The sequence below is a fragment of the Malus sylvestris genome, chromosome 6 (assembly GCF_916048215.2).
Source record: "Malus sylvestris chromosome 6, drMalSylv7.2, whole genome shotgun sequence".
Taxonomy (NCBI): Eukaryota; Viridiplantae; Streptophyta; class Magnoliopsida; order Rosales; family Rosaceae; genus Malus; species Malus sylvestris.
In genome coordinates, this window is record NC_062265.1 from 17,972,314 (window position 1) to 18,033,261 (window position 60,948).

At 39.9% G+C, this 60,948-nt stretch overlaps 3 protein-coding genes across 5 annotated transcripts; 1 reads left to right on the forward strand and 2 right to left on the reverse strand.

The window, feature by feature from the left end:
- Positions 1-37,395: 37,395 nt before the first annotated feature.
- On the forward strand, positions 37,396-38,148 carry LOC126625485 (uncharacterized). Its single transcript, XM_050294568.1, has one exon. It carries the CDS (start codon positions 37,396-37,398, stop codon positions 38,146-38,148), a length of 753 nt encoding a protein of 250 aa, XP_050150525.1.
- An 8,769-nt stretch (positions 38,149-46,917) lies between these two features.
- On the reverse strand, positions 46,918-50,182 carry LOC126625697 (scarecrow-like protein 28). The gene has a single exon (XM_050294754.1). The coding sequence runs from the start codon at positions 49,317-49,319 to the stop codon at positions 47,265-47,267; it is 2,055 nt and encodes a 684-aa protein (XP_050150711.1). The 5' UTR covers positions 49,320-50,182; the 3' UTR covers positions 46,918-47,264.
- Positions 50,183-52,958: 2,776 nt separating this feature from the next.
- LOC126625698 (plant UBX domain-containing protein 8-like) lies at positions 52,959-57,979 on the reverse strand. 3 transcript variants are annotated; one of them, XM_050294755.1, is made up of 11 exons: positions 57,777-57,979; positions 56,718-56,788; positions 56,024-56,612; positions 55,845-55,925; positions 55,656-55,771; positions 55,372-55,579; positions 55,067-55,255; positions 54,864-54,995; positions 53,663-53,806; positions 53,522-53,578; positions 52,959-53,352 (listed from the first exon to the last, which is right to left on the reverse strand). In XM_050294755.1, exons 1-11 carry the CDS (start codon positions 57,858-57,860, stop codon positions 53,245-53,247), a joined length of 1,779 nt encoding a protein of 592 aa, XP_050150712.1. In that variant the 5' UTR covers positions 57,861-57,979; the 3' UTR covers positions 52,959-53,244. The 3 variants fall into 3 exon arrangements, with proteins under 3 accessions (XP_050150712.1, XP_050150713.1, XP_050150714.1); XM_050294756.1 differs by having other exon boundaries at positions 52,959-53,423; XM_050294757.1 differs by having other exon boundaries at positions 56,718-56,816; positions 57,777-57,933.
- Positions 57,980-60,948: the final 2,969 nt, after the last annotated feature.

The following is a 60,948-nucleotide window of genomic DNA, read 5'->3' on the forward strand; positions in this document are numbered from 1 at the left end:
AGGTACATTCTTAGGTATGAAGTTAGTTAAATAGATGTGTTCATGCAAAACGGTGTGCGTGGTTGCACTATCCGCCAGACAACTAACTTTGCCACTAATTGAAGGATGATTTTGTGAAAACATGTTCATTTGAATAACATCTATAGCATGCATTTAACAATTAAAAGGCGGAATCATGCTTGCAAGCATTCAAAAACAAAACATTACCCACGAAATTCAAAGCCTAGTAGATTGGTGAACCAAGACTCAACTCAAATCAAAGTGAGTTGAGAAATTTATACCTTTGTAGATTCCTCTTTGCATAAGCAAAGGCTAATCACCCAAAGAAAGGGCCTTCATTCCTTGCTTCTTAGATCCATGGTTTTGGATGGAAGAATATGGTTCTCCAAGTTCCCAAAATTGAGAACCTCTAAGTCTCCACACCAAGGTAAGATTGATGAAGAAATGAGTGACCTTGGAGTAGTAGGATTGCTAGCTACACCCTCCAAGGGGGCCGGCCTCCTAGAGAGAAAAGGAGAGCTTTGTGTTCTCTCCAATTTTCTCCAAAAGAACCCTTAATGAATTTTAGGCTATAAAGTTCTTTATATAGTCACTTCTTTAAATGACCTAAAGAACCAAAAACCCTATTTCAACACACATGGCCGGCCACATAAAGGATTTGGGCTTTTGGGCCTTTGTGAATCTTTATTCATTAAATTGTCATACAACTTAAGTCAATGGGCTTGACGTTCGAAGCCCATTGGGCCTTAAGGTCCAAAACTATCCCGAGGTCTTTAACGAACTTATTCGTTTGATTAATTAACATATTAATTAATCCTTGCCATAAATAATTAAACCATTTAATTATTCTTACTCATCTCCATTGTTTCTTCAATCTCCACCTTACACGGTGTACGATCCATTAGGTTCCTTTTAGCGAGGCAGTGGGCGATTAGAAATCGATTGTGAATTGAAACTTACTTTCAATTCTCCGTTTAGTGTTTATACACGTTTAGGGCTTCCACAAACCAAGAGTGACACCTAGCAGCATATCATGGTTACCCAAGCTAATCAGAAGAGGTAGAGAACCTATTCAGTTTAGGATTACAAATGCAATACGGTCTTTCTCTAATACAATACTCTTGACCACATTGTTTGGTTTGATAGTTTATTCATGTCTACTATCCAATGTGATTCGTGTGCTTATATGATTACCTTGAATGTGATTTGGAACGACTTCCTAAATCTCATTCATACTCTGGCCAGAGATTCTAAATCATATCATAGAGTATTCTCCCCCAAACGGTTTGAAGGTTAGAGATCCCTTGTTGCGCATTCACTTGCCTCTATAGCTAAGTGGCTTAACCCCAACGATGCCGTGGACACCCGCGGATGGGGTGACTTTGACATAATCAAAGATCAAGGACTTAACCACAAGACAGCTGTGATGCCTCAGGTCAAAGGACTAATTTGCATTATCCCAACCATGAGTTCTCATGTGACATGAATATGAGAACTCTTCGTTGATCGTGTTCAGTGAACTCATTCTCTATTGAGCACCTACGTACTTGTCTTGATGTCACACACACCAATGACTCGAGACTAGTCACTCTCCCTGAGAGAAGACACAATACGTACTGATCTTAACGGACTGTCAATGCCCAATTGGCAATCCTATGATAAGGAACGTTTAGGATGTGTCTACGAAAGAATTGTCTCATGAATCTAACTTCTTTAGATCGCATTCTCCCAATCACATATTCCTTGGACTTATCGTTTAAGCATATAACATTTATATGAGACGGCTCAAACAATAATCTTTGCCCTTGACATTAAACTAGATTAGTTTAACATGTGAAATGTCCGTAAAGTATCATCATATGATTGGTTTTAGGGCACATTTCCAACACTAATCATACCTTGAAATAAGAATTAATTTGAATCAGTTACATGCATAAAAGTTCTAAAAACAAATATCCATTCAAAATAATTTAAGCATTCAAGGGTAGTAATTAATTAAAAACTTAATATCCAAAAACAAATCACCAACAAATAATCCAAATATAAAGGAAAAATGTTCAAAATTAAACCAAAAAACAAGGGGGGTTCTGCCACATAGTGGAATTCGACCCTATTATTTCTAAATGTAAATGAAAATAGTTTATGTCTAAGATTCTACTCTTCCATAGGGGTAACAACCTCTTAAAAGTCAGAAACCTCCATCTTGGTACTCTCCGGTTCATCCACTTGCATAAAGTTTGATTCAAACTTCTTATGACGAGAAGGATATTTTGCTACAGTAGTAGCCCTAGTAGGTCGAGCTTGATGATTTTTCATTAACAGCTGATTCTGCTTTTCAGCAAGAAGTAAAACAGAGATCAAATCTAAAAACTTAGTGAACTTTTGAGCCCAATATTATTGCTGCAAGCACTATTATAAAAATCCCCACCTAGCACCGCCTAGGTGCTAGGGGCTGGCCACCGCCCCAATTAATGCCTAGGCATCTGAAAATTAAGAAAGGGTGCTTAGACCAGCTGAGGCACCCGCCTAGCCCTCCCAAACCTGCCTAGGTTACGACTCACTTAGACAGAAAATAGATAACTTTCATTTTGTGTTTAATTTTTTTTTTCAATAAATTGTAAGAGACTTATTGTCACAGTCCGTCTCGAATTATTGTTATCGATGGTGTGAAATGTCTAAATTGCACTTGGACATTAAGTATGTTATGTGGTGTTGTGGCTTAAGTTTGGGTTAAACTAAATTGGTTAGTTCCTAAGTTTGTGGAACTTAAACTTAGTAATTTGGGTTGTGATTAGTGACCCAAAACTGGACCACACACACACGCCTCCCGTTGACCTTTCTTTCTCCTCCCTCTCTCGGATCTTCTTCCATTTCTGTACAACCTGTATGGACAACCCTCAAACCCTTTCAATCTTCATAGATTGAGGTTGTGATTGCTGTTTTCAAACTCCTTGCATGCTCAAGAGTTGTTCTATACATGTGGTTGGCCGAGAAATCTTCGAAAAGCCGAGAAACCATAACCTTCGATTCTAGGTACTGTTCATGCACATGTACATGGGGAGTTTTTGGAAGATTTTAAGGTTATAAGAAGCTTTAGATTGTCTTCACAAAGCTGAGAGAAGAAAAATGAAGTGATTTGGATGTCGGGAAGTTGAGTTTCGACGAGTTACAGGTTTAGCCGGAATATCAAGGGATTTTCCAGCAAGTCCCGTCAGTTTTAAGGCTTTTGAAAGGTATGGTTGTGTTCTATTCATCCTAAGCTTCAATTTGGTTTAAGTTTCATGAAATTTGGTGGAAAATTGAGTGAGAAATGAAGGTTTTATTATTTTCCAGAAACCGGCAACGCAGAAGTCACCGGCGCCGGACTCCAGCGAGCTGAAGGCGTCAAATCTGACGGAATATTCTAACGGAAAAAGGTAACGCCGTTAACATCTGTTAAGGTTTTAATGGAATATTCCTAACGACAATTAGGATTCCGTCAGGGTTACCTGCGCGTGGGGGCGCGTCTGGTCGTGCCTTGGCCGGCGCGTGGGGCATCAGAAATTTTTTCTAAAAATATGGGGATGTTCTTGAGGTTGTGTAGATACGTTGGTATATTTAAACACCTCATTTGAACAATGTATGAGAAGTTGTTAGCTAGTATTGGATATGTGCTTTAAATAACGTTTATTCAGTTATTTCGCATATAGGTGAGACCTATCATGAGGACGAACGCAGTTAAGGGCGACTTGGGGGCTATGACCCTTTGACATACCAGTGAGTGGGCTTTTAGTTTTAAGTATATATGTATATGCTTAGTATCTTTCCCAGAAAATGCATTTAAATGAGTTATGACTTAAATTGCCATGCCAAATGTTTTACATTTAGAATATGCATATGATGTTTGCATATATATATAATTGTGGTATTGTGGATGCTCAGGTAAGTCCCAGGTGAGTTTAAGAATTATGAATGTGAATAACGGTTGTGATTAATTGAGAAACATTGAGCTCATAAACCTGCACCCCGGTGTTAGTGATTTAGCCAGAGATATGGCACAGGCCTGTATATAATGTCACCTCCCGCACCATGTGCTCACATTGGATCCAATTTAGGTGCACAGTCTTGTCCTACAGACCATCATAAGTGGTTCCGACTCGTAGATGACTAGCGATTTATCGCACAGCTATCATGAGAGCGTAGCATTGAGCATAACTATATTACACCCAGTCTTGTCGTATAGACCTTTACAGTGGTTCCGACTCATGTTCAGTGTAGTTTCGTATAGGTCACTTGTGGTGACTCCGACTAGATTGACTAATGAGCTATGAATTCAACCGTACAGACCTCTGCATGGGTTCCGGCTAATATGTTATTTTCCATGAATTTATTTTCACCTGAGTTACTTATTCTTTTTTATATTTTTGGCATGGCATACTTATGATTATGGATATGTGAAGCATGATTTGAATATACATATATATATATATATATATATATATTCTATTTCTGGGAAAATTATACATGTTTTACGGCGAGGGTTTAGAGCATTTGATAATGAAATGGTTTTGAAAAGCTTTGTTTTTGCCCACTCACACTTTCTGTTTTGCGCCCCTCCAGGTTTTAGATAAGCTTGTTCGTTGGTGGCTCACGAGGATTGACTGGAGGTTCTGACAGACTATCACAAATGTAGGGCATCTTTGGGTGTCGCTTAATTAGTACTTGTTTTCTGGACTAAACTTAGGCTACTTTGCTCTGATTGTGTATTCACACATTTTCTAGCACTTACCTTAGCCAGTACTCTTATGAATTTGGCTTTTATTTATTCGTATTCTCTATTATCATTATTGCTTCCGCACTGTGCACATAGCTACATCACCCTCACGTGACGACCAGCATGCCCTGATTCGGGTCGAGGTGTGTCACTTGTTAAATACTTAAATGAGCACACACTATATGCTTGTTCCCCATGTTTTCATTATATTCCAATACTTCATAATACATATATCATTCTATTTTTTTAGTTTATGATGAAATTATATATATTTTAAGTATAAACAAACACTTATTTACTCGAAATATAATGAATTTACTTAAATTCGCCTAGTTCGTCTAGGCACCCACCTAAACCCCGCCTAGCCGCCTAGCGTCTTTTAGAACCTTGGCTGCAGGACAATATTAGTAATAGAGAAGGTCGAATAGGTCTTCTCCAAGAGCTCATCTTCGATCAAAGTCTCGTTATAGAACTTGAGAAGTGGTCAGATTCAACAAACTTTATAATTATATTCATTCATAGACTTAAGCGCAGAAACTACCAGTCATGTCTTGCTTCAGGCAAGAAGATGTCCTTTTGGCGATCAAAACTATCAGCCAAAGCGACCCAAAGTGCTCATGGATCTTCCTCAGCAAGGTACTCGGTTTGCAGTGCGTTATGAATATGTCTTCAGATGAAGATCATGATAGCTATTTTCTTAGCTTTGCCAACCAGGTTGTCTGTCTCATCTTCAATGGCAAGACGCAAATTCTTTGCAGTGAGGTGGAGCTTCACATCTTGGACCCACTTGAGGTAGTTTCTTCCAGAGACCTATAAAGCGGTGAAGTCAAGTATGTTCAAATTCGACATGTTCCTATCGCAAAATAAATGGACAAGATGTGGTTAGTGTAATGGAGAAAAAATCAATCCATTCAGATAGGAGTAGAACATTCAGGTTCTAATAGACATGTATTGGTTTAAATTTTCATGAAAAAAACTTCAGGTTTTCATGGGTGATGTTTTTAACGAAAACTTCAGGTTTTCAAACAAGGCATGTTTCTAGAAACTTTAGGTTTCGAAATAATTATGAACTTCAGGTTCATATGTTCCTCCAGACAAATACAAATATATATATATATATATATATATATATATAGAAATATGCAACAAGAAAATATGCAAATAGAACTTCATGTCTAGAATTATAATTGAATTAATTATTTGGACTTCGGGCCAAAAATTAAAGTGCGGGTGAAAAATTATAAAACCCATAGGGCCTAAAAAAAATAGGCATTTAAACTCGGGGCCCAAAATAATAGGCCAAAGCCCACGGGTGGGTTGAGAAAAATTGGTATCATGAGGTCCAAGCCCAAATCTGGGCTGGATATGAGGCAGGCCAAGCCAGTGCAATAAGCCCATATGTAAAGAGTTGGGTTGCATCCGCATGCCCAGATGGTAGAGGCCCAAAAGTGGGCACCAATCGTGTGCATCGTGTAGGCTGGGTTCCACTGCAGCGCTGGACATGGGAACACCAAAGCCCAATTGGGCTGGTGTGACGCGGCTGGAGACATAGTGTTGGGCCGATGTAGGCGAGTCCAGTGGAGAAAAAGGAATAGGGTTGCGAGTCGAGAGAAAAGTGAAGCCCACTAAGCTTCGAGACCAAAAGAAACGCCTTAGCCTAGCTGGGTGTGCGTACCGGAGAAGGAGACCGGCGTCGTCACTTCTAGCAGCGGTGTCTTGGTCAAGAGTCCTCGGGGGTGAGTCCGTGAGTTGATGGTGAATTGAAAAACCATCATCGTGTGGCGGAGGGGGTATCTTCGACGTCAATGAACGATGACCACCGTGGAATCAAAACAAAAAATTTCGAAGAAGAAAAATCCGGTGAGATTTCATAGAAATCTTGACCATATCCGTAATCAACGATGACTACAGGTCATCAGGGTTAGCCTTGGCTACACCAAATCAGTGGTCGTGGTGGTGGTGCACAGGTCTGAGCCCAATAGGACAAGGACAACACCATAGGCATCATGTGATGGGTTTAATGGAGGGCTTTAGGCTTTCTTGGCTCACAGCTCAGGGCTCAATTGCTCGCGGCATGGTGGTGTTGGGATGGGTTTAGAGATAAACCCTAATTTAAAGTTTTTCATATTATAATTTAATTCAATTGCATGCATATTCAACATATAATTCAATGCATGTGTAGATATTTGATGCAATTCCTGGTACAAAAATTATGGATATAATGTATAAACAATTTATGTAGAACCTAAAATTCAAAAAACGTAAAGTTAGGTCCTGCATTATGGTGAATGTTCATGCTATCAGGGCTGCAAAAATATCGAGATAAAAATCGTTGTTTTGAAAGAACCTAATTACGTGATGATGTTGATGAACTGGTTTGATGCAGAAAACTTCAACATCAAATTCCTAAGCGCAGCAGTAGGAGTGTGATGATAACGTGTTGTGGCCTATATTTAACTGACAAGGGAGAGAGGGTCGGCTGCACAGAGAGATGTGTTTGTAGGGTTGTGTAGAGAATGTGTTATTTCCCTTATGCGGTGCCTTTATTTATAGTATTAAAGGAGGGAAGAATCATTCTCCTCCAAGGAATACAAGTCCTAATAAGGAAGGATAACTATAATCAAATCTAATTTAGGATTTACACAATCACACTTAAATAGGAAGTTTATAACTCATTGTTATTTATTATTGTTATTATTATTATTATTATTTTAGTAATTAATATTTGTATTATTATCATTAGAAAATCCCATTACGAATAGGCTAACTCAATTACCTATCATGTGCTCAACCATAGTTCCTTGATAGCACCTTGAGGTGCATTTAGTTGTCTTACATGAGACTTGGGATATTCCTCACTCCATGGCACCTTTCATGCATCCATTTTGCCCGCTCGTCCAGACGTGACGCCCCTTATCATTATCATCTACCGCCCTTTTTTTCCTCCTAGCTATTTGACAGAAAACTTAAGCCCATGCACTGGGTGCTTCGCCACCTATAAGGATTCAATCAAAATGGGATTAGAGATAAGCGACTTTCATTCCTCAGGATTAGCCATATTGGATGAATGCTAAGGAATGTGAAGAGGGACACGGTGAGTAGTTTCTATGGTAGCTGCAATCAATATAGGGATATAAGTTGAAATATGATCAGAAGCCGCTACATAAATATTTATTGTTGAACCTTATGAACGTTGACTGAGTTGAGAAGAAGCACTAGCAGTTCTGTAGGTCGTCCCCCTCCCTTTTCTATGATCATAAAGCCCCTGGATCCTTTTTTTTATCCCCCCCCCCCCCCGGAATAGAATAAGTAAGGCCCCATCCTTTCTCAAAAAGGGAGGTTGGGGGAAGTGCCTGTTTGAAGTGGCGAATGCCTTTGCTAAAGTAAGAAAGAAAGTACGTAAGGCACTACTTCACCATCGGTCACCCAGAAATATTTAGCCTTGCAAGGTGTTCCTTGCCGATTCACACGGGATTCCACGTGTCCCATGCTACTCAGGTCAGAGCACAAGCTAGTGATGCTTTCCGCTACTGGACTCTCACCACCTAGGGTGCGGCACTTCACCGCCACGCCTAGCAAAACGATGTTTATATTGCTCTCCCACAACCCTGTTTTTATGGTTTAGGCTGCTTCCGTAATTAAGATTTGTATTATTATCATTTCAACAAATTTTTCTATTAATTTAATGTTAGTAATAATTTTGATACTCATAATTTGGTTTCTACCACTCTTTACTTTGAATGAACAAATATAATAAAGACTCATCTGGGGTGTCAATGAGAATGCCAAAAGTCATTGTTTAATAGCCATTTTGCTTCAATTTCCGTAATACAAATTCCAAATTAAAGATTTAGTTACGATTAGAAAGCCACTTTCTATCTTTATCTTATGGCATTGAGCTAACTCTAATTAATTAGAATTGTTGTTAAGGTTCATGTTAAACTTAAATATTTTCTTTGACTTCTTCCAAATAGAATTATGAATAATGCTACACTTATCACATTTTTCATATACCACATTCGTATCACTTTTCTAATAGAGGTAGAACCCACAAACACACATAAGTCTCATCTCTATGATCAAATGATGATAGTGCAGGTTTCTTAACTTACAGTTCTTTTATAAGTTTAACCCTAATAGAGAACAAAAAAAAAAAAAAAAACCTAACGTACATGCACTCCTTTTCCATCGAGATCATTATACGTACATTTGCCACAGAAGGTGTTCGTGGCTAGAATTTCCGTTGAGGATATCTCCTAGCCGATGAGCACACAGCTCCCCAAGAGGTTGGCGCTGGTTGATGCTTTCTGTCGGGCTTCTACTTCACTGACGGGCTTGTCGGGCAAGGTTTGTCTGGCAAGGCTTGTCGGGCAAGGCTGATCGTCTTGCAACTTCCTATCTTTGTGGTTTATCAAGGGGTTTGAGAGCTTTAGAAAAGGAGGTAGGGAGTTGAGTTTACAGAAAGAAATTGATACTACATCAAGCTTAGGACAAGGTAGCAGAGCTATTACAAAGGCTTTTGGTAAGGGTTTATCCCGAAAGGGATGAAGGCTTGGGCTGACTACAACTTCGTTTGAAGGAAAATCTGGCTTTGAGCAGAGTTTGTGCTTGTATTTCTTTGTTTGATTGAGTGTCCTTATCTCTGATTTCTCTTTCTTCTTTTATAGACACTTCGGTTTGGCGTCCTGTAGTAATAATCTTGCCCGAATGCAGCTTGAAGGGTAATGACTCATCAGCTATTTACTTGTACTGCCACTGTAAAGTACTTTTGGGCTAATTAGCTGGCTGGTCTATACCACTTAGTCTTTAGGCAGGTGAGCAAGTGGTGCAAATGATCTGCACCTAGTCGGGAAAAGCTTTTTCTGCCTTTTGGGATTCGGCTGGGCTTCGGGCTTCTCTCCACCTTTTGGGCCAACTCCCTTTTGAGCCCAAAGTTTAAGTTTTAACCCAAACAGTGCCCCCTTCAATCAATATTCATACTGGAATTCCAGGCGCCAATATTGATTGAATAGCTGCATTAAAACCCACGTCTCTCTCAGGATTTGCACACCTTCTAAAGATAATCATCACTTTCCTGCGATCACTTCACTAACCCACGAATCCTCTGCGTTCTTAGCACGAAAACCCTCTGTAATTGAAAATTTCCTAACCTCCCAAACGTTTTGCTTCTGTAAATCTTTCAGATTCTCTATTGCTCTTTGCCCGATATCTTTTACCCTTGTTGTCTTCTTTTCCATTCCCCTTCCAAACCCCATCAAATGGCTTCAGGATCCAGCCAAATCCAACTATCCTATGAGTCTGGCGAAGGCATCGCCACTTTGCGCCGTCTACTCAACGGACTACATCGCCATCGGGCAGGTTTGTTTTCTGAGCTTTTCTTTGAAGTGCATGGGGTACAATCGTTGGGTCCCGCATGGATTTCCCAGGTCCCTGCAGTGATAGAGGATAATATGCCCAAAGATAACTGGTTTTCCCCAAATCCTTTTTTGGCTAAGTCAGGCATTTCTTCATCCAAGTGGTCGTCATACAGCGGAGGCTTTCCTTTGATGAATGATCTGGCTTGGCTCAATGGGTTGATAAACTAGAGCCAATTTTTAAGAAGAAATGGATGAATAACGACATTTATGAATTGATAATGCTCTCAAAAACTACCATTATTCCCAAGCCCAAACTGCTTGCTTCTTCTCTTCTTTTCTGGAATTCGGGCACAAACACTTTTGACATCCGTATGGGTCCCATGTCTCCGATTGTTCTTGACATGGCCCAGGTCTTCAGGCTAAGGCCATCGGGCAGGATAGTGGATGTTACTCAAGACTGGGCTCCCTCATCAATTGCTGAAAGCTCAGGTTCATCCGCCTTTTTCCTTTCCTTGGAATATAATGCTGCAACCTTCAAGAGTTACGGGACCTCCTTCAAGGGATTCATCCCTTTTGTAAAGGAGAATTTTGGAGTGGATTATTCTCATGTTGATAGAGATAAAGAGCACATGTATTTCCTCTTATACTGGCTCAATAAACATGTCTTCCCCAATAAGTCCAAAGGAGTGAAGGTTGAATGAATCCCCTTGGTGGAAGCTCTTCATAACTTTGATGACTACAGGTCAATTCCTTCTTTCTCATCTTTACCATCTTCTTTTCGAAATGACTCAAGGCGAGCCATTTGAGACTAACCTAAATGGACCCATATGGATGATACAAACATGGCTTCAATGGTACTTCCCAGAGTTTCGGGTTGCTAACTTAGAATTCCCAGAGGGTGTGGCCCCTACCCGAATCCTAGCTGAAGCTGCTTCTACCGATCACACTCCACCTTCGCCTGCTTTTACTTCTTCAAAGTTTGTAGGACTCGATCAGACTTGGAATGGGGCGTGTCAGTCTTGAGGAGATATCATTGGTTTTCTGACCAAGCCTTTCAAGACGCTCCTGGGGAAGATGCTACCTTCTTTTGCAGGGAAAAATTTATTAGTTGTATTCAACCGAGAGACATGGCCTGGGGAGTTCGGGGTAATCGATATGATCGAGGGTTGGAGGTGTATCACCCTAACTTTTGCACCAAGCCATTCCCATCCCGTTCTTCGACTATGTTCATTGTGGCACTTCCTTTCGTTTATCATCTCCTTTCGAGGTGACCTTTCGAGCTACCCGACGTAGTCTTGAAGTCATGGGTCAGGCTGCCCGAAAGTCCATCATCCTCAATTTTGAATGCACTTCACTCTTCTCTTCTTGGTGGGAAAATAAATGGACCAAGAAATATGAAGGAGACTTGAGAGAGACTCATGATCGCCTTTTCAGTCAACTTTCTCTCAAATCATACCCCAGTTCTGGCGAACTTGAAAATTGGAAGGAGATGATCCAAGAGAATAATCGGTTACTTCTTATAGGTATTTCTTCTTCTTATCTTGATTATACATCCCTTCTGAAACCCTTTAAATTTTTACCTTGATTGATCTTGCAGCCCAAGTGGATGTTGAATCGATACCCATTGAGTCCGAGGATAACTCAGTTGATGCAGCAGTTCTTCATGGAGCTGCGGCGGAGGCTGAAAGACAAGAAGCTGGAGAATGTGGGGATGTTTCAGAAGATTCAGGGGAAGCAATTGTGATTGAGACCTCAGATTCTGATCCTGCATCTCCACCCAAGACTAAACGACCAATTCTTACTAGAAAGAGTAAGAGAACAAGAACCGTCCAAACTCACAAGTCTTTAGCCTTGTTTGCTCCAGTTTCTGAGGCATGCAGAAAGAAACAAAAGTCTTCAAGTGAGTCTTGTTCTTTTTTATCAGATTGCCACCCTTCCTCTTTATCTAATTACCCTTGTTTTCCTTGAAAACAGGACCTCAAACATCTAAGAAACCAACCATTGCTTCTAAGGAGGAACCATTAAGAGCTGAAATGCACAAAAAGGCTGAAGAATTGCGAAATATCACCCTCAAAGAACTTGAGGTATAGTTTATGTTTATGTCTGCATAATCTTTCCTGCTTCCACAAAACCTGAGCATGATTTACTTGAATCAGGCTGCAAGAAAGGAAAAACTTCGTCCGCCCGAGGTCTCTTCACCACTTGCCAGAGAAACAAGCCTCTCTCCTCCCCGGGTTAATCCTTCAGAGGTGCATTCCCTTCTTTCTCGATCCTTGGGCAATTTTATAGTCTCTGGAGCTAATGCCTGAACCTTTCTCTTCTCCTATCTTCCTTCAGGTTGGGGTATATGCCCCCTTGCCTAGTCAAGGTTCTCCTTTGAAGTCTTTGATTTCTCCTTCTGCCCTGAAGGCGACTCCATCTTCTCAATTTGATCCATCCACCGGAGTTATGTTGCACTTTGTGGATGAGGACAGTAATTTGGTGAGTAACTATCCTTACATTGACTTTCTGTGCATTGCTTCCATATTAACTTCTATTCATATTTCTTGCAGCCTTCTTCATTATGTGAAGCACCCCAACCGTTAGTGGCAATATGTGATGAACCCATAGTCCCTAAGATTCCTGTGACCTCAGGGGTAGCAGTATTGCAGGTGTTTTCTTGCCCGACGGTTACCATCGATGAACCTCCTTCTTCTTGGGGTCAAACTCAGGTATGGAGGTATTTTCTTCCTGTTTTCCTCTTACAATCTGCTTACTAATAATTGTTGCTATCCCTGGATACTTCTAGGGCATTGGCGAAGGTTCAGGCGCAGCTTTTTCTTCCCCTGTCAGTGGTAAAGAGTCGTCCCCTCAACCAGGAATTGGTACTCTTCCTTGTGAAGCCCCAGGGCTCAGTCAGGTATATTTCTTCTTCCCAAGGCTTCCCTTTGCTTCAAATTGTATTTTTGTCTTAATCTGGTCTTTTTTGGTCATTGTAGCAAGTTCTGGAAGAAGCCTTTCCTCCTCGTTTGGTTCGTAAGTCAAAGCTCCCTCGACCTCATTTAACTATTGGAAGTGCTGGGATTTCCCATCCTGGAATTGAGAAGACTGGGAAGACAGAAACTGCCCCATCAGTAGGTACTACTTCATTAGAGGAAACTGGAGTGCGAAATCCTCCTCCTGCTTCTTCATTTTAAAAAACAGCTAAGTTGCCCCGAACTTTTTGAAGAATTTGGGCAACTCGAGACAAGGCTAAAATCTTCAAAGCATTATGCCGTATCTTCCGGTCTTCAAGAGCAGCAACAAGCTTTCCAAGAATGGGCTAGGAAGGACTTCTCAGCTTCGTTCAGCCTCAAAGCTCTTCATGATATAGAGAAGGTTACAATAGAGCTGCTCAAAGCCGATCAACTATCCAAAACTCAACATGATTCATTTCTCTCTTTCTTTGAGAACCTGAGGGCTCTCCGGGATCAACATAAAAGAGTTGAAAGACAAGCCAATCGTGTGAGATGTTTCTAGGAGAAAGAATCAAATACTTCTGCTCAGGTTGAAAGGTTGATGGATGATGGTCTGCTGACAAAAGGAAGGATCGGAGTGGTGACTTCTAAAATCCAGAAGTTAGAGGAACAACTAGTTGTTCTAAAAGCTGAGCAAGCAACTCTTCTTGACACCCTCAAAAACCAAATCGAAGAAGTGAAGAAGTCAGACTCGGAATTAGAACATACTAGGTCTCAACTTGCAAATAGCCATACTGTTTTGGCCGAACCTAGTAGGATCTTTGCCATCATGCAGACATATCATTCTCGAATAATCACTCTGAGTAAAGATGTAAAATTATTAGACTAGAATTTATTTGTAACCCTTCTTTTAGCATAATGAACATGTATTTTGCCTTTTGTTTGCTTTGCTTCTGCTTTTGTCTGAACTTATTTCGAGCAACTTTTTGCCCCCTTATCTATTTTCTTCTTTCTTCTGCTTCCCTCACTAATACCAATTTTGGGACATGATCATGATCATTTGGTCCCCCTTATGGTACTTTTATTTGGGCGAGGGTGCTGGGACAACCTGGGATTCATTTTTCTCCTTTGTCGTAACAACTGATGATCTTGTCTTCCCCACCCAAATTAGATTGATCGTGTTGATAGGGGCTTCTGGGAAAGGATTGTTATCAACCATCATACTAGCTTGGGGCTTGTCAAGCAACAGTTTTCCCTTCACTATGAGGTCTTGTATTCAGTCTCTGAACTGGACATAATTGGTTATAGAATGGTTGAAGGTATAGTGTAACTTACAATACTTCTTCCCCCTCAGCTCTTCCGGTTTGGTCATCTTTTTAGTACTGTCGTGTAAACTTCATTTTGCCCGCACCAACTCTTCATAAATCTCGGGTGCCTTAGCCAGATCGAACGAATAATTCTGGTACTTTGGAGGTTTCATATAGACGAAGCCTCCATCGTTCATCACAATTTTCTGGTCTTTGATGGGTTGAACTAATCCTTTCACCATCAATGGTTTGAAATGAGTGGTCATCTCAGCAACACACACCTCAACTTCCTCTCTGTCATGGCCATCCTCCTGCTCTGGCCCGATTTCTCCTACCTCCACACGATGAATTGCAGCTTTGTTTTTGTAGAATGGAGGAGTTTTGGAAGTATGCTTCACTTGCTGCTCTTCTAGCAACAGCCTCTCATACTTTGTGGCAGCAATTACCAACTCCTGTAGCTCGTTAAATTGTGTATCATAAAATCTTTTCCTCAAAGGTAATCTCTGTTAACGTATACAGAAATCTTGATCTACAATGAATACTCAAACAAGAAAAGGAGAAGAAAGAAGAGTTCTAGAGCGAGAATGAATGTTTAGAGAAAGAAACATTTGTATTGATCTGAATTGAAGATTACAGTAATGCCATATCATCTTATATAGGTTGCACGATTTACATCAGTAACTTCAGTAACTATATCAGTTAGTTATAACACCTCTAACCAACATAACCACCAATAGTCTATTAGTTAAGCTGATGTGGCATTGCCAGCTGTTACTACTGTCAACATCCCCCCTCAATCTAAGCTTGGGGTGCCAAGCTTCAGATTGTAGCAATGTCTGATAAATGCAGGATTGTGAAGACCCTTTGTTAGAACATCGGCAGTTTGCTCATCAGTAGGAACATATGCCACGGTAAGATCGCCTTTTTGTACCCTCTCCCTTACAAAATGATAATCGGTATCCAAGTGTTTGATTCTGGAGTGAAACACTGGATTCGAACTTAATGCAATAGCTGACATGTTATCACAATTAATAACAGGTGGTTGAAGTAAAACACACTTCAAATCCCTCAAAATGTGTCTAACCCAAGCTAGATCAGCAGCTGTATGAGCAAGGGCTTTGTATTCAGCTTCTGTAGAACTTCTAGATACTGAAGTTTGTTTCTTTGATTGCCACGAAATAGGATTGTCTCCAAGAAAAACAATATATCCAGTTACTGATCTTCTGGTATTAAGATCCGCAGCCCAATCAGAATCAGAGAAAGCCGTGAGATGCATCTGTGATTGTGAAGAATAGACTATGCCATGTTGCATCGTACCATGAAGGTATCGAAGAATCCGTTTTACAGCACCAAAATGAACTTCAGTTGGTGAATGCATGTGTTGACAAACTGTATTCACAGCAAACGCAATATCCGGTCTAGTAAACGTAAGATACTGCAAGGAACCAATAATGCTTCTGTATGAACTAGGATCTGAAAGTAACTCTCCTTCTGTCATCATCATTTGATTATGTGGTTTACATGGTGTATTAGCAGGCTTGCAAGAATCCATACCTGCCTTATGAAGTAAATCCTTTATGTATTTCGACTGATTTACAAAAATATCTCCATTTGGTTTATATTGAATCTGTAAACCAAGGAAATATGTCAGCTTCCCCAAATCCTTCAAGTCAAACACAGAGGAGAGTTCTTGAACCACGAGTTGTACTTTAGTCACACATGATCCAGTCAATATTATATCATCAACATAGAGCAATAGTATGATGATATCATTGTTATCGGTTTTAATGAACAAACTGGTATCAGATACTGATGCAGTAAACCCCATTGTCACCAAGTAGCTTGTAAATTTTGAATTCCAAGCCCTTGGGGCTTGTTTGAGTCCATATAGTGACTTGAGGAGTTTGCATACATAATCGAGATGACTTGAATCAACAAACCTTTGTGGCTGTTTCATATAAACTTCTTCTTGTAACTCACCATGCAGAAATGCATTCTTGACATCAAGTTGTTTCAATTCCCATTTATTCATTGCAGCCAAAGCAAGAATGAGTCTTACAGTTGTATGTCTCACAACTGGACTAAAAGTATCTGAATAATCTACACCATGCTCTTGAGAAAACCCTTGAGCAACTAGTCTTGCTTTATACCTTGATACAGTACCATCAGGATTTCTTTTCACCTTATACACCCATTTGCTTCCTATTATTGATCTGTGATTTGGTGCAGGTACTAGATTCCAAGTACCTTGAATTCGAAGTGAATCATACTCCTCTTGCATTGCATGTTGCCAATGTGAAAGAGATGCTGCTTGTCTAAAGCATGTAGGTTCTAATGAATCTGCAATCTCTGAAATAAAAGAGAAACCTCCCACAAAAGGATCATCATTTGTTATCTGCAAAGTGTTTAACTCTGGAAATGTTGCAGTTAAGGCTGCATAATTTTTCCTTAGGATAGCACCAGACTTCAACCTTGTCACCATTGAATGTTCATTACCATTCTGTGCTTGAATATCATGTGAGACAATTGCTTGAGAAATTGGTAACCTTGAATCTGGTGGACTTGAGACGTGATGGTGAGAAGATGTAACCGGATTATCAGAAGGCTGACTGACTGTAGACTCTGAAGATGGAGACACTACCATATCAGAATTTCCTGAAGCTACTGAATCTGAGCCTTGAAAATGTGAAATGACTTCTATAGCTTGTGCAGATCCTCTATCTTGATGCACTGAAGATGGAGTAATCGTATCCCTTGGTAATTGAATCGCAATAGGCCTTGAATTCTGGAAAGATGAAGAACTAGAGTGTGACATCTTTGACACTTGTATATTCTGATAAGGAAATATCTCTTCATCATGTACAACATGTCTAGAAAGAATTAATTTCCCTGAACCAATGTTATAACATACTACTCACCTCTCTTCGGCAATCGGCCTTGAATGAAGAAAGAGAACAGAATTGCACAAGAACTACACTCCGGCAATCGGCCTTATGGAGTTTAAACCGAGATAATGGCTTCGGCCTTATATCTCAAATCAAGATTGCAGAAAGATGGCATCGGCCTTTGTTTCTTTCACACAAAAAATCAACAAACCCAGAAGAAAAAACCTTGAGACATTTTCACAAATAGATAGAGTGCAGAATACATACTGTACTTGCAAGAAATGCCAAGCCTCCGACTGAACCCACAACACTGATGAAACTACACGAAGTCACCAAGAAGGATCTCCGGCAACAACGACCATGAGCGGAAGACAATAGCCACGAAGGAACGTACACGGCTCTGATACCATGTTAACGTATACAGAAATCTTGATCTACAATGAATACTCAAACAAGAAAAGGAGAAGAAAGAAGAGTTCTAGAGCGAGAATGAATGTTTAGAGAAAGAAATATTTGTATTGATCTGAATTGAAGATTACAGTAATGCCATATCATCTTATATAGGTTGCACGATTTACATCAGTAACTTCAGTAACTATATCAGTTAGTTATAACACCTCTAACCAACATAACCACCAATAGTCTATTAGTTAAGCTGATGTGGCATTGCTAGCTGTTACTACTGTCAACAATCTCAGAGCCCTTTGAGCAATTGATATGAGCTGAGCTTGGTTAACAGGGAATTGGCATCTCATCCTTGTCTTCCTGAACATCATCATGAAGTCCTATGTGGATTCATGTTTGTATTATTTGACTTCAACCAGATTATTAGTCACTTCTGGTTCTATTCTATAAAATTGTTCGTGGAAGGCCATCTCCATCTGCCCCCAATTGGCAATAGAGTTAGGGGGTAATAGAAAATACCACTGAGATGCTATTCCCGCCAAGGAATTCCCAAACAACCTTAACTTGTAGTTTAGGTTGTCTTCATATGCCACACAATGATTGGAGAATTTGAAAATGTGGTCTCGGGAGGACACACTGCTATCTTCACCTGTGAACGTTGGGAATGCGGGCATTTTGAAGTTGAGAGGAAATGGATTTTGCTCATCAATGTATTCAGGATAAGGCTTTTGATAGGTAACCCTGAACACTGGGCGAGCCCGTGGTTAAGCATTTTGAGCTACTGTCCTCCTTAGTTCAGCCAACTCATCCTTCAGTTGTTGAGTAGCTGTATTATTATTTTGGAAGAGAAAGGCAGATTCGTTCTTCGGGCTTCGGTCATTGCCCGCGCCTGCTTCTTTCTTTGACTCAGGCTTTCTCCAGTTGGTTCCTCCTCCCTTATGAGCCAACGGGGGTGGCCTATACGGAAGAGGTTTATTCGAAGTTGCGGAGCTTTCTTTTTTGGTGGACTCTCCTGTCGTTATGGGCATCCCATACTTCATCCTTTATTGCTCGCTTTGCTTCCTATTATTAAATGATAATAATGGGAAGCTAGGAAATTCCTTCTCCATAACTGGTTCTATCACGGGTTGACTTCCTTCAGGAACTACTTTCTTCTTTCCCATATTCTTTTCTTCTTCTAACAACTGAAATAGAGGAATAACTGGTTCACTTCTGATGGTAACCTCGCTCATCCCACTTCCCTGAGCACCTTTTAGTGTGGAAAACTCCAGATCTAACCTTCTCTGTAAATTCCCTGTTAAGGTACACAGTCTACTGACTTTCCCCTTGGTTTCCAAAGAGATTTTTTCCATACTCCTTAATACTTGTATCATAGTAGCCTGTAATTCCTCATTAGTTCCTCTCCCTTCCGACTTTCCAAATGAAGATGAGCTTTCCAGGACCACCTGTCCTGATGGGGAAGAAGGATTTCCTGATTGATCTGCCATTTGTAGCAAAGTTTGAGAAGAACTGTCCTTCGTATTCTTTCTGCAAAGTTTATGGCTGTCCTTCTTGGACGTGCAAGATCAAAACAAATGAAATCCCACCGGGCGTGCCAAAACTATGTTCGTGGCTAGAATTTCCGTCGGGGATATCTCCTAGTCGACGAGCACACAGTTCCCCAAGAGGTTGGCGCCGGTTGATGCTTTCTGTTGGGCTTCTGCTTCACTGACAGGCTTGTCGGGCAAAGCTTGTTAGGCAAGGTTTGTCGGGCAAGGTTTGTCGGGCAAGGCTTGTCTAGCAAGGCTGATCGTCTTGCTGTTGGAAATGTGCCCTAAAACCACTCATATGATGATACTTTACGGACATTTCACATGTTAAACTAATCTAGTTTAATATCAAGGGCAAAGATTATTGTTTTAAGCTGTCTCATATAAATGTTATATGCTTAAACGATAAGTCCAAGGAATATGTAATTAGGAGAATGTAAATTAAAGAAGTTAGATTCATGAGACCATTCTCTTTCGTATACATATCATGAACGTTCCTGATCATAGGATTGCCAATTGGGCATTGACAGTCCATTAAGATCAGTACGTGTTGTGTCTTCTCTTAGGGAGAGTGACTGGCCTCGAGTCATTGGTGTGATTGACACCAAGACAAGCATGTAGGTGCTCAATAGAGAATGACTACACTGAACACGATCAACGATAAGTTCTTGTACTCATGTCACATGAGAACTCATGGTTGGAATAATGTAAAGTAGTCATTTGACCTAAGGCATCATAGTTGTCTTGTGGTTAGGTCCTTGATCTTTGACTATGTCAAAGTCATTTCATCAGAGGGTGTCCACGGCATAGTTGGGGTTAAGCCACTTAGCCATGGAGGCAAGTGAATGCGCAACAAGGGATCTCTAACCTCCAAACCGTTTGAGGGAGAATACTCTATGATATGATTAAGAATCTCTGGCCAGAGTATGAATGAGATTTAGGAAATCGTTCCAAATCACATTCAAGGTAATCATATAAGTAAGAGAATCACATTGGATAGTAGACATGAATAAACTATCAAACCAAACAATGTGGTCAAGAGTATTGTATTAGAGAAAGACCGTATTGCATTGTAATCCTAAACTGAATAGGTTCTCCACCTCTTCTGATTAGCTTGGGTAACAATGACATACTGCTAGATGTCACTCATGGTTTATGGAAGCCCTAAACGTGTATAATCACTAAAGGGAGAATTGAAAGTAAGTTTCAATTCACAATCGATTTGAAAGAGTTCTAATCGCCCACTGCCTCGCTAAAAGGAACCTAATGGATCGTACACCGTGTAAGGTAGAGATTGAAGAAACAACGGAGATGAGTAAGGATAATTAAATGGTTTAATTATTTATGGCAAGGATTAATTAATATGTTAATTAATCAAACGAATAAAGTTAGTTAAAGACCTCAGGTTAGTTTTGGGCCTCAATGTTGGAAATGTGCCCTAAAGCCAATCATATGATGATACTTTACGGACATTTTACATGTTAAACTAATCTAGTTTAACTATAAAAGGCAAAGATTATTGTTTGAGCAGTCTCATATAAATGTTATATGCTTAAATGATAAAGTCCAAGGAATATGTGATTGGGAGAATGTAATCTAATGAAGTTAGATTCATGAGACCATTCTTTCGTAGACACATCCTAAATGTTCCTGATCATAGGATTGCCAATTGGGCATTGACAGTCCGTCAAGATCGGTACGTGCTATGTCTTTTCTCAGGGAGAGTGACTAGTCTCGAGTCATTGGTGTGTGTGACATCAAGACAAGTACGTAGGTGCTCAGTAGAGAATGAGTTCACTGAACGCGATCAACGAAGAGTTCTCATACTCATGTCACATGAGAACTCATGGTTGGGATAATGCAAAGTAGTCCTTTGACCTAAGGCATCACAGTTGTCTTGTGGTTAAGTCCTTGATCTTTGATTATGTCAAACGTCATTCCATTGGAGTGTCCACGGCATCGTTGGGGTTAAGCCACTTAGTCATGGAGGCAAGTGAATGCGCAACAAGGGATCTCTAACCTTCAAACTGTTTGAGGGAGAATACTCTATGATATGATTAAGAATCTTTGGCCAAAGTATGAATGAGATTTAGGAAAACGTTCCAAATCACATTCAAGGTAATCATATAAGCACACAAATCACATTGGATAGTAGACATGAATAAATAAACTATCAAACCAAACAATGTGGTCAAGAGTATTGTATTAGAGAAAGACCGTATTGCATTTGTAATCCCAAACTGAATAGGTTTTCTCTACCTCTTCTGATTAGCTTGGGTAACCATGATATGCTGCAAGGTGTCACTCATGGTTTGTGGAAGCCCTAAATGTGTGTAATCACTAAAAGGAGAATTGAAAGTAAGTTTCAATTCACAATTGATGTAAAATGGTTTTAATCGCCCACTGCCTCGCTAAAAGGAACCTAATGGATCGCACACCGTGTAAGGAGGAGATTGAAGAAACAATGGAGATGAGTAAGAATGATTAAATGGTTTAATCATTTATTTATGGCAAGGATTAATTAATATGTTAATTAATCAAACGAATAAGTTCGTTAAAGACCTCGGGATAGTTTTGGACCTTAACGCCCAATGGGCTTCGAACGTCAAGCCCATTAACTTAAGTTGTATGACAACTTAATGAATAATGATTCACAAAGGCCCAAACAACCCAAAAATACCCCAAGGCCGGCCATGATGTTTAGGGTAGTGAACTTGGACTTATTTACAAGTTTGCCACTCAAATGAATAAAGGTATAAATATGACTTTATAGCCAAAATTCATTAGGGGTTTGTTTTGGAGAAAATTGGAGAGAACATGTCTCTCCATTTCTCTCTAAAGAGGCTGGCCACCTTGGGGGGTGCATCTTGCAATCCCACTACTCCAAGGTCACTCATTTCTTCTCCAATCTCTCCTTGGTGAAGAGACTTAGAGGTTCTCAATTTTGGGAACTTGGAGAAACCTATTCTTCCATCCAAATCCATAGGTTTTAGATGCAAGGAATGAAGGCCCTCTCTTTGGGTGATTAGCCTTTGCTTATGCAAAGAGGAATCTACAAAGGTATAAATCTCAACTCACTTTGTTTTGAGTTGATTAATGGTTCACCAATCTACTAGGCTTTGAATTTCTTGGTTAATGTTTTGTTTTTGAATGCATGCAAGCATGATTCCGCCTTTTAATTGTTATTAGCATGCTATAGATGTTATTCAAATGAACATGTTTTCACAAAATATTCCTTAAAGTGGTATCAGAGCCTAGGTCTAGTAGTTGGTGAATCCTTTTGGGTTTTGTAGTTCATAGTTTGTGATTTAAAAGTTGTAATTGTTACAAGCTTTATTCTTGCTTCTTTGAATGTAAATTTTGTTAGAAAATTTGCCATCTCAAATGTTGTAGATGTAGTTCTTATGAGCATGAATATTGGAGCTAAAATTTGGTGCCATGACTTTGGGAAAATTCGGCCAAATCCAAAGGGTGGATTTTTGGGTTCTTGTTTGACTTGTTAAAAGTGTTTTAAGGTGACTTTTGGAACCCCTATGTACCCTAGTTTGGTTAGATGTTATTTCCCTAAAGTTTGAATGGTTTTGGAATGTTTTTGGGTGGAAAAAGTTCATGGAAAAATTTTGGGTTTTTCATGAATGTTCTTCATTGTTCTTGACATTTTTGCCAAGAACAAAAAGGTTTGTGTTTTGATTCAAAGTTTTGATTTATTTCATAAAGTTTATGTTTTATGTTTTTCAAATGTTTAAATGTTTTAGATATTTGTTTATATGGTGTAAGAGATGTAAGAGATATTATGGTGGGTGTGAAAGGATTAATTTCCTTTCACACACACCACTTGCATCACTTGCATGCTTTATGTCTAAAACTCACAAATCAACACACACATCACTCTATCCTCTTCCAAAACCGGCCACCCACTAGTGGGGGTACTTTTGGGTCTTTTATGCAATTACATAAAGTTTTGATACTTTTGTGTATTTGCACTTTGGCCCAAAAGTTTACGTTTTTACGTTTAGGTCCAAAAACGCTAAAGGACAAATTGTTTTGCTCCTTTAATGAAGTTTTTGCATTGATTAAATTTTGGGTTCTAGTGTAATTACATGAAGTAGTGGACTTTTGTGTCTTTACAAAGTGACCCCAAAAGTTTTGCAATATAGCCCAAAAGTTGAGGTTAATTGCTTTATAGCCCAAATGTTGTGGTTATTGCAAGATGGCCCAAATTAAGTAGAGAACAAAATTGTTTTGTCTCTTTAAATGAGAATTGGATTTTCATTTTGTTTAGCTCCATTTAAATCAATTTTATGGATACAAAAAAAAACCAAATGAAAATGTTGCATTCAATTTAATTAGTTAAAGTGTTAATTAATTAAAGGGTGATTATGAACCTAAGCCTAATATAATTGAGCTATGTGAAAGGCCGTTTCAAATTTGTTTGAACCATGGGAATGTGTAGATTAGATTTTGGTTGTAATTTGATTTGATCAAATGTTGTAAAAGGGCTTAAGCTCTTCTTTACTTTAAAGTAATTTGTTTTATGCAAATGTTGTAATGAGCATAAGCTCACCTTTACTTTGAAGTACTTCTTTCTTGCTTTATTTGATATGCATGAAAATGAAGTAGTTGGGTCCAACGCCCTTAAGACAACACGCCTTAATGTGATTAAACGCGTAACTAAAATCAATCACCATCCCTAGACCGAGATTCAACACAAGGCTCGTGTTGAATCTAAACAAAGGTTCATAGTCATCCTAAGGCCCTAAGGCAACTATATAGTCCATCAAATGAATGCAAAGGTTATGTTAGTAGTATCATATACTCTTGCTTTAAAAACCGTTTTATAAGCATAGTGGGAGTATTATATACAACTAAAAACAATCAAATGGACCAATAGTTGTAATAGGACCAAAATAGTTTTAATAGAGATTAAAATGTATGTTTATATGTGATGAGACCTAAAACCCTCAACCAAACCATTATTAAGTTGATAAGCGTGAGAGTGCTTAGAACACTCTTTCGTAGGCCTTCCACCGTGGTGGGATCCAATCCTTTATGACTTGTACACCGGCTTCACCCTATCATGGGGGAGTACAAAGTGCATGCTTATACTCAGGAGGAATCCATACACATATGATGAGGTGAGTGTAGGCAACGAGGATGGCCGACATCGTATCATCGTGAGGCTATTCTTGAACCCCTTCACGCACTAAGCATGGTGGGAATGACTTAACTAAGTGCAATGGAGCCAACATCATATCATTGTGAGGTTACATTCTCTAGAGGCCAAATAAGATGGGTACTTGCATTAGTTGCAAATGAGTAAGCGTACTCTCTCATTATTATTGTTGCTAGCCAAACATCGTATCATCGTGAGGTGGGCTTGGTAATAGTGAGCCTCCCATAACCTACTAGGAGTTTCATCCAAAACTCTCGAATTCCTTTGAGGGATATGGAATTTGCCAAAAATAGTGGGTGGTGCTATTTGATTTAAAGACCCGGATCAAATGGCTTAAAATCAATCAATTTATATTCGTTATGTATTTGTTTACCAATATATTTGCAAACGCTATCCAACACTTGACAAATAAAACCGAATGTTTTAGTTTCCGGACTTAGTACCACAATCCCAAAGAATGTCTTATAAAGATTGCATATGTATCTAAGTAGTCTCATCCTCACAATCTTCCTAATGATAATGTATCATTGGAAGAACATGTTAGAAAAGTCTATCATGAAGAGGACAACACAAACAACCAATGCTTAATCCTTTGTTAAATGAACAAAGGAACTTACGAAGATTAGCATAATGACAAGGACACTTTTAGTGTTATTAGTTCTTCACTTACAAATTGTTGTATGAAGAAATAATAGTTGCTTTGAACAACCCTTAGTCAATGCAAACACTAGTGCTTGTTTCTTTGTTAAATGAACAAAGAACTTGAGAAGAAAGCACAAAGGCATGGACACTTTATGTGCCATGATTCTTCACTTACAAATTGTTGTATGAAGAAATGAGAGTTGCCTTGTACAACTCTTGAAGGTTTGTAATTATGTTTAGAACATAATGGTTGGTTGACAAAAATAGTCCATTAACATGGACTTATGATGATTTTGAATCATTGAGTGTTGAAGTGATAAACCACTTAGCGAGACGGAAACTAGGCAAGGACTTCACCTTTGTTTCCCTACACTAATGGTTCACTAAGTTTATTGTAAACTATGTAGTGAACAATAACCACATGCTCTCCAAAATGTTTGATGTGTACAACACAATTGAAATAAGTTTCAAAAGAGATAGTGGGAGTTTAGGGACCATGACTAATGCAGTCAAAGGTGAAAGTCAAATGAAGAAGATAAGAATTAACTCCAAGGGAACAAACTTTCTTTATGAAAGGATGGACATTGGAAGGGGTATTTGCAAGAAATGTCTTGCAAGTGTCAAGAACATGCCTTTCGAAGGTGTTGTAAATTGTTCTTGAATAGTTCAACACAGTTGGTTCTTCTACTTGAATGCTTGATTCCGTATTAGTAACTGTGTTTTATAATCGTTGTAAAAGTGTGACTAATAAGAAGTAGAAGATATATGAGAGAAAGAAAAGGTGCTTCACATTCGGAACGTGAATCAAATATAGATCTCTGCGAAAGCAGATGATACTTACTTCCTCATATGAACTACCAAAGAAATTGGAAAAAACATAAATTGTCTTTATATTCCAATTTTAAGGAACTAAATTCCGTCACTATGTGAAATTGATAAATGTTTTATTTGACAAAACATTGTTCTTTATTAATCAATGATTGGATTATAGTAATCTAATTGATTGTCTCTATAGTAGAGATAATATGGTGGTATTAACTGTTTAGAATAAAATGATGCTTAAAACCCAAAAAGGTTGCAAGGTAGTGACTAATCCCAACTAAAGTTGTGATACCTCTAAAACATAAATTACGAGTTGGTCAAAGATGGATGCTTTGGATCGTTAGATCCGGATCCAATACCTTCTTATTAAAATTGTATGGAGGTGAAATGTTCGAATCTTTATTCTTTTGGAAAGAAGAAAGAATCACAAAGTTGTTGAGGTTAATTCACTTAGATGTTAGTGGCACTTGTTCACAACATAATACTGCTCATGTTGGATGACATTCACCGAAGATCACTCTCGGTTGGACTATAGTTTATTTTGAATAAACACAAGTCCGAATACTTTGCAAAATGTTTCAAAGAATTCAAGAAATGTAAGTTGATGAGTAAGACATCTAAAGTATTTACCTCCTTAGATTTGATCCAAGGAAAGGTAACACTTTAGATGAGTTTCCTTGAAAGATATCAAGGAAAATAGCATCAAAAGATAATGGATTTCTCCATTAGGAGAAGAACGAACTCGAATAAGATTTAGTTCGTTAGATATTATCTATTACCCATATATATAGGATATATACTTCTAAAACAATATGATTGTAAATTAGAAGATCTTCCAATATTTTCATGACTCCATAAGATGTAGTTGGAAAGAAAAACAAATCTTAAAACATGTTAAGATTTGGGGTTGTGTGCTAATAAGCAATATTTGTTTGATAACAATCTTGTAGGATATCCTTAAATTAACTTTTGGATATCGCTTCTATAAACCAACTAACAAATGTTGTTTTGTTGGGTAGTTCATTGTAATCCTACAATGTGATTTGCCTAAGAGCAAATGAACGAGGGATAGAACTCAAAGAATGGTTCTTTGAGAGACAAGATAATAATCAACAAATATAACAACCTAGTTCCTATACCAAAAGCTCCAAGGTAGTCGAGAAGGATTTATAAACCGTCTCAGTTGAATGGTTTGAACTTTATGACTATGTCATAGAGTTGCACCTCTTAATTCGAAAGAAATAAGAATGAAAATCCTTATGACTACATTGAGTGCATATACGATATATACTCATGGGAATGGTAAAGTACCATTTGACCCGAAATAATGAAACCTTCACAAGCTAATTGGTAGCTTAAGGTGACTACAATCAAAGAGAATGGTTGACTTTGAAGGAACCATTTTTGACGTAGTCTTAGTTTCAATTAATTCGAAGATTGCTAGCTACAATTAAATGGTGATTCAATGTTTGGACATAATATAGGTTTCCGAAACCATTATTAAGATAGTCTTGATAATATATGTCTAAAAATATGAATCACAAGACATGTAAGTTGTAGAGATCCATCCATCATGGATCTTAGCAAGCTAGTGGGAGCTATAAGCGTCTTATGAGAGAAAGGTCAAATCGTTTGCTTTCTCATAAAGATGTAAATGAATCTTTTGTTTACTAGGTTTACAAAAGATTAGTGGGAGTTAATCATATTCCTAAATTTGTATATATATATATATATATATATATAAATATATATGTGATATGTATGAATATATATATGATATATTAATTTTGGAAGTGAAAAGAATATTTCTTCGTTAAAGTTATGACTTTAAGCATTCTATAACGATAGAATGTATATGGGAGACATAGTCTATATACATGGGCTGGAAATCTATATTGATAGATTTCAAGATATAATTTGATTATATCAATCCCTAATAATAGACAAAAGTTGCTAGGAAGTTTCTCATATGATGATAAACTTCAATTAGAAGGATGACTCTAGTGTGACTAGCAAGTTGCCCTTCTCAAAGGGAACGTGCCCTTTTGACTCCCAAAGAAATAATGCGTAAATAGAATCCTTTATGCATACGCAGAAAGGTGATTTATGTATTTCATATTATATGAAAAACATTGATATGAGTTGTACCTGGAAAGGTACAAGACGATATCAGTGCAAGCCCAGGATAAGAACCATGGCAACTGTCAAGTGAGTCCTTAAGTATTTAAGAAATACTAAAGGATAGATTCCTCAAAGAATGAGGAAGAATTAGAGTAACGTAAAGGAAGCGTAAATGTATTAGATTATGAATCTAATCCATCATTGGATGTTTCTTCATTATGAATGAAGAGATAAACGGATATCTCTTTATTATGACTAAAGAGATATTTGGATGGAAACATTAAAGTAATGACTTTAGTGTGTTCCATTATGAATGCAAAATATATATTGCCATAAAGAAGCTTACAACAATGTTGTTTGGATGGGAAAGTTCATTTATGAACTCTCTATTCGGTTCCAACCAGAAAGTGTATAACACTAATGGGGCGATAGCTCAAGCCAGGGAATCAAGGTCTCATCAAGGTCCGAACTCAAATGAGAGACTGAACCACATGATTGAGAATCATGTATAATGGTGACGTCGTTATTCTCAAGGTTGCTTCTATGGATAACATATAGATATCCATTGCCTAGGCCTACTACTCAGCCATTTATGAAATGACTACAGAAGAGGTATCATCACTGATGACCAAGCTGATTGGCTCTAGTACAAGTGGGAGATTGTTGGAAATGTGCCCTAAAGCCAATCATATGATGATACTTTACGGACATTTTACATGTTAAACTAATCTAGTTTAACTATAAAAGGCAAAGATTATTGTTTGAGCCGTCTCATATAAATGTTATATGCTTAAACGATAAAGTCCAAGGAATATGTGATTGGGAGAATGTAATCTAATGAAGTTAGATTCATAAGACCATTCTTTCGTAGACACATCCTAAATGTTCCTGATCATAGGATTGCCAATTGGGCATTGACAGTCCGTCAAGATCGGTACGTGCTATGTCTTCTCTCAGGGAGAGTGACTAGTCTCGAGTCATTGGTGTGTGTGACATCAAGACAAGTACGTAGGTGCTCAGTAGAGAATGAGTTCACTGAACGCGATCAACGAAGAGTTCTCATACTCATGTCACATGAGAACTCATGGTTGGGATAATGCAAAGTAGTCCTTTGACCTGAGGCATCACAGTTGTCTTGTGGTTAAGTCCTTGATCTTTGATTATGTCAAACGTCATTCCATTGGAGTGTCCACGGCATCGTTGGGGTTAAGCCACTTAGTCATGGAGGCAAGTGAATGCGCAACAAGGGATCTCTAACCTTCAAACTGTTTGAGAGAGAATACTCTATGATATGATTAAGAATCTTTGGCCAAAGTATGAATGAGATTTAGGAAAACGTTCCAAATCACATTCAAGGTAATCATATAAGCACACGAATCACATTGGATAGTAGACATGAATAAATAAACTATCAAACCAAACAATGTGGTCAAGAGTATTGTATTAGAGAAAGACCGTATTGCATTTGTAATCCCAAACTGAATAGGTTTTCTCTACTTCTTCTTATTAGCTTGGGTAACCATGATATGCTGCAAGGTGTCACTCATGGTTTGTGAAAGCCCTAAATGTGTGTAATCACTAAAGGGAGAATTGAAAGTAAGTTTCAATTCACAATCAATGTAAAATGGTTTTAATCGCCCACTGCCTCGCTAAAAGGAACCTAATGGATCGCACACCGTGTAAGGAGGAGATTGAAGAAACAATGGAGATGAGTAAGAATGATTAAATGGTTTAATCATTTATTTATGGCAAGGATTAATTAATATGTTAATTAATCAAACGAATAAGTTTGTTAAAGACCTCGGGATAGTTTTGGACCTTAAGGCCCAATGGGCTTCGAACGTCAAGCCCATTAACTTAAGTTGTATGACAACTTAATGAATAATGATTCACAAAGGCCCAAACAACCCAAAAATACCCCAAGGCCGGCCATGATGTTTAGGGTAGTGAACTTGGACTTATTTACAAGTTTGCCACTCAAATGAATAAAGGTATAAATATGACTTTATAGCCAAAATTCATTAGGGGTTTGTTTTGGAGAAAATTGGAGAGAACATGTCTCTCCATTTCTCTCTAAAGAGGCCGGCCACCTTGGGGGGTGCATCTTGCAATCCCACTACTCCAAGGTCACTCATTTCTTCTCCAATCTTTCCTTGGTGAAGAGACTTAGAGGTTCTCAATTTTGGGAACTTGGAGAAACCTATTCTTCCATCCAAATCCATAGGTTTTAGATGCAAGGAATGAAGGCCCTCTCTTTGGGTGATTAGCCTTTGCTTATGCAAAGAGGAATCTACAAAGGTATAAATCTCAACTCACTTTGTTTTGAGTTGATTAATGGTTCACCAATCTACTAGGCTTTGAATTTCTTGGTTAATGTTTTGTTTTCGAATGCATGCAAGCATGATTCCGCCTTTTAATTGTTATTAGCATGCTATAGATGTTATTCAAATGAACATGTTTTCACAAAATATTCCTTAAACTCAAGGCCCAATGGGCTTCGAACGTCAAGCCCATTGACTTAAGTTGTATGACAACTTAATGACTAAATATTCACAAAGGCCCAAACAGCCCAATAACACCCTATGGCCGGCCATATTGATAAAGGAGTGGGTTTTGGACTTATTACAAGTTTGCCACTCCAATGAAGGTAGGTATAAATATGACTTTATAGCCTTTTCTTCATTAGGGTTTCTTTTGGAGAAAATTGGAGAAAACATGTCTCTCCCTTTCTCTCTAAGAGGCCGGCCCCCTTGGAGGAGATTAGCTAGCAATCTCTCATCCTCCAAGGTCACTCATCTCTTCTTCATGCCCCTCCTTGGTGTGGAAAAATTAGAGGTTCTCAATTTTGGGAACTTGGAGAATCCTTTCTACCATCCTCCTCCAAGAAATCGATGGAACTAAGAAGCAAGGAATGAAGACCCTCTCCTTGGGTGATTAGCCTTTGCTTATGCAAAGAGGAATCAACAAAGGTATAAAATCTCAACTCATTTTGTGCTTAAGTTGAGTCTTGGTTCACCTTTCTACTAGGCTTTGAATTTCATGGGTAATGTTTTGTTTTTTAGTGCATACAAGCATGATTCCACATTTAAATGTTAATTGCATGTCATAGATGTTGCTCAAATGAACATGTTTTTCACAAAATTTCCTTCACTTGCAACTTCCTATCTTTGTGGTTTATCAAGGGGTTTGAGAGCTTTAGAAAATGAGGTAGGGAATTGAGTTTACAGAAAGAAATCGATACTACAGCAAGCTTAGGACAAGGTAGCAGAGCTATTACAAAGGCTTTTGGTGAGGGTTTATCCCGAAAGGGATGAAGGCTTGGGCTAACTACAGCTTCGTTTGAAGGCAAATATGGCTTTGAGCAGAGTTTGTGCTTGTATTTGTTTGTTTGATTGAGTGTCCTTATCTCTGATTTCTCTTTCTTCTTTTATAGACACTTCGGTTTGGCCTCCTGTAGCAATAATCTTGCCCGAATGCAGCTTGAAGGGTAATGACTCATCAACTATTTACTTGTACTGCCACTGTAAAGTACTTTTGGGCTGATTAGCTGGCTGGTCTATACCACTTGGTCTCTAGGCAGATGAGCAAGTGGTGCAAATGATCTGCACCTCGTCGGGAAAGGCCTTTTCTACCTTCTGGGATTCGGCTGGGCTCCGGGCTTCTCTCCTCCTTTTGGGCCAACTCCCTTTTGAGCCAAAAATTTAATTAAAAATGCTTAGATTTTAATGAAAATGACAAAAAAACTTAAATTTTAATGAAAATGACATAATTTTAATATTAAAAAAAATTTAAAAAAAATCTGACACGCAGACTCATGTCCTTACACTGTTTATGAAACTTTTACACTGTTTATAAAACTTACTGCACTGTTTATGAAAACTTATGACACTGTTTATGAAACTTACTACACTGTTTATGAAACTTAACGATATTGCACCACTGTGTTGTGTTTGTAACCTGGTCCACTCTATTTTCTTCCCCTTTTCTTTCTTTTTTTCCTTTTCCCCTATGAACACTCCAAAACTCTCTCTCTCTCTCTCTCTTTTCGAACTCTCTGCCTTTTCTCTAAACCACCATAGCCAAAAAAGAACTCCAAGCACCATCACCACAAATTCCAATTTAATTGAGACCCCAAACCACCAAAATACAAGACCTGCGCAAGCTGGGTATAACTATGGTACCATTGCATGTTAAATTCTGTAATAGGAAGTAGGATAATCCAAGCAGGGGTTCTCGGTGAGAGTTGCTCTAATGGAATCAAGTTACAACCCTTGAAAAGAGGAGGTAAAATTAGCTTGGTTTTGTTGTAATCAGTTGCTAGTACTGTCTCTAGCATCTTGGATCAAATCTGGGTTTGAAATAGTTTTGGGTGGACCACCCTCCTACGTTCCAGTGCAACTGCTTTAGGAGCTACACGAGTTTTTTGGCACAGTGGTATGCTTCGCCGAACAGCAGCTGATCCATGAAATCCTTAAGGCTTATGAGGAGAGGTTGGTGGAGAAAAAGAAGAGCAGAAACTCAAAGGTGAAGAAAGAGAGAAGGAAGGCTAACAAGGGCAGTGGACGGCGTCGATGGCTCTGATCCTCTTGTTCCTTGTTGCCAAGCTCATCGTCATGGCGGTTGCTGGCCGGGAATCAGAGGCGAAGTTCGGGGAGGGTGGGGATGCTAGCGGTGAAGGAGTTGGTGCGGAGAAGGTAAGCTTCGAAGAAAGGAGGTTGAAGCACCAAACTTTTGTTATGTATTTTTTTATTCTCTTATCCTTATCATTAAATAAAGTTAGTAGGTGGTTTTTGGTTAAAAGTCAAATATTTGAAGCCCTTTTCATTAGTTTTCCTCTTATTTTAACCCTACGTTGTGGAATATGTACGTAAGATCACGCAGCAACTTGCAATATGCTGATTATGTGATCATGAAAACTATGAAAACTATGTTACATGGTAAAACGACAGTATGGAGATATTATTGTACATGTTAGATTATCACTAGCCTGAAAAACTAATCAGGAATATAGGCCAACAATGTCCGTCAAGTTTACCGCTTATAAAGTAAAGATGTTTTGAAAAAACAAAGAAATGACCCTTCTATTTTGGGAGAAAACAAACAACAATATATGAGAGTGAAATTAAATATTGAATTTTTAGATACAAGAGTTAATGTTCTTAATCACTTCATTTACATTTTGTAAAATTAAGAATAATCTTAAATAGAATGATGTGAGAGCGTGAGGTAATACAACTAGAAATAAACATTCAATACAAGAATTGAACTGACTATTCCAACATAGTGACATCATGACATCGTATAAAGTGAAAAATGATGAAGTGTCAAATGACTCAACTAGTAATTATAAATATATATGAGCAATTTCACCTATTGGAGGAGGATAAGCGCAAGGCAAGACCAAGGGCTTTGGAATTGCTCTCTGAAAAGTGATTGCCTTTATGCAACTCTGCTCATTGGTCAAGGGCAAGGGCGAAGGCAAATACAAGGGCAATTATTATTCACAAGTATATTTTTTATTCTTTGTAAATTTGGTTAAATGTGAACTTGTAAGTATGTTATTTGAAAATAAAACTCATTTTCTTACTCTGACAATTTAATTTCAAATATCAAGCAAAGCAAAGCATTACAATAAATATAATTAATTAAAAATAAAAGGCAAATGAAGAAGATGGTTGGATATTTAAAGAAAAAATTTAAATGATTTCCCCCTTTTTCCTTTTTTTTTTCTTTTTTCTCATTGTTTACGCTCAAAATTTGCAGGTTAACAAATTAAAATATAAGAACCTTGGTGGGCTTCGGGTATGGCTAAAATGAAATGGACACAAAGATTTAAGTGGTTCACCCTTTAAAGCAAGGCTATGTATACTGTGTTGCTCGGATTCTATTGATTGCAAGGCTAAAAATAGCACTCGGGTAATACATGAACTCTCTCCAATCATCCTGCCCCTATATAGAAGGCTCTCGCCCCTTTATATAGGCCCTCAATGAGCACCCCCAACCTTGGACCTTCCCAACTTGGCATTTAATGCACCACCTATGTAGACTAGCATACTAACATCTTTTTGCCTATCAACCAAACATTCAGCGGTGAAGTGACAAGCATTCAGTTGAGAAGGCATGCTTTTTCAGAATGGTGTGAATCAAGTGCCCCGCTCAACCTCGGTTATCCCATCTTGTCTCTCTGAGAGCCGCTCCGAGCACCTTTACTTTCCATCTTGAATCTTTGTCATAGTCTACGATTCACCATGCGGCTTGGTTGTCCTCTGGGAGAGCTTCCCTAGAGACTTATGGCATACAGCTGTCAACCTGCCCACGTGCCCCTGGCAGTGAGAAAGTTCTTTACGTATCCTGGTCGGAGTGAGGTTATAAGCAGTCGGCTTTAGTGCTCGGGATCATTCTTTTCTAAGCCCCTTAGGCCTTGGGCATCTTGAACTTCTTTGGGTTTTCATGGTTTTCTTCCTAGCCTGCACCACTATATAGGCCTAAAAGTGTCATGCATTAAAACCCACTTTTCTTTTTGTTTCTATATTTAATGATTAGATTAATCCTGACCATTTGATTTTTCTTATTGACGCTCCAGAATGTGGCACATGGCATAACAATAACTTTTCCAATTTTTTTTAGTTGGAATTCCAACAGTCCAGACTATTAACGACACTCATTGTGCCACGTTAGGCAACCATTGCGCTTTCTTTTAGAGTTGCAGCAGCGAGGCCTGCGACATCAGAAGTCGTCGGCCCACTCGCCCAAGATGCAAGTGTATCACATGCACCAGACATAATAAAAAGGGAAACGTGGTTGACATCTTGCTGAAATCAACCTTGTCCACTAGCAAAAGGTTAGGCTTTACTTGTTCAGGCTTTGGGCAGGCATCATATGGTCCACCACTTACCCTCTTTAATTTGGCTCATTGGAGGTGATTTTTGGGGTCGAAAGACATCTTTCAAGCCCTTGCTCTTGCCATCCATCAATGGGTGGAAGTGGTCGAGTGATATGTTGACGGTAACATTTGAAGATGACTTAAAACTTAAACCAAAGAAAACACTTATGCTACCAGATGTGAAAGCTCCATGCATACTCAAGCAAGAAAAACCCAATCCAATTGTTTTATTGGGCCACTTGTCCATTCTTATTACCAAATTTTCACATCAAAACAAGGTGTGTGGATGCAAATTTCTTCTTCCTTGATCTTGGCCAAAATTGCACCTACAAACTAAACAACACCTTAGGTCAAGGCCAAGAACCTCAAGCGCCCACGATGAATTTTGGGGGGGGCTTTGGGCGAAGAACCTCTGATGCTAAAGTTAGAATTTTGAGGGAAAAGTGTTTGGAGAATTTTGAGAATTTAGCAAGAAAATTGGAATTGGGTTTTGGAGAGACTGAGAGGGCATTTATATGATAGGGCTTTTATAGGGGTGTGGCCGGCCTTCTTGGGTGAGAGAGGACCGGCCATTTGGCTCTCTTTGTGGACTAGGTTCTTGATTTGTGTTTAATTGGGCATAATTGAATAATTAACTAATTAATTATCCAATTAATAGAATAATTACCTAATCAATTAGTTAATTAGTATAATAAAAAGGGAAAGATTTTGGAGTTACCTTGTGGAAAGGATTTGATGAGGATGGATGAAATAGGTTTTGAATTGTTACCTATTTTGGGCACTTTTGACTTGGTTGAGGGATGATTGTCTGCTGCTCGCACGTAGGAATCCCGATGTGCCTCAAGGGTATTCTTGTCCTTTTAATCCAAAGATCCACATGTCACATTGTAATTATTTTTGGCTCCACAAATGCCCCCACACCTGTTGGGCTGCTCCAGAAAAAGGCAACATGTGTAGAGATTTTCTTGCTTTTAGGAAACTTTGGACTGCTTTCTATTTTGATGTAGATTCCCTCTTTAATAAGAAATTAGATCATTCTAGGAAAGGGAAATAAATTTCTCTCAAAGCCTATTTAAGTCCACCTTAAGTGGATTATTAAATCAACTTTGGAGAGCAATTTATTCTACCCTACAAGAGAGAGATCTTAGAGGATATTTGTTCCCCCTCCTCTAGCAATCTTCTGCATCTTGCTCGTGCAAATGATCGTCTTTCGTTGCTTGCTTCGTCTTCACGCCGCTCCAAGGTAAGAAAAAATTAATTTTTCTTGTCTTCTCAATTTTCTTGGGAGCTTCTAGCCTTGAAATTGGCACGACAGGGGTCAAGGTGACTTGAAAAAATCTTGGTGAAGTCATGGCACTAGGGCTGCCGTGGGTGGCCTAGTGGTTTTGACTTGGCGTAGGACCTGGCGAAGACGATGGGCTCCTACGGTTTAGGCTTTCAACTTCTTTTTTTTTTTTAAAGGCTGGGCTTGGGCCCGTGCCTAAGGGAGAAAAGAAAAAGGGAGGCCGGGAGCCTCTTTTGGGCCGAGAAGCCTGTTGAGCACTTTTTTTTTGGGTCGTGTGGCCTGCCTCTGTGGAGCCATCTCTTCCTCTTTTTTTTTTTTTTTTTTTTTTAAGCATCTATCTTAATGAATCTTCCTTGCATCTTTGTAGAATTCCTTCGAGTATGTCTTCTTCGAACCACAAGGCTACTCACTTGAAGTATGTCTACTTCAAGATTAGTTCCAACAACTTGTTTAGAGATTTCCTCGAAGCTTATTGGCATGCCATTTTGTCGAGATTGCGTGTGAAGTGGGTTAAGGATGGTAACAGTCATGAACCATGTGACAGGGTTCGAAGAGCCATCAAGTTCCACCCCTACTACTTTGTGTTAGGGTTTACCTTTCCAAGAAGCACTCTGCTCCATAAGATGTGCCCCCGCTTAATGTTCTCCGAATGCGGTCCGTGTGATGGTGGGATTCCATAATCTAAGCCAATTCTTTGACTTAGATTTGATCGTCAACGAATTTTGGTACTTCTTTGACATAGGTCACGTTGAGGGAGTTGGGCAGCTGCGATCTCACCATAGGCTTTTTGATAACTCGAGCAAGGGAGATCATGACTGGGCCAAGGAGACTTTGGAGATAAGTGGATAATGGGAGTCTAATTCTTCCTCCGAGCTGCATGTTCCAACGATTTTCATAATTGGTAAGTGAGCTGCTTAATTTTCCAGCTACTTTGTATTCGTGCTAAGCTACTCTTTAATTTTTTTATTGTCTCCCGCTGCTTTTATAGATTCAGAGTTTGGCTCAACTCCTAAGACTTCTCCAGACATGAAAAAAGTGCATGTTGCTCTAAGTATCCCCTCTGAGTACCGTGAATAGTGTTGGCTGCTTAGTCCTCTTCTTAGGGAAAAATGTGGGTTGCCCCTAGAGAGAAGATAAAACGAATCAAGGCTGAGGCGTTGGCTTGCCCTATCACTATGGTAGAGCCTGCTATAAAGATGGGAAAAAGAGGTATTCCCCTCCTGCCCAAGAAATGTCTGCCGAGAAGAAGTCGAAGCTTTCCTTTGCTGCTCGCGGAGGTTCACCGGCTGCTTAAGAGATGCCTAATGAGAAGAAGCCGAAGATTCATTCTACTGCTCACGAGGGTTCACCAGCTGCTCCCAAGCTTGTGATTAACTTGACTTCCTCCAAGAACGAGAAAGATGAGGCTGCTAGATATGTGCTGGTGGCGTTTACCGTTCCAAAGGCTACTAGTTCGATTGCTAATAGGATTGCCCAACATAGAAGTTCCTCCATGCCTCTGATGCCGAAGTTTATGCCAAGGCGTTCGTCTGGGGCTAAGTCCGGTTCACATTTAGAGATGCTTGCTATTATGAAGAGTGATAAAGTGCCCCTGCCTGCTAAAGTGGGGCCAAAACCCGTTCCCTCTACTACCAAGACCGACTCATCTGCTGAGAAGAATGAGACTGCTCGTGCAGGCAGTCGTGAGAAATTCACCAAGTTTGTTTCTAGGGAATTTGCTGAGATTTGTGTGCTTTTGAAACCAGATTTGCTTGAGGACATGGATGTATGTGCCAAGTTTGTTGATGGCGTCAAAGGGGTTATTGGCCTAAGTTCCTTTGCAAAGCATACGACTGGGTATAGAATGACTGATATGCTGGCCATGATGCAAAAAGTGACGATTTTGGCAGCCGAGTTTATGCTTCTTGATCAAGAGGATACCAAGGCTACCAAGGAGGTGGCAAGAATTGTGGCAACTGAAGCTTACTCATCGGCCGAAAAAGTCAAGAAATTGGAATATGAGCTTGCTGCTTTGAAGGGGTCTAATATCTCTACCCTTATTTCTCTATAGCTTGAGACCGCCCGCCAAGAGATCATGGATTTGAAGACTAGGCTTGATGCGATCCAAGTATGAAAGTGCAAAGAAGGAGATTGAGTGTTACATACCTCAGATTCAATATCTTGAGCGTGCCATCTTTGAATTCCGCTCCACTGCTTATGCAAAAGATAAAGAACTGATCACTGCCTACAACCAAGTGATCCACTTCAAGAAGGTTGTTGCTAGGCTTGAGCCTCAAGTGTTGTAACTTCAAGGTGCCTTGAAGATTAATGACAATTTGAAGAAAGAAAAAAAATGGAAGAGTTGCAGCGGGTTTGTGCTTGTCTGCTCAAGGAGAATGAACAGTTGAAGGGTGAGAAAGCTAGGTACGAGGCTTTGCTTACTCATAATCAAGCCGACTTTTACAAGTTAGGTTATGTAGATCATCTCTTTGGGTGGCCATCCGACTTTGAGTTTTCTGGTAAAGACTTCGAGGCATTCTCTATTTCTTCTGAAGACTTGCTCATATTTACTTTTGAGTCTTCTATTGGTGAAGTAGTTGGAGAGGTTGGTGCCCAGGCTAGGGCAGCTGGGAGTGAAGTGTCGAATGGTGACGCTACTGAAGGCATCGCGGCTGCTGAAAATGTGGCGACCGAGTAGTCGTGGGATGTCCAGGTTACTGAAGAGTAGTCTTCTAGGTAGCCTTTAGGATTTTCTTTGTTTTCCTTGTTACTTTTTCTTAAACTCCTTCGGTCTTTGCTAGTTGTTTATCAATTTTGCTAGAAAATTTAATAAACTTGTTTCCTTCGCTTTTCTCCATCTTTGCTTCTTCCGTTCATGCCCTAACCTTTAAACTTTATAGGCCAGTGGTGGGCGTGCTATTTTCTATAATCAAACAGGCCTGCGTAGCCTACGCAGTTATAGGTGTTGGTTTAGAACTTTGCAAAGTTGTTAGCCATAGGGTTGGCAGCCGGATGCCTTACTTATAGAAGTAGACAAGTTCGCGTAACCCTTAGGCTGTTAACCTTGGCTTTCTCCAATTCAGTAGATTTCGTAGCAAGTACCACAACACTTTAGGATTTGGTATAGGTTGTTCCACACTTGGCAATGGTGAAGCTTGTCGACTACATAGCATGTCGGCAGTGGATAAAGTTTCGTATATGCATGCTAGCTTGTTTAACCTTTCACAATAATGTGCAGTTATATAAGTATAGCCTGACTTTACTGCTAGAAAGGCAAGCCGTAAGTAGTCTTCTGAAAATCATAGGCTACCTTAGTGCACTCGGTAATAGCTTTAGGTTTCCAGGACAACCATCTGTAGGGCATACTGCATAATGTGCCCCCTCCGTCTCTAGGGCCCGGTTCCCTACGGATTAGGCCAAGAGACCCATAATCCTTCAGTTAGCTAAGCCTTGAAAAAGACCATCATGGCTACTTCTAGGAATCATTGCACAAGCCATTATGCATCTAGTTATACTATGGCAGCCTAGCTTATCCACGTTTGAATATTCAAAGTGTAGAGTTTATCCTCTTGCTTTGGATAGCAGACCTATGTGGGTGTCAGGGAATTAGTTTACCCTCTCACATTGGAGAGTATGATTGGTCCCTCAGGGGGCGCAATCCCTGTGGTGAGTCCCTAAGAAGGGTGCAATCTTCTTTTGAAGTGCATGAGAGATAAGTTGTTGTAGACATGAAGTCGAGCCAAGTTGTAAATTACTTCTGAATTCCTCATTGAAAAACAAGTGAAATGAACGAATAACTTAGCTGTGAAATACTACATAACAATTGGATAGTCCTTAGCTTGTGAGGTGGTGCCCATTGAGCTACTTGAGTTTTCAGGTCTTGATATGGTAGGAGGTCACACATGGTACTTCCTCAAGTTGTAGGTATTCCATTGATTCTCGATCTCTTTATCGTTCATGGTGGCAAGGGTGTAACTACCTTTGCCGCCTACTCTGCTGATCTAGTACGAACCTTCCCAGATGGGATCCATCTTATTGAAGCCTTCTCTGTGGGCAGTGATGAAGGCTTTTCTTATGACTAGATCTCCGGGTTGAAACTGCCAGATCTTGGCCCTTTTATTGTAGTTGGAAATGAGCTGCTGGTGGTAGGCTGCGATGCAAATGATGGTCTGCTCGCGCTTCTACTCTGCCAGATCTAAACTTATGTCCATGTCCTTATTGTTATGCTCAATGCTTGGCAGTAGAGTACTGATGTTTGACATGATGGTGTTGGGAGAAATGATCGCTTCCGAACCAAATGCCAAAGAGAAAAGAGTATCACCGGTTGCTCGTCTTTTGATGGTGCGATATACTCATAGATATCCGGGGAGTTCATTTGGCCACTTACCCTTTTTGTTGGTAAGGGACTTCTTGAGGTAGTCGAGGATCGTCGTGTTGGATGCTTCGGCCTACCCATTGCCTTGAGGATATCTCGGCGTGGACATGTGATGCTTAATGCCATACTTTTGGAAGAACTTCGCCAAATATTTGCCCATGAATTGCAGGCCGTTGTCGGTGACGATGGATTGGGGGATGCCAAATCGGCAAATGATATTCCTCCATATGAAGCACTCTATGTCCACCTGAGTCATGGTCATCATGGGCTCTACTTCTACCCATTTAGTGAAATAGTCGGTTGCCACGATCATCATGCCTCTGCCCTCAGTAGCAGACGGCATAGGTCTTACCAAGTCGATTGTCCATTTCATGAACAGCCAAGGACTTGTCTACAAGTGTAGCTCGCTAGCAAGCAGTGCTAGTACTAACTTATAACATTAGCAGCGTTCGTACTTTTGCACTAACTCCTTAGCATCTTGGTGCATGGTAGGCTAGTAGTAGCCTGCGTTAAAAGCCTTTTGTGCTAAGGATTGGCCTCAGGAGTGGTTTCCACAAATGCCTTTGTGGATTGAGCTTAGAACCTTCAAGTCATCGGGAGGCGCTAGGCAGCAGAGATATGGTCCGGTGTAGGATCTTCGGATGAGAATGCCATTCCACATGTAGTAGCGTGCTACCTTTATTTGGAGCTTTCTAGACTCCAACCTTTCCATGGGGAATGTGCCGTTGACTAGGTAGTCTATAATATAACTTTGCCAGTTAGGAGTTATACTAACCTGTGACACCTTGGCTGTCGGGGCCGCTTCTATGCTTAACTTGTCTAAATACTCCACCAGAATCGAGCGTTTGAGTTAGTAGTCAAGAGCGGAGCCTAAGCCGGCTAGCACATCTGCATGGGCATTGCCCACGGAACTTGAGTGAAAGTGGAAGTCTGAAATGCCTTAAGATGCTTGCATACCTTTTCTATGTATTGCATCATCCTTGGATGTTTTGCCGTGTATTTCCCAGTAGTCTGGCTGGTGATTAGCTAGGAATTGGAATAAATTGCAAGCTTCTTCACCATCAAGTCTTTTATCATTAGGAGGCCTACTGTGAATTCTGCTATGATGTCCGCCAAGGCTTGGGCTTTTATCACCAAGTGGGGTCAAAAAACTAAATTGTATTGGCCAAGTTCCAACGCCCACTTCATCACTTATTGAGAAGCATTCGGACCATGTAGGATTGATCGTAGAGGATATTGAGTCATGACGATAACTGTATGAGCTTGAAAGTATGGTCTGAGCTTTCGAGCTGCAACAACTAGCACCAAAATCAATTTTTTGATCTTCGGTTATCTAGTTCCCACATCGAGAAGAGCTTTAGAAGTGTAGAATACCGGCAGTTGAACCCCCAGCTCTTCTTGAATAAGGGCAGAGCTCACTGCTACTTCTGAGACTGCCAAGTAGATGTATAAGTCCTCCTCCGCTACTTCCGGCTTGGATAGTAAGGGAGCTGATGTGAGATACTTCTTCAGGTCTTGGAAGGCTCTTTCGCACTCTTCATCCCATTTGTCTCATTGTGCCCTCTTGATGGCCTTGAAAAAGGGCTTGCATCGATCGGTGGACCGCGAGAGAAAGCGGTTGAAGACAGCTGCTCGTCTAGTCAAGCTTTGGATCACCTTCAAGGAAGTTGGGGACTTCATCTCTAAGATCACTCGAATTTGTTTGGGATGTGCTTCAATTCCTCGTTGGGTTACTAAGTACCCTAGGAATCGACCTGAAGATACTCCAAACGTACATTTGGTTGGGTTAAGCTTCATCTTATATTTTCTGAAGATGTTGAAAGTTTTCGCTAGGTTGCAGAAGTGGCCTGACCGCTGCTTGCCCTTTACCATGATGTTGTCGACATAAACCTCTATGGTTACCCCAATTTACTTCTTGAACATCATGTTTACTAACTTTAGTAAGTGGATCCCGCGTTCTTGAGGCCAAAGGGCATGACCTTGTAGCAGTAAGTGCCTCGCTCGATCACGAATGCGATTTTCTCCTTGTTGGGCTCATACATAGCTATTTGGTTATAGTAGAAGTATGCGTCCAAGAAGCTGAGCAGCTGATTTCCAGAAGTTAAATCTACCAATAAATCAATCCGGGGAAGCGGATAAGGATCTTTTAGGCATGCTTTTTTGAGGTCGGTGTAGTCTACGAAAACCCTCCATTTGCCTTTCTTTTTCTTCACGACTAGCATGACGTTGGTAAGCCATGCTGAGTGTGCTACATCTTCTATGAATTCGGCCTCCAGTAGCTTGTCAATTTCTGCCTCGATGATCACTACTCACTCGGGTGTGAAATGTCTTCTCCTTTGGATCACCGGTTTGGCAACGAGGTCAACGTGCAGCTTGTGGCAAGCTACCTTAGGATTAATGTCGGGCATGTCGGAAGGTGACCATGCAAAGACGTCTCGATTTTCCCTAAGGAAAGCAATGAGTTCTTCCTTCTCGGCTGGGCTTAGATGTGAGCCGATTCTAGCCGTCTTTGCCGGCTGCTGGGGATTAAGAATGATATCCTCGGCGTCCTCTTCGGGTGTCCATCCTATCTCATCTGCTTGGGCATCATCTTTTTTATCCGCTTGCTGTAATTGCTATTTGGTAACCCTTTCGTCCTTTTAGACTTTGGTAGCCTCTACGGGGGTAAATATCTTCTTCTTTGACTCCTTTAACACTTGCACAGTGCATCATCAAGATACAGCCTAGTCAGACTTAATCTCTCTGACTCCTCCTCCCAGGATATGGAATCAGATTTTTTGATACTTGACGGAAGTGACGGCATCCAACTTGATCAACCAAGGTCTCCCAAGAATCCCATTGTAGGGAGATAGGTCGCTTACGATCGTGAACGTCTACTTTGAGATAACTAGCGATGTTTTTACGTCGAGTATGATGTTACCGATGGCAGTTGAGATGTGCCCGTTGAATCCAGTAAGTACATCTGCTCAGTGTATAATTATGCTTTCCAAGCCCATTATCTGAATGATTGAGAATTGAAGTAGGTTGACTGCACTTCTATTGTCAACCATCATTTTGTCAACTATAACATGGGTTAGTTGGACAGATATTACTAGTGCGTCGTCTTGTGAGAAATCTGCATCCTGCTCAATAAAGCCAATAATGGGTCCAAGTTGGGTGTCAACCACATAGACCTGTGAAACTAGTAGAGCCTGCTGGATCTTCCTCTTTTTAGAGTTGATGGTGGCCCTCAAGTGCTCGGATTCGGCTCAGATGCCATTGATTTGAATCGTCTTGGTTAGTGGCTTATTGTCATCGTCTGCATTCCTTCTAGGCTACGCAACTGGCTTGTCCAAGTATCTGTCGACCTTGCCTTCTTTCACGAGCTTTTCTAGGTAGTTTTTCCAAGTGTAGCAATCATCGATTGTGGTGGAATGCGCAGTATTTGGTGTGATCCAACTTAGAAGTATCTCCCTTCGATTGTTTCGGCAGCTTGAACCATGGCTCATTCTTGATGTCGCGAAGGATTTGGTGGATCGAAATTGAGAACTTAGAGTAGTTCGTGATCTCAAGCCTTCTTTGGTCCTAGGTCGATCTTTACGTTTAGCCTCCTACCTGCTTTTGTTGGACTGCTTCCCATCCTCATTCCTCTGAGCCACTGCTGACTCTTTTTAAGGCTACTCGGGTGCCTTGTCTGCTCGTCGAGCCTCGTCCTAAAGTGCATGCTTATTTGCCAAAGCAAAATAGTCTGCTAAAATCAGATCTTCTTTCATGATCATTTCTCCGAACAGTGGGTGGTCTGCTGGGAGTCATTTTTGAAATACTACACTTGCTATTGAGTCGTCACATCCGACGATCTTTGCCTTCTCTGCTGTGAACCTCTTCACGTAATCGTGGAGCGACTCCTTTGGGTTTTTCTTCATGTTGAACAAGTGATAGAACTTTTTCTTGATCAAGCGATATGATGAGTATTCTTTGGTAAAAACCAAGGAAAAATCATCAAAACTTTAGATGGATCGTGGCGGAAAGGTATGAAACCAATCTTGCGCCTCGCCTTGTAAAGTGGTGGCAAATATTTTGCACATAAGGGCATCGTTGTTCATATAAAATACCATCGTACTTCGGTAGTGCTTCAAGTGCCTCTCCGAATCTCCATCTCCTTTGAAAGATGTAAAGTGTGGCATGCTAAACTTGCGTGAAGGCTCTACCTACTCGATCTCGTCCGTGAAGGGTGACCTGCTCATGTTGGTCATATCCTACCATAGTGCTTCATCGGCCACTTCGTTGCGTTGGAAATCATGAAACTGTTCGTTGAGGAGCTTTTCTACCTCTTTTTGAATTTTCCTTTCTTGGGGGTAGCGAAGCCCTCGGCTGCCCCCGAGCTTAACCTATTGGTCTAAGATGCTCTTCTCCATGCTCGGCTCGTCTATGCTGCAGCTGCAGTGCATGAGGTAGATTCCTAGTAGGCAAGGGATTTCTTTGTAGTCTGTTATTGAACTTGAGCTGGATTGAGTGACTGCTTCTCTCTGTTCGTCGTGCTGCATACTCTGATATGATGTGGAGAATGCTCTTTACGGGGCCTAGTCGCGAATAAACATTTTGCCTAAAAGGTTGCTCATGTTGATTATAGGAGCGTGGCCTCAACCGTGAGTGTATATCGTCCATGGGCCTAGTCGAGATTGCACGCTCCTTCGCGTGCTAAGACGGGAGTATATGTTATCTCAGGGGCCCAATCAGGAGTGTATGCTGGCCGAATGCTCGGTTCGTGGTTGGTTGAATGGTTGCTTGCCAGGACGCTGCTGGAAAGCTTCCTCGTCTGCCCTTGTCCTACTTTGGGACACCTCATTTGGGGTGCATTGCAAGAGCTGATTCACCAAGGTCATCTGTTGTGCAATGGTGCTCGTCAACTTTATGACTTGTTAGGACAAGTGTTGTTCGCCATTCGAGTTGGAATAGCTTGGAAGGAATGTGCCTCCTTGAGCGATAGAAGGATGGTAGACTCCGGGCACGAGATTTGAGTTGGGAAATGTCAAATCCACGGAAAAATGTGGTGAAAATGCCCCCAGGAGAATGCCCCTAGCTCGATGGTAAGTCTGGATGGTTGAGATAGTCTTAGGCCGACTTGGGCTGCTTGGGAAGTCACATGAGCAGGCTGGGTTGCAGGAACAGGCTGGGCTACGAGAGTAGGCAGTTCGGCGTGTGGCGCACGCAAGTACGAGGTTTGGGCTTAGCTTAGCAACGCGTTGGGCTCGTGTTGGGCTTGGAGTGACATGGCTTGGGTCGTGGCTGTGGTGCTGTGGGCCTTGGATGGCACGACTTGGGCTTGGGCCCATGCAAGTTTTGATGGCACGGCTTGAGCCGTGGTGGTTGCCATGGTGGAGCCTCGTAGTGGTGGTGCCACTCCGCTTTTTGTCACATTTAGCCTCGTGGATCACCGCGGTCCCATCTCTTGAATATCGGAATTTTCACTTGTTGAATTTTCTAAATTTCTAGCCATTGTAATTCTCTTTTACGTTTTATCAAAGAATTTTTGCAAATAAAAAATTCTAAAAATAAGAACTTACGAAAAATCTACAAATGAACAAGAAAATAGAAAACCTTGGATGCAAGAGTCTTCTACGAGTGTGGGACTCAACTCTCAATGAAAACACAAATTTGTGAATGCAAATTTCTTCCTCCTTGATTTTGGACAAAATTGCACCTACAAAACAAATAACACCTTAGGTTAAGGCCAAGAACCTCACGCGCCCACGATGAATTCGCCGGGGGGGGGAGTTTGGCCAAAGAACCTCCGATGCCAAAGTTAGAATTTTGAGAATTTAGCAAGAAAATTGGAATTGGGTTTTGGAGAGAATTAGAGGGCTTTTATAGGGGTGTGGCCAGCCTCCTTGGGTGAGAGAGGACCGGCCAATTGGCTCTCTTTGTGGACTAGGTTCTTGATTTGTGTTTAATTGGGCATAATTGAATAATTAACTAATTAATTAGCCAATTAATAGAATAATTGCCTAATTGGTTAGTTAATTAGTATAATAAAAAGGGAAAGATTTTGGAGTTACCTTGTGGAAAGGATTTGATGAGGATTGATGAAATACGTTTTGAATTGTTACCTATTTAGGGTACTTTTGACTTGGTTAAGGGATGATTGTCCGCTGCTTGCGCGTAGGAATCCTAATGTGCCTCAAGGGTATTCTTGTCCTTTTCATCCAAAGATCCATGTGTCACATTGTGATTATTTTTTGCTCCACAAGGTGCTTTCTAGCTTTTTGTTTTGTACTCATCACTCTTTGTATGCGTGACACTGTCACTTCTTAAGTATGTGCTGCTTACTTGCTGCTTAATAGAATTTGCAGACTAATAGTGCACACAGAGAGAGAGAGAGAGAGAGAGAGAGAGAGAGAGAGAGAGCAAAAAAGCCATATCATATGTAACAATGGAATTTTCAATGATCCATTAATACAAAGTAGAACAAATGATCAACCAAACAGATAATATGACTTCACTTTACTTGACTGATTTAATAAAGAATTTCAACATTACATAAAAAATCAAAGAATAAACAGAAATTGAATTGACTCTAAATACTAACAACAACATGAACTGCGAAGAATTGAAATCGAATATCAACCTACGACTACTACTGTAATTCTTGCAAAACAAATTATTCTGACACTATCCGACCGAGAATTTATCTGCAACAAAAGAACGAATGAATTGAATGCTAATGACAGATTTCCCCTACCTACAAAGAATTATGTATCCCTTTTTCTCTATGCAACAATGGAATCAAAAGTGACTATTGTGTACTAAGAAGAAACTAAAATATGCGGCTATATTTAACTTGGTTTCGAAAATGATGACGAGCTGCCTGCTACATCAACTGTTGTCCATGCTGAGACTGTGTAAAGAGGTCGATCCATCCAACTTAGAGTAAGTGCCCCTGCTGCTCCGTCTTGCTCTTGCTTCTTCACGGCGTAACTCTCATTGGCATACATCTTTAACAGAAACTGGCTCTGAAGCATTTCCCTCTCCGTTATCCCTGCGCATCGAAACCCTCCTTGCTCCATCCACTTTCTCCACTTCTCAAAGCTCTCGTGCCTCTCCAACCTATCACTTCCTTCACAAGCAACGATGTTCCTAATCTCTCGCGCAAACATCTCCTCTACTTTGATCCTGGCCTGGCTCCCCAAGGGAAGGCTAGAACCAATCGAGTCAAATATAGCAGAATAGTACTTCAATGAGTTGGAAACTCTTGTCTCCAGCCTAGCCTCATTGTGCTCAGCCTCTTGCTCTGCCATAAGAACTATTGTTGGGTTTGTACTTCGAATGAGTCCTAAGAAATCCCTCAGCGCTCCTCCTGTCATGTCATAAAGTGTTTTGTGCAGTTGGAAAACACAATTCACAGCCACACTCTCATGCTCCTTGACATGAAGCATCCAAACCCTCACATCCTCCAACCTATCCACAACCGGGTGAAACTCGAAAGGCAGATTCAGTGCCCCAGCAAATCCAGCAAGCCTATCTCTCGTCTCATTGAGCTCTTGCTTCGACTCCCCTATCCCTGTGATCCTAACATGGCTCGGAGGATTGGTCCTCAACGCCAAACTCTGGAACAAACTAGGCCACTGCAGCCCTTGCTTGATGTCGAAATCTATGATGTGAACCCTGTCCTTCCCTTCAAAAGCTCTCAGCAGTATCTCATTTGAAGTGAAATGAACAAACTTTGGAATTGGGCTAAACTGGTTTAGAAGCCTTACCGCAATCCCATAGTCCTCGTCCCTTCGATCAAACTCTCGAGGAGCGTTGATCTGAAACACATGAGGCCAAAGCCTAGTGACTCTCAGAGATAATGCCTCAGTGTAATAAGCAGAAAGCCGTCTTATAGCACTTCCTTTCGGCGAAGCAAGCTCCCCCAACTTAGTTATAAAATGGTTGATCGCTGCAATGTTCTTCAACCCAATTGCCTCCACACAAGCTGTAAGCAAGCTAACAAGCTCAAACCCTATATGCTCTGCTTCACTCTCATCATCATCATCATCATCCTCTTCTGCCACAACCCATGCTCCTCCATGTGGGACATAAGGATTCCTAGTCCCGTTGCCCGCTTCGTGTTCCGAGGCACTCTCATTTACACTCAATGCCAAGCTCTGGCTCTCTGATGAAGTACTCGACGCGGCTGACTCTTCCCACACCAGTCCACGGCTAGCCTCCCCACCTCCATCCTTCTTACCTAAGTCAGTTATCTCAGTCACAATTGAGTCCAACCAAGGACTGTTTGACAATGGTAGAGGCTGCGAAATCGCCTCCCCCGGAACATAACAAACCCTCTCGTCATCCCCTGAACATGTCAGAGAAAACGGAAGCTGAGTCGTCGGCGGAGGGAGTTGGAAACCAGGCTGAAACCAAAAATTCCCACCACCCAATTGGCCTAAACTCAAACCACCGCCGCCTTCATCGCCACCGCCATTATCCCCACAACCCCTTTTCCTCTTTGCCCTGTTTCTGCAAGACTCATCATCATCCACCGGCTCTGCGAACCTCTTCCCTCTCTTCTTCTCCCCCGAAAACTGATCACGATTCTCCTTCCCCGCCTCCACAAACTCCGCCGTTGCCGACACAGGACCGGTTGTAGCCAGAGGAGGCAGCCGAATGCTCTGCTTCAGGGAACAACTCCCCACCTTCGAATCGATCGATTTCTCAACTGAAAGCCCCACAGGCCTAATGGGTTGCGACCTTGAAGTGTCCTTGCGGGGAAAACTGCATGGTAAGTCCAATCTCTGCGTGCTCATCGATGGTAGCTGGAAACTGCAAGCTTGTAACTGGGCTGCTGCTTCACTCCTCAATCTATGCCTTGGTGACAACAATGTGGAACTAGAGCAACCAGCCAACATATTCTATGATCTTCCTAATTTTTTTTTTTCAATATCGTTTTTGTAAATCTTTGGTTAACTTCTGTGCAGCTAAAGATCCACCCACCCAATGTTTTTTGTTTCAATTTCTTTCTTGATCTCCCTAAGCTCTCTCTTCTTCTTTTCGGGTTTTCGAAAAATGTATGAACGTTGGAATGAATGTGTGAGATTAAAAGAGAAAATCTAGAGAGATAGACTATGTGAGTGAGTGAGTGAGTGAGTGTGTGTGTGAAAAAATCAACAAATAGGAATCCGATGAGTGAGTAAATCAATCAAATGGTGTTTGTGTACAAGTGTTGTTTTTCCTATATCTATTTTGTTTATGCAACAAAGAACAGATTATGCTAAAAAAAATTCCCAAACCCAAATAAAAGAATCAAAGAATTTTAATAAATTCCTACAAGAAGAACAAGATCATCGGATTCCGAAACGTTCAGAGGAAACTCATTGGGAAGAAGAAAAGGTGTGATTTTGCATCACCATGGAGAAAAAAACAGAGTGGCGGATGATCAAACTCTGAGAAACTTTCAGGCCCCGACCAGCATTTGAATCCTCCATGGAGATCACCACCATGGCTGAAGCAGAAGCAGAACCCAAAAATCCTTTAAACTTGCATGCATGAAAAAGATGAAGATACAAGCAACTCTTTCTCTCTCTCTCTCTCTCTCTCTCTCTCTCTCTCTCTCTCTCTCTCTCTCTAGACAATCTCCATGACTGTCTTGATCATGGAATTTTGTATTCAATTTAGTAAATTGTGTGAAAAAATGGAGGGCAGGGAGGAGTGAAAAGGGTGTTGGGAAAAGACTTGAGGGGGAGTTGGGATTTGTGGGCCGTGGATTGAGATCAGACTGCAGAGAGTGATGGGGTATATGACCGTTGGGGGTTGTCGGTGAAATATAACCGTTGGGGGGAGGGGGTTTGGTGTACGGAAATAGGGTTTAGTCCTTTTGTTTTTTGGAGGCAGATTGTCTGCCTGCTTTTACATGTGCTTCTCATCTCCTCTTATTTGTATGATCATGTCATCTCTTCTTATTTGTATAGTCACAGTTAAGCTACGTCAACATGTATTATTATCTTTATAAAAATTAATATAAAATATTGACGTAATTTAACCGTGACTGCACAATGTAGAAGATGATAGAAAAAGCATGATAATAGGAGGGCAGACAATCTGCATCATTTTTTTTTTCTTTTTGGTAGGGGTGAGTGGAGTCTGCTAATATACACGTGGGGCGCACGTGCCTGTGCTTGCCTGCACTCCACTCGACCGTTTGGGTAGAGTCATCATTGGGGCTTTTTGGATTTTGCTTAATTTCCACTTAACTTAATTACGTATGCTTCAACTTCCTTAACTTCTTTCATGGGCCCTCTGACCAGGCAGATTTTTGACACATGGTGATCAAAGCTTCTGCCATGTGTACCTTCTTCCACTGTACTTTTTTTTCGTTTTTGATTAACACATGACGGAATATCGACAGTCAGGAATTCGAACTCAAGATTTCTTCCAACATGAGAAGTGTTATCGACAGTTGCTCATTCATGTGCTATTGATTTCTACTCATAAATGTGCGTGACTTAAACCCACAATGGGTTCACATGCATCAAACACCAACTTCTCTTTCTACATCAAATTCACTTCCAACGTGAGGCACACTTGATCCTACGTCACTTGATGTATCATCGATGAATAAAAACCTCTCAGTCATGTGCCCACATACAATTGATTTTAGCTTTCTCTTTTGAATGTCTAGTTTATACTTAATTATGTAGTTAACTTCATGTGTTGTCTCAATTGCAAACAACGTATTGGGTGAGTGCATTATTAAGTTATGCATAACCAAAATAATTAAGATTGTCCAGCAATTCTATATCTAGCATAAGAATGCTGAATTTGAAGGTAATTTATTATTCATCGTTACAACCTTGTTTTATAAAAATCTGTGAATTAAGATGAGTATGGAGGATGGAGGAGGCTTGGTGTGAAGAGATCTGAAGGTTTGAAGGGTTTTTACGGAGAAAAATAAGGAGATCATAAGATTAGATAATGACACATGACACTATATGAATAGTCGATAATCTTACTAAAAATCGGATCGGGTATTACAAATGGAAAATGACACGTGACACTATATGAATGGTCGAGAATCTTAGCAAAAATCTTCGACGATAATGACATGTGGAGGATAAGACAAATAAACCATTAAAAATTAAAATATATATATTTGTGAATAATAATCGTCATTGCCCTTACCCTTCCTCCTTCCAAACTGGTGGACTTAAACAAATGCAATTATTGTTTAAAGTGAAAAAAAAGGACAATTTTATTGCTCCGCCGTTGTCTTCTACCAACTTATGAAGATGCTCTTACATAAAAGGAGTAATGTTCCAAAACCTAATATGGTGGGATGGGGGAGAGAGATAAGGTACAAGCCTATGAGGGGCAGTTTGGTTTGGCTTTTACCATGCCACATGATTGATATTGAAAACCTAATATCCCCAAATGCTACAAATTGGATGAAATCAACCGAATACGTCATGATTTCTGCTAACTCTCTTGATTTCAGACGAAAAAGGTGAAACTGCAAAAAGACTGTAAAAGTAGTAGAGATGCTGTAAAATGTATATCGTTGATAACACCAAAAACGAATCACCAAAACGAAGTTGCCGCGAAGGAGGGATGATGAAATGGAAACAAATGATAATATTCCTCCACACCCAAAAGTACTGTCTCTTAGCACCATTTCTTTACCGTTTACCCCTTTCACTTTCTACTTTCTGCTTTTTAGAGTATTCGGATGCAGAGTTAAAAATAAAAACAAAACCAAATAAAAAGAGCAGTTCTTCGAATTCCACGCCCGTGTTTCACACGGTTTGTCCTGGGTTCGATTCTTGGCGCTAGTGAATCATACAATAGTAGCCAGGAGGAGGTTGAAATACATCTATGAATCTTCTCAACCCTTTGAAAGGTGGACTACTGTAGTGAAACCCCCAGCTAGTCCTCTTTTAAGAGGAAAAAAAAGAGCTAAGGGGAGAAACTTCGATGACACAAGTATAACACCCCTATGGCGTCTCATACTGTAAAAGTTGCTCTCCTCACAAAGCCTTAACCGTATAAAGCTCAATAGGTCGGCCTCTACACCCAAAGGTTCCAACCGGATCTTGCATATAAGCATTCCTTCTCCTCGTCAAATTATGATTTTACATGTGCATAAAAACTCTTCTTTTCAAAATTTTCAAACAAAAATTTTAAAATAATTTTTATGATTCTCCGAAGTATCCGATACTCCCAACATTTTAACCGTTTGATCTTTGATCCTAACACACAAAAGACAAAGACTCAATGGTTAAAAAACTTGGGATACTCAGACGCAACATAAATTTTTTGTATATTTTGATTAGTTATTGACATCTTTGATTTGCAAGTGCCAAAAATGTACATGCTACGTTCACGGAGCCAACTAGTGTTTGATCCGCGACCTAATGCCAATGTTGAGTGATGGGTGGTCGGAAATCGTGTCTATAAGCGGTAGCCGTTTCACATCTAAAAGCCACAAGATGAACACACACAAGGAAAAATCATGCAAAATAGCGGTAGTAATAAGAAAACGACATCAGAACACATCGTTGAAAATTCTGAACGCATAGGATTGAAGTTCAATCTAATGTAGTACCACAGATATAGAAAACATTCCCCGAAACTAGTTAACTATAGTGGTACTGATGGAAACATAAAATGACCTTAATTATTCTGCATTTAAATTTGATTCTGCCCATGTCCTCAAATCCATGTATGAAGCATTTCATCCAAACACCCCCCAAAAACCAATTGAAAACCAGGATTTCATTCAACAATACATGCAGATAAAATAAAACTGGGTTCTACCTTTCTACATTTTAGAGCCAGCTGCTATATCGACTCCAAAAACAAAGCTTCTTGTTTGCTGGTAAGTCCAAGTTCACTCAGCGTCAATGCACTTTCTCCTTCGCTAAAAGCACGCCTGGGGAATGGCCTCACCTGTTTACAATTAACATCTCGAGATGTTTAGGATTCATTGCATTCGTACGCAGTTTTGTTCTATTTTCTCCCTGAAAACAATTAAATCGGTATAACAATTTCCAAAGATTGACAACATGGAATCACTGAAAGTTAAATGGGTATTGAATAAATTTCCAACTTTACTCACCACTCTATAAGAGCCAGGTTTGACCCTTCTGCCAATGTCAATAAAGTCAAAAAGAGACTGCAAACAGTCACACACTTGTTTAGCAAGGAGGATGGGCAAAGAGTTAATTCAGTTAAAGACATGTACATTCTCAACAATTACCTGCAGCTTGTCTGTCCTGAGAAATCGACGGCCGTGGCGGCTGCCATCTGGCATTCGCACCAGAAGGGTTACAGCATTCTCATCATCTGATGCTGGTTCTTGAGGGAGAGTAGCTTCTTTTGCTGCTAATTGTCTCTCCAATTCCTGCAAGGAAGGCTCATAGAGAATGAAGATATTAGCAACTCTGAAAGTAGAACTCACTGAAAAAATGAGTTGTCCAATTATGTCTCAGCGTCACTGTCAGTACACACGAACATACGCAGTGAATGCAAATTTTTCACATTAAAGTACTAATTGCCCACCACATTTGGGAATTGTAATACCATCTGAGCAGAAAGTGTCACTCATACCAAAAAAATCTCCGACACTAAATCCATGGATGAAAACCAGAATTTCCAAAATGCTTAAATTCGTAATCTTCTTTTACATAAAAGTAAACTAATTATTGTCCATTAAGTTCTTGATTCAGTCTCCATAATAAACTTTAGTTCCTAACTCCGCCTGGCTTAAAAATACAGGATACTATATAATTCATTGGAGTAGAAACTACTAGTCATTTTCCATCTCAAATGTCAAAAAGTTTGTAATTTTATTGGCAAAACGACACCTACAACTATTTATAGAGAAGTGGCTCCATTCATTCCCATCCTAAATTTAAAAAAAAAAACTCATTCATTTTAAAATTCCCACTTCTTATCTTTTTCAATTTAAAAATGAAGAATGAAAATAACAAAAAGTAAGGGTGGTGAACTTTTCAAATTTTGAGAAAAATTGAAAATAAAAGAAAAATAGGATACGAAAAAATGTTCAAGATGGGATGCGCATATGGAGTAGAGCCACTTTTTAGAAAACTCACTAAAGGTCGTACCCAGTGCACAAGGCTCCCGCTTTACACAGGGTCTGGGAGAGGTGAATGTCGGCTAGCCTTACCCCCATTTATGAAGAGGCTGCTCCCAAGTCTCAAACCCGAGACCTACCGCTCTCGGGTTCGAGACTTAAATGAATAGAGAAAAAGGTCCTGTTTAGAGCTGAGTTGATTAATCATACAACATACTGCTAATTAGAATAATTTAAAAGGAAAAAAGCCAATGAACGATCCTTGCAAGAGTGATATATGTAGAGAAAAAGACAGAGAGTGACATAACCAACATCAAATAATCTAAAACTAATAAAAGCATGTGTGCATATGTAGATATAGTACCTGCTCCTCCTTGATTTTCCTCCTCAATTCTTCCTCTTTTAGTCTGTCTTCTTCACGACGAGCTTCAGCTTCCACAATAGCCTTCAATTCTTTTTCTCTGTCAGCTTGAAGTGATGCAAGATATTCATCGTCCTGCACGTATCAAGTTAGTACAACCAGTCACACCACTTTTGGTGGCCAACCATTATTTCCAGTATTTAAACCTGTTGTTCACATATCAACCGTTGTGCTGTAAGAGAGGGTGAAGGAGGACGAGGTGATGGCCAGACATATGAACCGTCAGGCCGCATAGCATAGGGAAGGCGATATCCAGTCCCTTCAGGAATTCCACCAAACATTGCAGCCTCAAGCATCACTGCTTCGTCATGCTCCTCTGAAGAAATGCCTCCCCACTTCAATTATAAAAACAAGGTCCAGTTTTACTTGGTGTAAACATTTATCAACATGATCAATTAACAACAATTTCAAACACTCACCAGAAGTTATAATATCATAAAGAAGAAGATACCTCAGAAGGGAAGACGCTGTCACAGTGCCTAGGATGACTACCCATATCCTGCTCTCCAGGACTTGAAGGTGCATTATCCTCATCAGCTCCAACTTCTTTTGCAGTCTCCACATAGCCAGAAGACATGCGCATGGACCTATGTCTGACAAGAGGCTGCTCCTCCACATCTTCAGTTTCTTCTTGGATGGATGAGCTTCCTGCCTCCAACCTAATACACTTAAACCACCCTCATCAGATATAATGTTATAACACTTCAATAGCAAATAGCAACACAAGAAATATACCTTCCATTTGATGCTGCTAACTTTCCCAGCTCCACCTCAGCTTCCTTAGAAGGTACAGTTTCTGATGGGCCAACATTTTCCCCCTGGCCACGCAATGTTTTCTCTTGTTCTGCTGTCTGCACTCGGTTCATGTTAAACGACATAATATGGATACCAATAAGGAAAATCAAACAAAAATGGAAAACAAACCTTCAGTGACAATGAAACTGCATGTGCAAGTTCAGGATCCTCTAGCTGAGGCGGCCTTTGCTGAGGCCGATTATCATCAAACTGCGGCATCAAGAAGAGAAGCAATACAAAGACAATCACTTATTATATAAACCATGAACACAAGGTCCAACCCAACAGCTGTAGGCTATTGCACATACACTTGAAGCACCAAACTGTTGATTTGGTTGGTTTTCTTCAACTTCGCGTTTTGAAGCCTCAATTGCAGCTTCAATCATTTCTTCTTCAATATCATTGCTATAATCCTGCGCATCATCAAATCGGGGAGCACTAAGTCCAAAATTTGGGTGATGAGATCCATCACCTGAAGACATATCTTGCGGTTCACTCCTTTGCCCAGCCTGAACAGTTGGGGCAGCTGGAATATCATCATCATCTTCCTCATCAATTATAACAGTCCCAGGAATACCTGGGCCATATCCCTGCTCTGTTCCAGTGACATCATCAATGATAGGATCACGGCCAGAATGGCCAGATGGTTGATCACCATCTTTGACTTCAATGGGGATCTCCCTCACCTCTCTTGGACGAGTAACAAATGGAGTACGGTTTGTAAAATCTGTACTACTATCAAATATGGTTCTACCAAAGTGTGGATTAAGACTAGAAAATGGATTCATATCAACGGTTGCAGATAGAAGTGATAGAGGATCTCTCCAAGGTCCAACTGGAACTGGATCATCGATATCCATAAAATCATCTTGAGCTGAAACAGGTGTATCATGCACGCTGGACATGAAAAGGCATAAATGTTAGAGCTGGGGGCAACGTCCAATAGTTGATGATATGTCATACTAAATATTTAATAATGAGCAACTGCAAATGAAAGCATACTTCACCGATGTGCTTCTATCTCCTTCAGTAAAGTACGCATTCACAGCTGCATTGAGATCGCCACCATGCTCCTAATTGCACGCAAATACAACAGAAGATCTATAAGAAATAATAAATAGGTCAACATGCTAAAGAAATTATATTTTTATTCATTTTCAACTTAGTTGTCTAATAAGTCAAACAGGAAAGAGCTTCCTCAAAAATCCAAGAGACTAAAACATAAACCTAGTCAAATATAAGTTAAATAGTTTGCTTGTAATAGTAATTGGGTAAGAAACAACCATAGTTCATATGAAGGTTGTATAACTTGTATTAGATGGAGCTGAAGTAAGTTGTCTTTCTCACTACAAAGTATTGAGGCATCCAACTCCAAGAAAAAAACAGTTGCAGCATAGATACAACCAGATACATTCAGCATCTATAGTCACGGTACCAACTTATCAATGGCTGTAATCAGATACAGTTGAACCGACTATTCAACACCCAAAAAGTTGTGCAGGTACCAGTACAGTCACAAACCCTCTAACTTCAAATAATCCAACGTCTAACCAACCATTCACTACCTCTAATACCCATATTTCTAGCATTTAACTGATCAAAGAGAAAACTAAAAGCATAACCCTTTAACCGTACAATGGTAATCTCACTATGCTAAAACAACCATCTATCCTCTACCCGCTGTCCATTCACAACCCTAACAAAAATCTTCAATTTTTTTTCGTGATCAATCGAGTAGCGCAAGTAACTCCGTTTCTACTTCAGATTTCCATAATCAAGAGCCCACCATTTAACTATAATTTTTCAATAACTTTAGCAAAGAGTAGTTCGCTGATGAATAATACAATCAAATAGCAATCCAATTAATACACACTTTATCTCAACGAACTATAGTCCACATCCAAATTTCAAATATTCTAAATAAACATCAATCCAAATACTCTCCAACTCAAAACTCCCAATTAAAATTCACAACCCAATGCAACATTACCCTAGAAATCGAGAATTAATTCCGCGATTCGGATTCAAAACTCAGAATTGAATTGGGAGTTGAAGAGTTACCTCGAGCTTTTGCACGGCGATGGTTTCGGAAGCGCCCGTGATGTTGATGAAGGTCTCGATTGCTTCCTGATTAGGCCTCGCCATGGAAGAACTTCAAGTAATTTTTGGAGCTCCGATTCTCAGTGTTTGCTGGTTTTTAGGATTTCTGAATTTTGTTCCGGAGTGTTTTCTGAATTTTGTGGAAATTATGGGCTGTATTCTGTGTTTATGTGTATACACATATATTGGGGGCTAAGGCCGTGTTTGGACTACAGTTTGTTTGGGATTAAAAAAAAAAACTCTCGAATTAACGATATTATCTACAATAAGGGAAGGATGTGAGCTTAGCCCCACAATAGGCTAACACTAATGTGGTTCAAATTCGTCCTTGGCAAAAATCACACCTAATACCTTTCACTTACAAGTAAAGAAGAATACCACTAGACCGTAGTACAGTGACAAAAACTTTAGTATTGAGATTCAGTAATATTTCGCTTTATTTGTAAATTAAGGATACTAAGTTCAACCTTGTGAGAAACAATGGTTACGAAAAAATTATAAATAATGGGGTTAAATTAATTAAATTCTTGTTGAGACTTCGGGTTCCATTTCGGTTGTAGATGTAACCAAACCACCATCAAGAATATGGAAGAAAGAAATAATAGAAATCGACTATTAAAGTTGATTTAAGTAGAATGATTCGTCTTAATTATTCTAACTCGTTCAGTGTGTGACTTAGTCCGGTTTCTAGCATATGTCATTGTATTTAAACTAAAAAAAAAATAGCAAAATCAAAAAGTTTAAATGGTGAAAGTGTTTTTCGCACAAGCGCAAAAAGCATCGGAGACACATCGCACAAGCGTACCCCGGATAACTTGTTGACACTTGACACATCGTACAAGCACACCCCGGATAACTTGTTGACACTTGACACATCGTACAAGCACACCCGGATAACTTGTTGTCTAAGAAGGCTATAAAGGACACATCAACTTGGGTTTAATAGTAAATTTGCATACTAGGCATGAGGCTCCTTTCTTTTGGAAAAGAAAAAAGATAATGAGAAGAAAATTTGAAATCTCAAAAGCTCGTAATCAGTGGGTCAGAAATTTTGAGTCAAACTCGTACGGTACGTCAAAAAATTTTAGCTCAATGATTCTTATAGAACATGGCTCTTACGGCTATTTGTGAAAGGCTTAGCTTTGGTTGAGTTATATTGCAAGTGAAGTTGGCTAGAGAAGTGTATTTTGAAGGATGATTTTGTGAAAACATGTTCATTTGAGCAACATCATATAGCATGCAATTAACAATTAAAGGCGGAATCATGCTTGCATGCACTCAAAAACAAAACATTACCTATGAAATTCAAAGCCTAGTAGATTGGTGAACCAAGACTCAACTCAAAACAAAGTGAGTTGAGAAATTATATCTTTGTAGATTCCTCTTTGCATAAGCAAAGGCTAATCACCCAAAGAGAGGGCCTTCATTCCTTGCATATTAGATCTATGGATTTGGATGGATGAAATGGTTCTCCAAGTTCCCAAAATTAAGAACCTCTAAGTCTCCACACCAAGGTAAGATTGATGAAGAAATGAGTGACCTTGGAGGAGAAAGATTACTAGATAATCCCCTCCAAAGGGGCCGGCCTCTTTAGAGAGAAATGAGAGCTTTGTGTTCTCTCCAATTTCTTAAAAAGAAACCCTTAATGAATTTTGGCTATAAAGTTCTTTATATAGTCACTTCTTTAAGTGACCTAAAGAACCAAAAACCCTAATTCATATCAAATGGCCGGCCACAAAAGGGATTTGGGCTTTTGGGCCCTTGTGAATCTTTATTCATTAAATTGTCATACAACTTAAGTCAATGGACTTGACGTTCGAAGCCCATTGGGCCTTAAGGTCCAAAACTATCCCGAGGTCTTTAACGAACTTGTTCATTTGATTAATTAACATATTAATTAATCCTTGCCATAAACAATTAAACCATTTAATTATTCTTACTCATCTCCATTGTTTCTTCAATCTCCACCTTACACGGTGTACGATCCATTAGGTTCCTTTTAGCAAGGCAGTGGGCGATTAAAACCCTTTCAAATCGATTGTGAATTGAAACTTACTTTCAATTCTCCCTTTAGTGATTATACACGTTTAGGGCTTCCACAAACCATAAGTGACACCTAGCAGCATATCATGGTTACCCAAGCTAATCAGAAGAGGTGGAGAACCTATTCAGTTTAGGATTACAAATGCAATACGGTCTTTCTCTAATACAATACTCTTGACCACATTGTTTGGTTTGATAGTTTATTCATGTCTACTATCCAATGTGATTCGTGTGCTTATATGATTACCTTGAATGTGATTTGGAACGACTTCCTAAATCTCATTCATACTCTGCCCAGAGATTCTTAATCATATCATAGAGTATTCTCCCTCAAACAGTTTGAAGGTTAGAGATCCCTTGTTGCGCATTCACTTGCCTCCATGGCTAAGTGGCTTAACCCCAACTATGTCGTGGACACCCTCCTTTTGGAGTGATTTTTGACATAATCAAAGATCAAGGACTTAACCACAAGACAACTATGATGCATCAGGTCAAAGGACTACTTTGCATTATCCCAACCATGAGTTCTCATGTGACATGAATATGAGAACTCTTCGTTGATCGTGTTCAGTGAACTCATTCTCTATTGAGCACCTACGTACTTGTCCTGATGTCACACACACCAATGACTCGAGACTAGTCACTCTCCCTGAGAGAAGACACAGCACGTACTGATCTTAACGGACTGTCAATGCCCAATTGGCAATCCTATGATCAGGAACGTTTAGGATATGTATACGAAAGAATGGTCTCATGAATCTAACTTCTTTAGATTGCATTCTCCCAATCACATATTCCTTGGACTTATCGTTTAAGCATATAACATTTATATGAGACGGCTTAAAACAATAATCTTTGCCCTTTATATTTAAACTACATTAGTTTAACTTGTGAAATGTCCGTAAAGTATCATCATATGATTGGTTTTAGGGCACATTTCCAACATATTTTACTCTTAACACTAGGTTTAAAGCCTTATTATCGTAATTTACATATATTTAATATAATTATCACATCATTTGTCAAACAAACAGATAAAAACACTACATCCAATTGTACTAAAACTCTATTTATTTGAGAAGATTTGGTG

Excerpts from the sequence above, each read along its gene's own strand:
- LOC126625485 (XM_050294568.1), top strand. The coding sequence starts at position 37,396 with ATGCCTAATGAGAAGAAGCCGAAGATTCATTCTACTGCTCACGAGGGT.
- LOC126625697 (XM_050294754.1), bottom strand. The coding sequence starts at position 49,319 with ATGTTGGCTGGTTGCTCTAGTTCCACATTGTTGTCACCAAGGCATAGA.
- LOC126625698 (XM_050294755.1), bottom strand. The coding sequence starts at position 57,860 with ATGGCGAGGCCTAATCAGGAAGCAATCGAGACCTTCATCAACATCACG. Across the intron at positions 55,772-55,844 it reads CAGTTTCATTGTCACTGAAG|ACAGCAGAACAAGAGAAAAC; the intron begins GTTTGTTTTCCA and ends AACCGAGTGCAG. Across the intron at positions 53,353-53,521 it reads AACCTGGCTCTTATAGAGTG|GTGAGGCCATTCCCCAGGCG; the intron begins GTGAGTAAAGTT and ends AATTGTAAACAG.